The sequence below is a fragment of the Temnothorax nylanderi genome, unplaced genomic scaffold, assembly GCF_030848795.1.
Source record: "Temnothorax nylanderi isolate EJ_2023f unplaced genomic scaffold, tnyl_v1.0 TNYL_tig0402_pilon, whole genome shotgun sequence".
Classification (NCBI taxonomy): domain Eukaryota; kingdom Metazoa; phylum Arthropoda; class Insecta; order Hymenoptera; family Formicidae; genus Temnothorax; species Temnothorax nylanderi.
This window is the reverse complement of record NW_027249464.1, coordinates 4,584-76,672: the sequence shown is the minus strand read 5'-3', so window position 1 is coordinate 76,672 and position 72,089 is coordinate 4,584. Positions and strand designations below refer to the sequence as shown.

The following is a 72,089-nucleotide window of genomic DNA, read 5'->3' as shown; positions in this document are numbered from 1 at the left end:
CGGCGCAACTTTCGCACCGCCTTCGATTGAAGGGGAGCGATAATTCACAGACCTGTATCTCTTGCCTTGGTTGTCCTCGAATAGCCCCCTGGCCGTGTTCCAGGGGAATGGGGCCGTGTTCCCCATCGTTCGAGACCAGTGTTTCTTGCCTTGGTTGTCTCCGTATAGCCCCCTGGCCGTGTTCCAGGGGAATGGGGCCGTGTTCCCCATCGTCCGAGGCTTTGCCATTTCTATATTTAGCGACTTTAAAATAAGCCAGCCGGGGTTGCTAGCCCGTGACCAGTTGTATTGCCCTGACGGGAGTGATACCCGCTGGCACCGGTCGGAACCGGCCGAGAGCCCAGGGTGTGCTCTCGTTATTACCCTGGCGGGAATGAACCCGCTGGCACCAGTCGAAACTGGCCGAGAGCCCAGGGTATGTTCTCGATGTTGTTGCCCTGACGGGAATGAAACCCGCTGGCATCGGTCCAACCGGCCGAGAGCCCAGGGCATGCTCCCGTGTCGCCTGAACCCCGTTAGCTCCCCGGCAAGCCGGGTACCCAGCGGACACCGATCTTGGAGGTGGGGCAGACTTGGGGCGCAGACAACAGGCTGCGCCCCCTTGTGAACGAGCAACTATGACTCCCATCCAGGAGAACCCGGTTCCCAGGCGGGTCTCCTCGCTCCCCCTGAGCCGGCCTAAATTATTGGTACAGCGCATGGCGGGTTGCGCGTATTTACCTTTCCATAGTCCGAAATAAGAAAACCGTCGGCAAAACAGTCCGAGTGCAGCCTTATAGCTTGCATAAATCTATTGCCAAAAGGATGTTATGTTTGACCCCGGCCAAGGGTTCTCCTTCCCCGGAGACCGCCCAGAGCTTGTGGTAATAGTCGGTCCATGTAGAAAAGAATGAAAAGAAAGAGAAAATCAGAGCGCCCTTCGCCTTAAGAGAGTCATAGTTACTCCCGCCGTTTACCCGCGCTTGCTTGAATTTCTTCACGTTGACATTCAGAGCACTGGGCAGAAATCACATTACTCTTAGAGAGTAATTGACATTAGTGATTGACATTTTATTAAAAATTTTAGCGAAAATAATCCACGCTTGGCTCTTATTGCCTAATTGAGTTGAATATTTCATATACTGAGCCGTTAGATACATTAAATGATATAAATATGAAGCGAAGTTGTAATAACTCATGGTTCCAAGATTGTGCTGCCACACAGCACATGACTTCTCGCATGGATTGGCTGAAGAACTATGTTAATTTTGAGAAACCTACAATGATAATAATTGGCGATTCTACTCAATTGGAAGGAATAGGAATGGGAGATGTGGAAATGGAAGCCTTCAACGGTGAAGAATGGTACAAAATCGTACTTCAAAATGTACTATATGTTCCGAGGATGACCTTCAATCTTTTCTCGGTCACTCAACTGTTGGACAAAGGTTATCTCCAGACTGCGACTGCTGACCAATCTATTTTCACAACCCTTGATAAAGAAACAGTAACAATTGCCAAACGCAAAGGAAATCTGTACAAAATGATGTTCCGTCAAGAAGAATCTGACAAGTGCCTGCTGACTGTCTCTATTAAAACCTGGCATGAAAAACTTGCTCATCAAAACGTCAAATATGTAAGAGACATCCTAAAAAGAAATTCCATTAAGTATGTTGATGATTGGAACGATTATGTGTGTCCAGGTTGCGTTTACGGAAAACAGCACCGTATTTCTCATCCGGCAAACTACAAGACTGCAAATCAACCTTTGGATCTAGTTCATGTCGATTTATGTGAGATGAATATCAAGTCTCTAGGAGGAGCGAAGTACTTTCTTCTGTTCAAGGACGATTTCTCGCGTTTCAGAACAGTTTATTTCCTGAAAACGAAGGATGAAGCTACCGGAAAACTCAATATTTTCCTGAAGATGGTTGAAAACCAGTTTGAAAAAAAAGTCAAGTGTCTCAAGTCAGATAATGGTACTGAAATTAAGAATGCCGATACTAAGAAACTTTTAGAAGAGCTTGGAGTATTCCATTCTAGAACAAATGTTTATACGCCTCAACAGAATGGCCGTATTGAACGAGAAATGCGCACAGTCGTGGAGACGGCTTGATCTGCAATACACGCGCAAGGATTAAACGAAAACCTATGGGCTGAAGCTGTAAACTACGCAGTCTTCACTTTGAATCAGACAGGAACGAGTTCACTGAAAGACAAGAGTCCCGCAGAATTGTGGTTTGGTCGTAGAGTAGATGTCAGAAAATTGAGAAGCTTCGGATGCGAATGTTATGTACTAATTCAAGATCATAAACGGGCCAAAACCGAAAAGAAATCAAAGAAAGGAATTTTTGTTGGCTATGATCTGGACTCGCCGTGTTATAGAATCTATATATCCAACGAACGTGACATCGTTATTTCTGACAATGTAATCTTTGATGAGAAAATTGGAGTCGAAAAAGGTTACACTGAAATTGAAGCTTCGCTGACAGAAAACGAAAACGAAAGTTCAGGAGAATAATCCAAAAGTTCCGAAGAATCCAACCCTGAAGACACAAACAATGATCAATCGCCTGACCATTCAGATTGTTATGATTATGATAATTCTGATGATTCGTCTACTCAGACTGAAAATAAATCTGTATCATTAAACTTACGTGATCGTCGAAACCTGAAGAAGCCAGTCAAACTCACAGATTATGTCCTAAGTTATATACGTGGAGAAAATAAAGCAAACACAGCTATGATTGGAGAAGTTGAAGATATTCCTGTATCCAAGGCTCTGAACATATTTTGTAATACTCAAGACAAATATACGATAGTCTTTGTACTGTACACATGGAAGTTGGTTTATTCCTGGTCCTGTGGATATACACCCATTAAACAACAATAATTCTGAATGGTCAGCCATAAAAGGCGTACAAGCAAAGTTATCGTTAAAACCTAATGCCACTCCAGTATTTGTTCGAGCACGCCCAGTACTGTTCAAATTAGTACAACTTGTAGAACGAGAATTAGATTTGTTGGAGAAAGCCGAGATTATTGAAAAGGTTACATCATCAAAATGGGCTACCCCAATAGTTCCTATTGTTGTGCCGCCGCCTTGAATTGGAGATCAGGGCCGGCACCGAGTTCTTTGGATCCGCCGATTAGAGGGAGAGAGGACACTGGCGATATTTAGTTAGCAGTCACGTTTAATAAAGGATAGTTTTATGAATACACTTGTGAATATTCACTACCCTGACTTGCGGGTTACAATTAACGTTTCGTTGACTCGCGGTACGCGCTCTGTTCTTAGACTGCCCGCCGTTCCTTGGAAAGGCGGGCTTTTTATCGCCTCGGCATTGCTGACTTAGCAGTCAGCGATTTTGACTTCGCGATCAACGTCCTAGCGGGCTGGTGATATCCCGAATGACCATATATGGTCATTACCGCGACGCGTGCTGGCTTTCGCGTCATCGGTCCTCGTCGCTAGGGTCGGATTACCAAGTAATTCGGCCCTCGGTGTTGCCAGGTGCCATACTTTATCGCGAATACGTTGTGCGCTCACAACATTATATTAAAGAAAAACGGAAGAGTTCGAATTTGTGGTGACTATAAAGTTACAGTTAATCCGCCTCAGTTAGTGATTGATGATCATCCTTTTCCGACGACGGACGAAATATTTGCTAAGCTTAAACACGGAAAGAAATTTTCAAAATTGGATCTAGAACAAGCTTATTTACAATTAGAGATTGCACCTAAGGATCGTGAGATTTTAATAATCAGTACTTGCAAGGGACTTTACAAAGTCAATAGAAGGCGTAGGAATACTGTTTGACGATATTATTATTACAGGAAGAACAGATGAAATATATTTAAACCGTCTTGAACAGGTACTGAACAGACTACTTCAGCATAATGTTCGTTTGAATTTTGAAAAGTCAAGTTTCTTTTTGGATAAAGTTAATTATTGTGGGTATACTTTAGATAAGGACGGTATTCATAAGGAAAAACAGAAAATGGAAGCGATAAAGCAAATGCCGCGACCGAAAAATGTTTCTGAAGTTAGAGCATTTACAGGTATGATCAATTATTACGGACGATTCATACCGAACTTGAGTACAATTTTGCTTCCCCTTAACAAGTTATTACGTAAAGATACACCATTTATCTAGTCGAAAGACTGTGAAGTCGCATTTTGTCGAGCGAAGGAAGCTTTTACAAGTAATAGGGTTTTAGTGCATTTTAACTCAAAACTGCCACTAATATTAGCCACAGACGCTAGTCCGTATGAGGTAGGCGCAGTTCTATCGCATAGGTTTGCTGATGGATCAGAGCGCGTAATTCAATTTGCCTCACAAACGTTTTCAGAAACTCCAATGTAAATATTCTCAAATAGACAAAGAAGCGTACGCGATAGTTTACGGAATTAAAAAGTTCTTTCAATACTTGTACGGTAATAAATTTACGTTAGTTACAGATCACAGACCGTTGATACAAATATTTTCTCCAACTTCGAGTTTGCTATCTACTCAGCAATGCGCATGCAGCACTACGCGATATTTTTGCAGGGATTCAATTACGAGATTCGTTACAGAAGGTCAGAAAATCACGTTAATGCGGACTGTTTGTCTAGACTTCCAATTAATAATCAAGAATATGCATTAGATGTGATAGATGCGTTTCAAATGGAAACTGTTAATACACTTCCCGTAACAGCAATGAGGATTGCTAAAGAAACGAAGAATGATTTAGAGTTACGCGAATTACTACGAGCACTACGAACAGGAAATCAAATCCATAAATTAAAGCGTTTCAACATAGAGCAAACAGAGTTTAGCTTACACAATAATATTATTATGCGAGGACACAGAGTTGTTATACCTAAAAAATTGCGTTCGCAGATTTTAAAAGAAATATGTTGTAATATATTGGGGTGTACAGAGTAAGCCACACAAGCTAATTGACAAACTACAAAAGTATATTTTATTCCTCTCGTACAAAAAAAAAACGGTTAGTTCGCCAAAACGGAAAAATACGTAATGAAACGAGCGCTCTCTCGTTGCGCGTGGCGCGCGTGGTAAAGAAGAGAACGGAAACGGTAATAGCGAAAGACATCTCGAGAAGACGCGCATGACAAACGGGCGCGTCTTTCAAAAACTAACTAAAGACTTCCATAATCTGTCATTGCCTTCCAACAAAATACATAAATGGTTAAAATGAAGAATTTAGCCCGAGGTTATTGTTGGTGGTTTGGTATAGACAAAGACATTGAAGCACTAGCTAAGAATTGTGCAAATTGCAATGCACACAGAAATGATCCACCAAAAGTAGATGTGCATATTTGGCAGCCTGCATCAGCTCCAATGCAACGGATTCATATTGACTTTGCAGGACCGTTTTTAGGTAAAATGTTCCTAATTCTAGTGGACGCATTTTCAAAGTGGCCCGAAGTACACGTTGTATCAGACATTACAGCAAAAACAACGATTGAAAAATGTAGACAGATCTTCGCTACGTTTGGTCTTCCACGAACCATAGTTACAGATAACGAGAGGACGTTTGTTTCTCAAAAATTCCAACAATTCTTAAAATGTTTATAGGTTTACAGTTAAGTACTAGATTAGATTTAATCTGGCCTACGAAAGAAGAAAATATTGTAAATTCGGATAAGTCTTGTAAGTTGTTTGAGTGCAATGAAAGAGTAGCTTGTAGAAATGATTCCGCGGAATTATTCCGAAAAATTAGGGAAACTGCATTTTAAGATAAAACTGGATGATGGTCGCTTTTGGATTAGACACGCTAGTCAAATATGTAGAATAGGAGAAAATACTCCTGTAATTGAGAACGCTCAAAATAACGATTATTATTGGAATATACATGCGAACCTGAAGTTATGCAACAACCTCATAACGCTATTCTACAAGATGCTCCCGTTTCTCCAGAAAATGAGCAACACCGCGAAGAGGAACAAATTCAGCAAACCCCACGATGTTCATGTAAGTCCAAAAGAAAACCTAAATATTTGGCTGAGTACATATAACGAAAATTTTGGTAAAACTTAAGGTTAAGGGCGACCTCACCGATTTTAATGACCTTGATATATGTTGTCAAGGTCATGACCCTGAGTGACCTTCAGAAGGTTTTAGCCGTTGCTCGTTATTCGTTAAAAAGTTATTAACAAAAAAAGTTTGAGAAATGTAGCAGTTATTTTGAGTATTAAAAAGCATAAATGATTAATATATGACCATTTCCACGCGTGGAAAGTTGTAAACCCATGTGGCGCATACTTTCCACGCGAGACGAGTTGTCACATGGGTTCGTGGCGTGCTTTACGAGCTCGTTTATATATATACATAATGAAACATTATATATATATTCTCTATTAATTTCCTTAATACACATATTTTATGTCATCTAGTAATACATAAAATGGGTCTCCTCCAATTGTTTTTATTATATATCGCTATAAATATTCACACAGATAATCGAATAACTTATCTTGTTTAATACCACCTCTACTTAAACGAGCTCGTAAAGCACGCCACGAACCCGTGACCGCAGGGGGGCGGAACCTACTGCCTTCACGCATATACTTTCCACGCGAAACGAAGTGCCACATTTTTCAAATTTTTTTTGTTAATAACTTTTGAATAAACAACGAGCGCAGGCTGAAACCTTCTGAAGGTCACTCAGGAGGGTGACCTTGACAACATACTAAATTATCAAGGTCATCCAATGCGTGAGTCCCTCTTCCGCCCTGCTATATTTTTCAAACTTCTTTTATTAATAACTTTTTAACGAATAACGAGCGACGGCTAAAACCTTCTGAAGGTCACTCGGGGTCATGACCTTGACAACATATCAAGGTCATTGAAATTGGTGAGGTCGCCCTTAATCTTAAGTTTTACCAAAACTTTTTTTACAAGAGAGGGTGTTATGTGGGGTTGTGTTTAGTTTCGCGCGCGTATCGATAGCGAGAAGCAATGCGTGCGAACACCGATAAATCGATGCGACGGGATTCAGCGTTACCGGCCGAAAGCGTTGACGATCACTTTTCAGACTTACTGAGATACCCGCAACAAGTCGGAATTAGTCTCGATCGCTAAGAATATTTTATATACTATGATGAGGCTGTGGACAATAGGAGTGGATTGTAGAGAAATTACTCGTGATTTGCACAATGCACCTCGCGTTCCTTTATTGAAAATCGTGGATACGTTACAAAATGACTCGTGTCGGCTACCGTCGTGTAGCGACTCTAAGTAGCATGCGCGATCGCGAGACTCGCTACCTCCCGATGCCGCGCTCGGCAATATTCGTACACGCTCGTGCGCCTACGCGCTAAATGCGACGACCTGACTCAATACTTCCGCCGTCGGAGCGTTTTGCATACAAACCGAGACTAGTGTACAGCTTACTAAACCTATCCCTTGGAAGTGCCTTTGTAAATATATCAGCTAATTGCACTTCAGTGGGTACGAACTTCACATCTATTTCGCGATTCTCGACCTGTTCCCGAATATAATGATATTTTATATCAATATGTTTGGTTCTCTTATGGAAATCCGAGTTCCTAACAAGTCGTATCGCGCTCTGATTGTCGATACACAAAGTCGTCGGTTTATCTCGCTTAAAACCGATGCCTGAGAGCAGCTTCCGAAGCCACACTGCCTCTTTTGCTGCGGTAGCCGCTGCTACATATTCCGTCTTGGTCGTGCTCAATGATACTAATTTCTGTCGCTGAGACGACCACGTTACTATTCCGCCTGCTATGAGAAACGCGTACCCCGTCGTGGATCTGCGCGTTTCAACGTCGCTCGCAAAATCTGCGTCCGAGTACCCGACCAGATCGATTCCTGACTCGTCCGCGCGAAACTCAATACCAACATCTACGGTCTTGACTAATTGTAAGTACGACAAGATTTGTTTGACCGCCTGCCAGTGACTTTCGTCGTGATTGTTTAAAAATTTACTTACTGTGTTCACCGAATACGCTATATCGGGACGCGTTACAACTGCGAGAAACATAAAAAAACCGACAGCTTCCCGATACGGAACTGACAACTGCCTCTTTTCGTCCTTCTCTACCGGATACAAAATAGAATGAGGATCTGCCGGTGCAGATGCCCCTTTCGCCTGGCTCATTCCGAACCGCTCCAGAATTTTTGTCGCGTACGCTGCCTGATGTATAAACATCGATCTCGATTCTCTGTCGCGACAAATTTGCATCCCGATGAACGTGCTACAATCAGTGATGCCACTGTGCAGACCGACCAGCATGCTACAGCGTGTGGAGGGGATGCGCCGGCAAGGCTGCGCAAGAGATAGCCACGCTCCTCTGTCCGTGTACGCTCGGCGCAAAGAAGGACAGAACACGATCGTTGTCTCCTTCTCTCTTGTGCTATGACGTCGCTATGCCAGTGCCGGCTATGCCGGCACATATTTCAGATCTCGCGATTCTCCGAATCTCGAGTTGGCAAATCGATGGGCGACGTTATTTATTGTAAACTTAATCTTTTCTTATAAAATATCGAGATATATGTCAATCATTCTGTCGTTATTCACTGATATATGTATAATCAATTTCAATTGTGAATAATATGTAAATAAAATGTCTAAAAATATAAAAATTACCAAATGCAATGACATAAATCTTTATAAACATAAAAAGTTAAAAGAATTCTCCGTTTTTTTTTAATTTGCAGACCTTGAAATATTTGTTTTGATTAAAGTTGAACTTTGCAAATGTAACAATGTATAAAAATCCACTCTTGGCCAATATGCACGCTGTTTTTTTTTTTAATTTCTTACATAACAAACCAACATTAACTTTAACATGATAATATTATCTAAATGTAAATAATAAAATTAAATATTAATTCTGAATAAAAAATTATAGCTTGTAGCTTGTATTTTTACTTATTTAATTTATTTTGTATTTATATACAACGTGCATACTGTTGCTCAACGGAAACCGCGAGAAGGTGGTGGTCTTTTCCGTCAGGAAGGAAATGCAAGGAATTGTTAATTTATTTGTTATTAATATTTTGTTAGTAATTATATACAACCATTAGGTAGCAAATAGTACAAAATAATTTCAATATTGAAATCATTGTAATAATAAAAAATCAATTTTTTACATTTCCTTGTGTATGTGTGTGTTTTATTGCACATAAATTCTTAGCACTATTTCTTTGGCAGATTTCTTGTATGTTTTTATAAGCGTGCAAGATTTTCATAATATAACATTGAACATTTTCAATCTGCAAACGAGAGATGATATCATCCGCAGCATGTAGTTTTAAAATACTTTCTTTTGTAGTAGTCCAGCCTACGAATGGTCCACAATCATATAAAATGTTAAACAGTTTTCTCGAACGGTTAAAAAAACGATATGCCCGTGCATCATTAATTTGTTAAGATATTTTTCACATCCTAAATCTCATCCAAAAATAAATATATTTAAAATTTTGAAATCTTTTTTTAAAAAAATGCTGTATCAAAAAATTTTAAATGTTCCTAAAAAAATGTATAACAGACTTGGAAGTAAAAGTTGGTATATACAGACAAAGGCTATGAGGCACAGATTTGGAGATGGAGAGAGAGAGAAGAATGTGAAAGAATACAAAAGAAGTATATAAAGTGGACCCTAAACCTCGACTCCTGTACACCGGACTATTTAGTTTATAGGGAAACGGGGATAGTAAAGCTAAGTTCAATTGCGGGAAATAGAGCAGTAAGATTTGAGGAAAAGGCTATGAGGGAGGGAGAGAGAAAATTGGTAATAGAATGTGTGAAGGAAAAAGAGAAGGAGGGACAAAAAGACATGGTGAGGGAGGAGAGAGAATAATAGGGCAGAGAGAGAGAGAGAGAGAGAGAGAGAGAGAGAGAGAGAGAGAGAGAGAGAGAGAGAGAGAGAGAGAGACTAGGACAGTGGATGAATAGTAAGATAAGAAGCACGAGATACAACAGTAGATATAAGGACAAAATGGCACAGGAGAGACCGAAGTATTTGAGAGAAAAAGGACACAAAGGGGGCCAAAAGTTGATTGCAAGATGGAGGTGTGGAAATAAAGAGGAAAGAAACAGATTCTGGACGGCGGTGGAAAGGAGAAACTGTCAGATGTGTGAAGAAGAAGAAGGAACAATTGAGCATATACTGACACATGTAGATAGAGAGAATAGGATTAGAGTGAGGGATTTTTTAGGAGAGGAAGGAAAGTTAACGAATGTAAAATGTATGAAAGAAATAGGAAAAATGAGAGAGAATGTGAAAAAGGAAAAAAGAATGAATGAAGGAGTGAATGATAAGAAGTAATTGTAAACCAAGTCCCGGTTTTAGGCTGAATGGCCGAACTGAATATATTATTATTATTATTATTGTTACATTTTAATTAAATTTTAATTAAAATAATAATTTTTAATAGTTGTTCCCCCCCTTCCTCCACTTCCACCTCTTCCACGCCCACCTCTACCACCATTTCTTGGGCTTCTCCAGGGGAACTTGGTGAGGCCCCCCCGCTGCCTGTACCAGCGGGCACGCGACCGCCCACCTCCACTGACACGGACTCGTCCTCGGAAAAGATCTGAAATTAAAATGTACAAATAAATGACAAATGGCAGAAAAGCAATACACACACACACACACACACACACACACACACACACACACACACACACACACACACACACACACACATACACACACACACATGCACACACATGTATATTTTTTTATGTATACATATATATGTAATATTGCTATGTAATATTACATTGCACGTATGTATGTATGTATGTATGTATGTATGTATGTATGTATGTATGTACCTATGTATATATAATATACCTTGCTGCTGTTGTTGCTGCTGCTGCGGAAGGTGTTGTCCTTCCCTTTCCTGCTGGCTTTGCTGCGGCTGGCCCTGCTGGCCCTGGTTTGCTGCCAGTGTTTGCACTTGCTGGGCCAGCTGTTGCAATTGCGTTTGCTGTTGCTCATGCAACTGCAACAACTGGTCCAATTTTTCATTGGCATTCTTTTTTTGACCTGTAAAATACATAAGTAAAATACATATTAGTATCATATCACTATCATTTTCATGTATAATACTAGTATATTTCTGATATCATACCAGTATAGTACTAAAATATATTGTTACAACTTATTATACTGATAATATCAGTCTTACTAAGGCTGCGGTCCACTTGACGCTACAAATGCTTCGAAGCATTCCTCTTCTCTTTTCTTTCAATGAAGAAAGAAGGAGAAGAAGAACGCTCCAAAGTATTTGTAGCGTCAAGTGGACCGCAGCCTAAACGATATACTTGTTCTATTACCAATACATTAATAACATTGATACACATTATATGTAAATATATTGATACAGATTTTAAATAAATTATAATGAATTGTTTCTTACTAACCCGTCGTATTCTGCATCGTAGCGTGCACGCTGTCTTCTTTCGCCATATCTTTTGTTTTTCGTCCGCTAGTTCCGCGAGTCAACACTGTCACAAGCGTTTTTCATTTGTCTTCTAGTGTATGCGTGTCTGCCTGTTTGTTAAAAAATGTCGTGTCGTTGACCGCTTCGTTGAGTGTACATTGTAACGAACTCATCACTTCACGAATTTTAGAGGTACACACGCACACACACACACGTACACATACACACACTCGTATTCATAGTCACATTCACACACTCAAATTTACACTCACAACATTTTTCGTTTTCTGTCATTATTTTATAATCAATGGAAATGTGTGATAAATTAACGAAAAGACCTAAGCGAAGCTTTGTAGAAGTTTGGCTTAATGATGATCGATATAAATCTTGGATACGCAAAGTATCATCTAATAATAGTCTTTATTACTGTAATATATGCAATAAAAATTTTTCATGCAATTCAACACATTTCTAAACATGTGGATTCTGCATATCACAAAGAAAAAGAAAAATCATTGTTAAATAGTAATGATGATGATCAGTTGCCAACGAAAAAAGTTCGTAAATCAATATTTCAACGACAATGGTTAGATATAGAGCAATTTCAATGTTGGTTACGTGAAGTGCCAAATGATCCAAGTTCATTCTTTTGCTTAACATGCGATAAATCTAGTGTTGATGGTTTATCGCAAATCCATCGTCATGCAAAATCTACAACTCATATAGAAAATTCACAAAAAAATTGTAATACAGAAAACGAATCAAATGAAAATTCAAATACGCAAAGTAATAAACCGCGTTTGTCATTTGATGAGCGTAAAAAAAGATTGGAGATTAAATTTGCCGCATTAATTGCTGAGAACAATATTCCTCATAAAAATGCTGGAGTTTTTCTTAACTTTTTTCAAGTTAATATAGATGATTTAGATGATGTTATTGCGTTGAAAAGCATGAGCATGGGGCGAACAAAATGTAAAAATATTATTACAAACGTTTTGTGTCCAGTCGAAACGGAACGTGTCGTTAACAAAATTCAGAAAACAAAATTTACAGTCTTTATTGACGAAACATCCGATATTTGCAATACTAAATGGATGACTTTTCTTGTTCGCTATGTTGACCCGGAGACGTTAGATATTCAATCTCAATTAGTTAAATTAATTGATATTGATGCCAAAGATTCCAGTGCAGAAAAGTTGTTTCAGGCATTTAAATTTGAAATGTGCAAATTACAGATACCATTTTCAAATATTGTTGCCTTGTCATCCGACAATGCGTCCGTCATGATAGGGAAACATTTATCATTCAAAAGAAAATTAGAAGAAGTATGTCCACGTTTATTTACATTTTCATGCCCTTGCCATTCCGCTGCATTAGCAGCGCGTGCTGCATGTGATAAATTACCCTCATTTTGCGATGATTTCATTAAAAAAGTTGCTAATTACATTAACAGCAGTCCGAAACGTTCGGCTATTTTTAAGGAATTTTGTGAATGTTTCCAAGAAAAATATCGCAAAATATTAAAATTATGTGAAACACGCTGGCTTTCTCACTACATGTGTGTAGAAAGACTTCTGGAATCTTGGGATACTATTAAGCATTTTCTTACTGAAATGGTTGTTAGTGAGAAAACAAAATCTGGAGAATATCTATTATCTCAGATGGGCAACGTAGAGATGAAAGCGTATTTTCTATTTTTAAAATGTTTTAAATTTTTTAAATGCATTTAATGCATTTTTTCAAGCATTAGAAACGAGAATCTATTTATTGCACTCAAAATCTGTAAACTTTCTTTTCCAAGTCTGTCGAAACTTTTTAAAAGAGGAGCATTTAAAACCTTTCTCCATAAACACAGTATTCTCTTTAACAGAAAATCAAAAAAGTCTTAACAAAATTACTTTAGGATCAGACTGTGATAAATATCTTAACGAATTAATGCTGCAGGGGCATACAGACATTGTTACAACAGTTCGACAAAACTGTTTAACATTTTATGTGACTGCTGCAGAAGAAATTCGCAAAAGATTACCTCTAAATGATGTGTTTTTGTCAAAATTAAAAGTTTTTGAAGCTGAAACAAGTTTGTTAAATACTGAGAGAGAAATATCATTCAGTGATGTTTTATTCGTAGCTAAAACTATCGGTGGTTGTGATGAAGATGACTTAAAGAAAGAATGGATTGCATTACCATTAGATTTTATAATGGAGGAGAAACAAAATCTCTCTACATTAAATTTCGACAATATGTGGAAAAAAATTTTGCAATGTCAATACCCAAATAATACTGTAAAATATCCTAATTTAACAAATGTTCTGAATGCTGTTCGATCACTTCCAAATTCAAATGCCGATCCGGAGAGAATGTTTTCCCTCTTAAGTGATGTAAAAACGAAAAAACGTAACAAACTCTCGTCAGCTTCTGTTAATGCCACTTACGTTTTTAAGTCGGCGTTGAAGACGAGAGGAGAAACATCTATAAATATGACGATTGAGGAAAAACATTTGTCTCTTATGTCGCCAGACAAATTATACGCTAGAGATGCGAGAAAAAACCGTAGTACTTTAAGGCTACATGCTGTGGATGATATTGCTGGTCCTTCATTTGCAGACTGAAAGTGTTAAATCTTAGATTATAAAAATCTTGCATTTGACATCAAGCTTAACAACTATAAGCGTGTAAAAAATTTTGTCAGCATTTAACATTACGCTTACAAAGATAAGCGTGTAAAAAATCTTGTCAACATTTGACATCACGCTTACAAAAGATAAGCGTGTAAAAAATCTTGTCAACATTTGACATCACGCTTACAAACGATAAGCGTGTAAAAAATCTTGTCAGCATTTGACATCACGCTTACAAATGATAAGCGTGTAAAAAATCTTGTCAGCATTTGACATCACGCTTACAAACGATAAGCGTGTAAAAAATTTGTCAACATTTGACATCACGCTTACAAACGATAAGCGTGTAAAAAATCTTGTCAATATTTGACATCACGCTTACAAACGATAAGCGTGTAAAAAATCTTGTCAGCACTTGACACGCTTATAAAAACATACAAGAAATCTGCCAAAGAAATATAAAAATGCTAAGAATTTATGTGCAATAACACACACACACACACACACACACACACACACACACACACACACACACACACACACACACAAAAGGAAATGTAAGGAATTAACAATTCCTTGCATTTCCTTCCTGACGGAAAAGACCACCACCTTCTCGCGGTTTCCGTTGAGCAACAGTATGCACGTTGTATATAAATACAAAATAAATTAAATAAGTAAAAATACAAGCTACAAGCTATAATTTTTTATTCAGAATTAATATTTAATTTTATTATTTACATTTAGATAATATTATCATGTTAAAGTTAATGTTGGTTTGTTATGTAAGAAATTAAAAAAAAAACAGCGTGCATATTGGCCAAGAGTGGATTTTTATACATTGTTACATTTGCAAAGTTCAACTTTAATTAAAACAAATATTTCAAGGTCTGCAAATTAAAAAAAAACGGAGAATTCTTTTAACTTTTTATGTTTATAAAGATTTATGTCATTGCATTTGGTAATTTTTATATTTTTAGACATTTTATTTACATATTATTCACAATTGAAATTGATTATACATATATCAGTGAATAACGACAGAATGATTGACATATATAATAATAATAATAATCTTTAATCTTTATTTACGGGTAAAAACCCTTTAGTATATACACGAGAGAATGTAGTTTATAAAAATTTAAACAAAATAGATAAAAAATACAGTCAGAAAACAATAAGTAATGTTAGGAGAGTAAACAAATGAGTTTCCGCTTAAAAGAAGACACATTGCCGCCGAAGAAATCAACCAAGTTGGCATAATTATTTGCCGAGATGATCATCCTATTCAAGCATGAGTTTACGCCATATAAAGTACGGTGATATTCAACATAAAAAATGGGAGATTGTCTTAAGTTCCTGATTGGAATATTTAAATAAATATTTTTTAATAGGTCAGGACTATCGATAAAATTGTTTAATAATTTAAAAATTAATGTTAGGTCAGAAACTAATCTCCTGCTCTCTAGAGTGATTAAATTAAGTCTACTTGATATGGGATAATAGTCATGGCAGGTAATAGCCATAGGACTTCCCATGCGGTAGGCTACCGTGCGTAAGAACTTATGCTGTATGCGTTCAATCTTTTCAATATGACATTTATAATAGGGAGACCATACTGTGGAACAATACTCCAATTTCGGGCGAACCAACGCGCAATATAACAGTTTTAAAGTGGAGATATTTACAAAATACTTTCCCCAGCGGAGGATGAAGCCAAGTGTTTTATACGCAGATGAAACAATAAGTTGAATGTGATTGTTAAATGATAAGTCGGCGCAAAACAAAACTCCGAGATCACGAGCATTATGCTTTATTGAGAGTGGTAAACCATCAAGAATGTAGTCATACAGAAGTGGGTTATGTTTGTGGGTAAAATGTATAACAAAACATTTAGAAACATTGAGTTGAAGGCAGTTTCTCTTACACCAGACCTCAAGATTGTGCAGATCCTGTTGCAACAATAATGCATCTGCAAGTCCATTTATTTTTCGATACATTTTCAAGTCATCAGCATATAGTAAAAAGAGGCAAGTAGCTATGTAACAGGTACTCCGAGCTCGGGCCGGCCGCGGGGGGTGAGGGGCGCGGGGGAATCGGGCGAGGGGGGGGGCGCGCCTGACCAATCACCGACCGGCCTTTCCGTACTACTTTTCTATAACGGAAAGGCAAGACGGTGATTGGTCAGGCGCGCTCCCCCCCCTCGCCCGATTCCCCCGCGCCCCTCACCCCCCGCGACCGGCCAGAGGTTAGAAGTATTACCGACCGCGCGCGGAAATCGCGCGTCCTCCCGCGTCGGTCGTCGCGCGCAAACTGATTCTCCTGTTCACCCGATTCGTACGTTTCATGATTATTTTTCAGCGCGCGTCCAAACTCGTTCGAGGTCGCTCTCGTCATTTCCTCCTTCTATTTTTTTTCGGAGGATGCGGCGAGCGGTTGTCGTTTTTCCGGGAAAGAGCGTCTACTCTCTTCGTTCACCCGATTCGCACGTTTCGCGATTATTTTTCAACGCGCGTTCGAAATCGTTCGAGGTCGCTCTCGTCATTTCCTCCTTTTTATTCTTTTCGAAGGATGCGGCGAGCGGTTGTCGTTTTTCCAGGAAAGAGTGTATCCCGTAGGTACATCCTCCGTTTGAGATAAGGAACGAGTATAAATTGAACAGGCGCGCGACAGCGCGGTACAGTTGTTTTTTTAAAAATGAGGTATGAGTGACGAGTACGTAGACCTTTGCAAAGATTGGATCTGGTCGAAAAGATACGGGAAACCGATCGTGAAAGTTAGCGAACCGCTCAGGAGGGGTGGGGATCCGCAGTGCGTCGACGTAACGAGATATCTGATCCGTCGCGAAATCGGAATCGCCGATCGCCGATCGCACCGTATGTATCTCTATAATGAAATAATTAAAGAAAGAACAACTATACGCGACGGTAATCGCAATTATATTGATTGGGACGCGTGGAATGCGTTTTGGAGCATTTTCTATAAGCGACGGCGTTTTCTTTCATATTGATTTTGATGCGTATTGGAACTTTTGGTAACATTAGCGATGCGTACTCGCGAATGAACGATCGCCGTTATTACTCGTCCGAGGAATCGGACGGCGAACTGCGCTGTTACGAGCCCATGCCCAAGTTCTCGACCGATTCGGACGACGAATCGGCGAGAGTCGACGCGTCGTTGCCGTCAAACGTATGCGCGTCGGTGGTGAAGGAGGACGCGCGATGGAATCTGGCGACTCATCATCTGCGAAGGGAGACCGGGGCGCGAACTGCGCGCGAGCGAGCGTGGATAGAGACGGCAATGGCAAACTCCGTTAGGGCGAAGGATTATATGCGTTGCCTACCGCTCGAGTATTATCTTTACTATCAGACGGTGGACGGAGGAGAGAAGATACGTAGGATTCAGACCTACAAGTCTCGTCGTCTTTTCGAACGAGTGAAATTTAGTGTTCCCGAGGGTGGAAGACCCTTCTGGATGGGATGTGGGAAGAGTGCGACGAGTTGCTCGCCGCGGATGTCCGCGACGCGGACGGGTACCGCGCGTGGGGACGACGATGCGACGAGTGTCTCCGGCTCTTGCGGGAGAGTTGTCGAGTCAGACAATCTGGGGGGCGAGGAAACACGGGAGCCGTGAACGCTCTGGTGGCTCGAATAGCGCGATTGGAAGGTTCGAGGGAGGATCTGCGCCGACGATTCGAACGCGTCGTAGGTGCCGGTTTGGACGGTGGGGGCGGTGGTAGCAGCAGCGGCGTTAGCAGAGGATTTTCGTGGGTCGAGATCGATGCGGCGTTCCGAAGTCGCGTACTCACCGGCGCTGTGACGAATTCTACGTATATCGAACCAGCGCGATTTCTCGAGGATGCGAAGGGCACCGTGCTCGAAAAAGTGCAGGATAATTTGACCAGATACTCGTGTCTGAAGGTCAATGTCATATTCAATGGAGAATTCGTAGCGGATGTTAAGACCGATGTGAAGAGTATCTCTACGCGGAACGAACAGCTCCTCCTAGGGTCCGATCTGGGCGAGTGGTACGACAGGCACGTGCGCGACGCGATTCTAGCGGCGTTGGACGAATTTCAGGAACGCGACAGCGGATGGGCGTTGTCGCGAATACTGAACTTAACGGTGAACGTTAACAAGTGCAATCCCATGCGCGTGGGATGTTGGATGGAGATACCGCGAGGTATAAAACTTAAACAAGCGGTGGTCAACGTGCGGTCGAAGAACGACACGTGTTTCGCGCGTGCGGTGGTCGCTGCTCTGTATCCCGTCGAGCGGAACGCGGACCGATGCGGCTCGTATCCCGATTACGCGACGGTGCTGAATCTCGATGGGATCAATCTTCCCATAGATCTGAAAAAGATCGGAAAGTTCGAACGTCAGAACGACGTATCGATCAATGTATTTACAACTCGGGAAGGAATTGAAAAAAAAGCTAAGTTCGGACGGGGCGCCGATGACAACGCGATCGTGCCTCTGCGGTTGACCGACGATAAGAGGCATAGACACGTAAATCTTTTGTATCTGCGCGATACGCTACGCGGCGTCAACAGGGGCCATTTCGCCTGGATAAAGAATCTGTCGCGATTGGTGAATTCACAATTGACCGCGAAACGGTGTGTGAAGCACGTTTGCGATCGGTAAGTAAAAAAAAACCTGAGGAATAAGGAAACGACGAGGTATTATTTTTTATATATACTAAACACATAGTAATTACACACATTATTTCGCAGATGTCTACACTATTTCTATACGCGCGAAAAGTTGGCCGCTCACAGCGTCGACTGCGGCCGAATGAACGACTGCGCCATCGTTCTTCCGAACGAGGACGATAAGTGGCTGTCGTTCGACAATTACGACAGAAAGGAGCGACTTCCCTTCGTGGTGTACGCGGATCTGGAGTGTCTTCTCGAACAACGGGAGAGGGAGAATGTCGAAGAGGCCGCGAGAACGGAAAGATACGCTTATCAACGTCACGTACCGTTCAGCCTGGGCTACTATCTGTGCTGCACCTACGACGATACCGTATCTACGTACAAATATCGTCGCGGCGAGGATTGCGTTTCATGGTTCGTGAACGAGCTTCGCGTTCTCGCACATCGCGTTAAGACTAAATTCTCCACCAATATATCGATGGTAGAACTTACGGAGAACGAGAAACGCGAGTTTTGGCTCGCGACGCATTGTCACGTGTGTGGAAAAGCGTTCCAACCGGAGGACAAGCGCGTGCGAGATCACTGTCATCTAACCGGACGCTACAGAGGTCCGGCGCATTCTCGTTGCAATCTGAATTACAGAAATGTGTACGTGATTCCCGTGTTCTTCCACAATCTGTCGGGTTACGACGCGCACTTTATCGTCGAGAAAATCGCGAACGATTTCGAGGGTGGAGTCGAGCTCCTACCGCTTACGAAGGAAAGCTACATATCGTTCGCGAAGACCGTTAAGGAGACGCAGACGGACGGGAGATGGGATCGGTACGTGAAGCTTCGATTCGTGGACTCGTACAAATTTTTAGCCGCGAGTATCGAAACTCTGGCTTCCTATCTGGACAAGGACAAGCTGAGAATAACACGTTCGGAGTACGCGGATTTGAGCACGGAGGATCTCGATCTGCTCACTCGCAAGGGAGTGTTTCCGTACGAGTACGTCGACAGCGTGGACAAACTGCGGGAGACCGAACTTCCACCGCGCGAGGTCTTTTACAGCTCCCTGACCGACGAGACCGCGAGCGAGAGCGACTACGAGCACGCGACGAGGGTCTGGCGACGTTTTCGCGTGCGAGATCTCGGCGAGTACAGCGATCTGTATCTCAAGACCGACGTGCTTCTTCTGGCGGATATCTTTGAAAATTTTCGAGACACGTGTGTGGCGAGTTACGGGCTGGATCCCGCGCATTATTATACGTTGCCGGGGTACACGTGGGACGCCATGCTGAGATACACCGGCGTGCGTTTCGAGCTACTCACCGACATCGACATGGTGCTGTTCGTGGAACGCGGAATACGCGGCGGCCTCAGTCAATGTTCGCTCAGGTACGCGCGAGCTAACAACAGGCACGTACCGACGTACGACTCGTCCCAGCCCACTACGTATCTCATGTATTACGACGTGAACAATCTGTACGGTTGGGCTATGAGCGAATCGCTACCGTACGCGAATTTCCAGTGGCTCGACGACCCTGAGAATTTCGACGTGACGACCGTGCCGGCGGACAGCGATATCGGTTACATTTTGGAGGTGGATCTCGAGTATCCGCCGAACCTGCACGACGTCCACGCGGACCTGCCGCTGTGCCCGACGCGCGATAAACCGCCTGGTAAGCGGCAGGAGAAACTGCTCGCTACTCTCTACGACAAATCGCGCTATGTGACGCACTATCAAAACCTGCAGCAATGTCTGCGACTCGGTTTGCGTTTGACGCGCGTTCGTCGCGTTCTGCGATTCACCCAGTCACCGTGGCTTCGCGGCTACATCGAGCTGAACACTACGCTTAGGACGCGCGCGAGCAACGAGTTCGAACGGAATATGTACAAACTGATGAACAATGCCGTCTTCGGCAAGACGATGGAGAACGTGCGCGATCACGTGGACGTGCGTCTGGTGACGCGATGGGACGGGAGATATGGCGCGGAGGCGATGATCGCTAAGCCGAACTTTCACAGTAGAAGCGTCTTCTCGGAGAATCTAGTCGCGATCGAGCTGCGAAGGCTCGAGGTAAAATTCAACAAGCCGGTCTACGTGGGTATGTGTATTCTCGAGATATCCAAGACGCGTCTCTACGAGTTTCACTACGACTACATGGTGCCGCTCTATCGCGACCGGTGTCGAATTGCTTACACGGATACCGATAGTCTGATCTATTCGTTGGAGTGCGAAGACGCGTACGATCGTATGAGACGCGACATAGACAGATTCGACACGAGCGATTACGCGGAGAATAACGCGCACGGTATGCCGCGCGTCAACAAGAAGGTGCCCGGTTTGATGAAGGACGAGAACAATGGCGCGATCATGACGGAGTTCGTGGGCCTCAGAGCGAAGATGTACACTTACAAGGTACTCGGACGCGACGACACCAAGAGAATAAAGGGCGTTAAAAGAAACGTAGTCGCGAAGAGGATCACGTTCGAGGATTACGTGGCGTGCCTGCGAAACGCGCGCGAGCTGAAGACGCGCCAGTCGTGCATACGCTCGACGTTGCACGAAGTTTACACCGTGTCGGAGCAAAAACTAGCTCTCAGTCCGCACGACGACAAGCGATACGTGACGTTGAACAGCGAGGAAACGCTTCCGTGGGGACATTACGGAATACCGTTGTAAAAAAAGAAACAATATCATAGGCTTCCTAAAAATTGTTTTATCGTAAAGTCAATAGCACGTAAGAAACAAACCGATGAATGTGTAAACTTTTATTAATAAAGTACACGTTGCGTGTGTCTACGAATGTCTAACTATTTTTTGTTACAATACAGATGCCTTATCTATCCACGAATTGTGCGAACTGTCCATTCCTAACCACTTCACGTACACTCGATTGCCCCGCTTACGCAGGACTTTTTCCACGAGATAGACGTCGGGATCGGAGACGCGTAGCAACTCGTGTTCGTAGAATCCTCCGGCTATCGCTTCTCCGCGAATGTCTTTCAACAGGTGCGTAACGGGATTGGTCCTTTGTACTTTAGCTATGCGAAAGATCTCGGTGGTCCAATTGGGAGTGTAACCCTTTTCGAAAATCGTTTTGAATTTGCTCACGCGCACCGGATCGTCGACTCGAAATCTCGCCGGCGCGGCGATCTTCGCGCGACTGTACACCGTGCGCAGCAATTTTTCAGCAACGGTGGGCGTCACATCCGTCGGACGCATTCCGATCGTTCTGTGTCTGCGACGATTGTAATTCGACAAGAGGCGCGGCAGCGAGTCTATCCATCTGTACGATCCCTGGAGCGTGAAGAGCTTCCACATGTCGTTTTTCAACGTGCGATTGAATCTCTCCACCACCGACGCTTTCATCACCGAATACGTGGAGTAGTGATTCACCTTGTGGGCGTCGAAGATTTTGCGCGCGTCGGCGTTGTAGAATTCCTTTCCTTTGTCCGTTTGCAGATTCCTAGGGTATCGCGCGTCCTCGCGAAAGATCTTTCGGAGAGCCGTCGCGACCTCCTTTCCGCTCTTAGTCTTGAGCGGGATCGCCCAGGCGTACTTGCTCAACACATCGATGACCGTCAGAATGTAATTGTGACCCGCGTTTTCGCGCGAATACGGACGCATCTCGACCACGTCAGCCTGCCACAGGTCGTCGTAACCGCGCACCACGACGCGGCGGCGAGGAAAGTTTTTTCGCGCCGGCGCGTGCAATTCTTCCACGAGTCTACGTTTTTCCACGCTCATTCTCCTTAAGAATTTTTAAAACAGTCTTAATTGCGATGATTTCAACCTCGTGCTTATCCAGGGTATTTTTCACAGTTTCGAAATGATCTTTAAATTCTTTTTTCGCTTCTCTCAAAGCTGTCTTTTTATGCTCCGCGATCGCTCCTTCGACGAAGCTCCTGTTCGTCGCGTCGGTGCCTATCTCCGGCGCGGCTACTCCTCGTATCTTGCGTTCCCTCGCCTCGTAAGAGCCCTGATTCAAACGGAGCGCGTCGTTCTTCAGAGTCGCGATTCCACCTCTCAATTCCTCGAGCGCGTTGTTATTCTTGATTTCTTCGATCACGACGCTCTTGAGCTGCCCAATCGCGCCCTCTACGTAGCTTCTGTTCGTCGCGTCGGTGCCGATCTCCGGCGCGGCTACTCCTCGTATCTTGCGTTTCCCCGCGTCGTAGGAATTCTCATTCAAACGGAGCGCGTCGTTCTTCAACGCCGCGATTCCACTTCTCAATTCTTCGATCGCGCTGTTCTTCTTGATCTCTTCGATTACGACGCTCCTGAGCCGCTCGATCGCGCCATCTACGTAGGTCTTGTTCGCCGCGTCGGTGTCGATTTCTGGCGCGGCTACGTGCCGTATCTTGCGCTGATTCGCTTCATAATAGTTTAAACGAATGAGGAGCGTTGCGTTCCTCACCGCCAATATCTCATTTCTCAAATTTCTTTTCGCGTTGTTCTCCACCGCCGCTATCCTGCCTTTCAATTCTTCGGTGGCGCTTTTCTTCGATCGTTCGATCGCGCGCTCGACGTAACTCCTGTTCGTCGCGTCGGTGTCGATTTCCGGCGCGGCTACTCTTCGTATCTTGCGCTCCTTCGCGTCGTAGGAATCCTCGCTCATAAAGAGCGCGTTGTTGCGCGTGTAATTACGCAGGGATTCGATCGACGAGCGTAATCTCACCGTGGACGCACCGTTGATTCCGTCACCGTTGCCCCGATTTGTCAGAGACATGTCGAATTTGTTCACGGACATCGCGCTGACGGGCGCGCGATTCGTACTGCCGTCGCGATCGACGCGACCGATCAATTTATGACGAAACCGGCCTCGCGAAGTTCCTCGATTATCGACAGGATTTCGTTGTCGTGAGCGTCGTTGCCGGCCCGACGAGAGGCGTCTAGCAGTCGAAGTCGATCGACCAGCTCGTTGGGATCGTCCCAGTGAACGTAATCGATCGCGTTGTTGGTCAGTCGCATGTCCGACGGTAGTCCGGCACCCTTCGTGGTTCCAACTTTGCTAGACGGGTGTACGAGCGGCGCTATTATTTTCGTGTACTTGTGTCCCCTGTTACCCTTGACAGGCATGCCAGCGCTGCGACCGCGTTTGTGAGCGTTGGTAACGAAAAGTATACTCCTGTACGTTCGTTTGTCCTTCTCCGTGTAGACGCGAGCGTTGGGAATTCGCATGAAAATCAACTCGTACAGACCGCGCGTGCCCTTGTACCGTACACCATCGATGATCACGGAGTCATCCGGGGCTACGTCAAATCGCTTGTTACCCAGCATCGTGCCGTGCTCGCCGAGATACACTCCGTAGACGTGGTCGATCTCCTTTTTACTGTCACCGCTCAGAAGAGCGCCCACGTACTCCCGCCCTAACGGTCCTAGTTGGCTATTCAGAGCGTCGCGACCTTCCGTCGTGCTCAAAGACTCCCTGACGGACGTCTCCAGCGCGGGGGGTGGAGTCGTAGTCTCCGAGACGATCTCGTGTTCTCTGGGTAAAAACCGGACCGAATCGGCGTGGATCGGCGTAGAGCTCGCGATAGTCGTCGCGGGAGCCGAACTCAACCGTGCTGGACGCGACTCTCTTTTTTCCGCGGTCGTTGTTGTCCTGATTGGTGTGAATACGTCGTCATCCTCCCTGTAATCGCGCTCCAGGTCGGCGCCAGCATCGTCGTCGTCGTCGTTCTCGCTGTCCTTCTTCGCTCTTTTCGTCGCTTTCATTTTTCTCGCGAACGTAAAGTTACCACCATCGTCGTCGTCGTCAATTTTGTCCGACACTTTACTCTTACGTTCCACGTCATCGGCGAGCCGTTTCAGAGGTTTGACGATAGGCTCGTACCTCTTTTCCAGAGCGATCTCGCTCTCCATTTTTCCAGCTCTGAGAGCGGCGTATTTTCTGCGAATCGATGCGCGCGTTTTGGCTATCTCTCGCACGGTCCTCTCTCCCACGACCGCGCTCATACTCGCGTCGTTCGGCGAGGTGCACTGATCGGCTCTACAGCACGGCGAAGTCGTGGAACCCCCGTCTGTACCGTCCGCCTCGCAACGCGCTGTCCTTGTCTATCACGGCAAAACCGTAGGTGCGTCGCCAACACTCGCGACAGAAGGCGCGAAACTCGTCGTACGACATATCGATGTTCACGTGATCGTCGTACACGTGTCGCAGATTGGTGCCGTCCTGCCTGAACAGGATCAACAGATTTGCGTTATCGCGCACGAGATGTTTCGGTATTTTAGCGTACGTCTGACAAAGATAGAAGCAATCGATATTCGAATGTCGACCCATAGAAAAGTACTCTCTCATTCGGTCCTGCTTGTCGCAGGCCACGTCGTCGAAGACGAAGACCGAGTCGGGAAGCGCCTCGTCGGGTGGAATGACGTCGCGATTATCGGAAAATGCGCGATAGCTGATCTCGTCCATAGGCTCGAACAATCGTTCGAGGTATCGATACTTCGGTTGTTGCAGAGATTTCGAGTACACGTATACGTTCTCGAAACGAAGACCGTGCGGTTGTTCCAACAGACTCAGTAGAACGTTCGTCTTACCGCAATTCGAGGGACCACAAATGATGCAACGTACGACGTTCGGCAGGAGAGGACCGTGCCTGCGCGATTCTCCGTTTCCTCTCTCGCCCGCGCCTGACCTCGCCAGCGTTTTGCGATCCAGATTCGAGACTCCTATCGTCACCGACTGTCGCACGAATCGCATTTTGCCCTCTCTCGGTCTTTTCCGCGAGCGCGCGCTAGCTCGATTCGTTCGCGATGAGCTCCTCGATCGCCGGAAAGGGTGAGGGAAGCGCGGACGTTTCGTTTCGTTTCGTTGCGCGTGCGCAAACGCCTCGCGCGCGGGTATAAATAGCGCGAGCGTGACGCCGTATTCGTATAAAAATTAGTCTAAAAGCAACCATTCGTTCGCGCGCATCGGTGATCGAGATGTTTCCCATACTGACGGAGAGGCACGATATTCTCAATCTAACGGCCGAGGATCTGGAATTCGTTCCGAAGATCGTTCTGTTGCGCAATTTTGAGAAATACGTGCACCTGCTGTGGGACCGTTTGCCGGAACATATAAAAAAGGATCCCGAGACGCAGAGATATCGCCCGTGTATGGAACATTACAATCGTCCGTGGCAGCGAACACACATAGACGGTCCACCGCCGCTCATCAAGGACTGCTACGTATGCAATAGCGTGCTCGCTATGAACGGTGAGTCATCGACTTCCCGTTCGAAGTAAGAAGAAATAAATCCTCCCACAACCGCGACCGAATGCGCGGCGCCGGTCTACTCAATCGCGCGATAAACGCTCTTCCCTTCGAGCTGCACATACCCGGCTATCAATTTTGTGGACCCGGTACGCGTCTAGCGAAAAGACTAGCGCGCGGTGAAGAAGGCATCAATCCGTTGGACGCGGCGTGTCGAGAGCACGACGTCGCGTATTCGCGAAGCGGCGAGCTCGCCGAGCGACACGTCGCCGATCGACAGCTCGCCGAGAGGGCGCGCGAGCGCGTCACCGCGAAGGATTCCACGGCTGGTGAGAGACTCGCCGCGGCGGCTGTATGGGCGGCTATGAAGGCGAAGACGAAACTGGGCATGGGTATGGAACGCAAAAGGAAAACGAGGAAAGGAATGGGATTGAGGAGAAACACGAAGACAAGAAGGAAGAGCGAGAGAAAGAAGCGGAGAATACTTCCGACAGCGAAACGCGGCGGCTTCTTGCCTTTTCTACCGATGCTGGGCGCGCTTGGTTCCTTGATCGGTGGCGCGGCTGGCGTGGCCAAAGCGGTGAGCGCCGGCAAAGCGGCGCAGCGACAACTCGACGAATTGCAGCGACACAATCGCGCGATGGAGGGTCGCGGGTTGTACCTCGCGCCGTATAAGAAGCGCGGGGGTGGCGCGAGGAGAGTCGTTGAAAAAAAAAAATTTCGCGGAAGAAGCCGACGTTAGTGCATCTACCTCCGTACGGCGTCACGACGAACGAGCAGCTCGATCGATCGGCGCGTCGCCTACGCATACCGTTCTTCCGTGGGGTGTTTATGCGCGACGCTCTGCCAACGAGGGTGCGACGTGCGGAGTGCGGCATCGTGAATCTCGACGACGCGGTGGGTCCGGGCACGCATTGGGTCGCTTACGCGAAAAAAGGGAACGTTGTGATTTACTTCGACGCGTTTGGAAATCTCCGTCCGCCGAGGGAGCTCGCGCGATATCTCGGCGAGAGCGCGATCGTGACGTACAATCGTCGCGCGTTTCAGACATTCGATCAGAGAATCTGTGGACAGCTGTGCCTGCGATTTCTTCGCGAGATCGATTGGGGGAGTGGTGGACGATTCTCCCGCGATGTCGCTGACGCTCACGTTGACCGGAACCAGCAGCGTTCTCACGGTGAGTCACTTTCCCGCTTTGGATATGAGCGATGGCGAATATGAGCTGGGTTTAGCGACTTTTGAGACGTACAATTCGATACCGAACGTTACGTCCGCGAACAATCGCTTCTACTTCGGCGAGGACGACCGGAGAATCGTCGTTCCGGAAGGATCGTACGAGCTGCGAGCCGTGAACAGATATCTGCGCGCCGCTCTTCTTTATCGCGAACGTCGCGCGCGTGAGAGAGAAAAAATTAAAGAGAAAGGAGGAAAACTGCAGACCGATGACGCTGGACGGGTAAAAGATAAAAACCGAACGGAGAAGGACGACGGTTATCACATATACGAGGACGAAGACGACGATGACGATGACGGTTATGGTATATACGAGGACGACGATGAGAACGACGACGATGACGGCGGTGATAGAACGATACTCGCTCTTCGCGCCAACGAGAATACCATGAGGAGTGAGATAAAGTGCGCCTACAGAGTGAATTTTACAAAACCAAACAACATCGGTTCTCTTTTGGGTTTCTCGCGCGATCGTATCCTAAAACCGAACAAATGGTACGTTTCCGACGGACCCGTTGACGTCATGAGCGTGAACATAATTCGCATCGAATGCAGCATCACCACGGGAGCGTACAGCAACGGACGGTCGGTGCACGCGATACACGAATTCGCGCCGAAAGTTCCACCGGGATATAAACTGTCGGAGACTCCGACGCAGATCATTTACCTCCCGATCGTCGCGCGAAACGTCACCGATATCACGGTGCGAGTCGTGGATCAGAAAGATCGCTTGATCGACTTTCGCGGTGAGGAGATAACGATTAGACTGCACATACGTCGTCGTCGCAGTTAGTGTGTGTGTGATACCTCCACGACCTGAAGAAAAAAGAGCGAGAGGAGGGATGCTCGTTCTGAACGGATCTAGCGCGAATTGTGCGAACGAGCGAGCTAGCCCGTTCTACGACGAGATCGGAAGCGTGGGGAAGAGAAGAGGTGGAGGAGGAAGGAGAGCCGTTCTCAGCAACGCCAACGTCAGGTTCCTACGATCGTTGGGTCTCGCCGTGAGAAACGCGTCGCCGCCGCGTCGTTTCCACATCGAAAGAAAAGGTTATGGCCGACATCCTGAATATCGGCGGTGAGCCGATTTTCGACGAGCGCATCGTTGGAATCGAGACTCACACGTATAACCCATACGTCAACACGACGTTCGGGCACAACGACGAGATACGAATACCCATACAGCAGCAGGATCTTTATACGCTGCCGTGCGACAGTTTCCTGTACATTGAGGGGCGACTCTACGACGACGGCGCGACGACGGAGGAGCAATACGCGAAATTAGTTAACAACTGCGTCGCGTTTATGTTCGACGAAATTCGATACGAACTCGACGGAGTGGAGATCGACCGGTGTAGAAACGTCGGAATAACCAGCACGATAAAGAACTACGTGTCGCTAACCGTCGAACGAGCCAGAAGATTGCAGAACGCCGGATGGAGTTATCCAACAAACGAATCGAATCTGAACAGCGCATCCCATCAATTCAACTTTTGCGTACCTTTGAACAATCTGTTGGGTTTCTGCGAGGACTATAAACGCGTGGTGATAAATGCGCGACACGAGCTTATCCTGATACGCGCTCGTAACGACGTCAACTGCGTCGTAGATCCGAAAAAAACCGTGCCGAGAGATCCAACCAAGGATCCTAAAATTACGTTGCTGAAGGTGCAATGGCGTATGCCTCACGTGGCGTTAAACGACGTGACTAAGTTATCGTTGTTGCGAACGTTGGAGAGCGGACGATTTCTGAGCGCGGGTTTTCGCTCTTGGGACCTGTACGAATTTCCCCTGCTGCAGAACACAACCAAGCATTCGTGGGCCGTGAAAGCCGCGCCACAATTGGAGAAGCCGCGATACGTCATATTCGCGCTGCAGACCGGACGGCGAAACGAATTCACGGAGGACGCCTCGAGGTTCGATCATTGCGCGCTCGCCAACGTAAAATTGTATCTCAACTCGGAATTCTATCCCTACGACGACGTGAACGCGGATTTCGAAAGCGACAAGTTCGCCGTGCTGTACGAGATGTACGCGAAATTTCGAGGAGCGTACTACGGGGAACAGTCGCGACGACGCGCTCTTTTCCCCGCGCGAATTCGCGCGGGTAGCTCCACTCGTGGTAATTGATTGTTCCCGTCAAAACGATTCGGTGAAGAGCGCCACCGTGGACGTGCGCATCGAATTCGAAAACAAGGAAAACGTTCCGCCGAAAACCACCGCCTTTTGTCTCATCGTTCACGATCGCGTCATCGAGTACAGTCCGCTGACCAACGTGGTGCGCAAAATTATCTAACGGAAAAATGCTGGTTGTAGAATATCGCATCCCGGAAGCGAGGGATATATAAATTCGAGGATCCTTCCATTGTTCTTCAGACTCTGTTAAGAACGAGCAGTTTAAGCACATCCTTAAACGAACATTATTACATATTTCTTTCCAACGCGCTGACTCAATGGCCACAGCAGCAAGAACGACGACGACGATCTTCGTCGACCTACAGGGATTCGTAGTGGGTGACAGATTCGTCGCGAAGGAGGTGGCCGTGCTGCGAAGCGAGACGCGCGTACTGACGCATCACGTGTTTCGCGCGCCGATGAATTGGGATCTGCTGACGAGCGCCGAGAAGGCAAGGGCCGGCTGGCTGATGGCGAACCATACGGCCTCCGTTGGGAGGATGGGGACACAGACTATCGCCTAGCGAAGACCATTATTCGACGCGCGGTGCGCGACAACCTGGAAGAAACGTGGGAGAGAGAAGAGACGCCCGGCGCGCGAATCTATGTAAAAGGTCTCGAGAAGAAGAGGTGGCTGGAGGAGATTCTCGGCGACGTCGACGCGACGATCGGGGCCATCGACGCCGAGTACGACGACATCGATCGGTTGGAGATTCTTCGCGCCGATCGCGCGTTTCGCTGCGGACGTCATCAACGGTGCTGCGCGATGGAGAACGTGATGAAGTTGCGCGACTGGTGGATCGAGCGACGCGAATGTCTCTCCAACATCAACTCCACAGATTAAATGTAAAAAAACATATTACTCGTATGACATAATTGCATTTTTAATGTATTGCTCATTTTTAAATTGTATTACTTATTTTTATTGTATTAATCATTTTTTTATTCCATATGTATCCGTCTATCTATATTGTATTTACTCATTTTTTACACCATCATGTATATTCTTCTATCCATATTGTATTAAATAATAAACTGATATAAAATCAACGAACAATGCGATATTCCTTTTCTTCACATACCTATACCCCGTATTCTATGTATATATTATAAGCTGTCGGTACGTAAAAATGGTTGGGCGCGGGAGCGCGATAATGCCGAGTGCGTAAAAATGGCCGGTCGCGGAAACGCGATATTTTCAACGAGATAAACAGAGAGAAACGAGAGCGCGAAACGGGAGAGAACGATAGCGTCGAACGCGAGACGGGTGGGAGCGATAGCGCGATACGGAAACGAACGAGAAGCCGAGACGCTCCAGCGCGAGGCGTGGATACGAGCGCGAGTGAGCGATAACGCCATACGAGCGCGAGTGAGCGATAACGCCAAGCGTGTGATTGGATGGGGTAGGGAGCGGTAAAGGAAACACGATATCAATAACAGAAGCGTACACCGCAAAACATATCCTTCTTATATAAAAGAAAAGGACACTTCTATTTTATAACGGAATATACAATGTTAAAACGGATTTCTTTCGTATCCATTTTATTTAAGTGTGACTGACGCTATTCTTAACGTGACACTTTATATATAATATATATTTTAAAATCCTTTAAGACTGGTAGTGATTATTGTTAAGACAAACGTTATAACGAATAATGTAAAAGGACATGGTCATTGGTTGCAGTTTTAATGCGGACCAAAAATAACATAACTATGGTGGAGGTTATTCTTTATAATATTATTATTTTTCATATTGTACATATTTTTTCATATATTTGTAAATATTTATTAAAATTTATTTTTTTTGTTTTTACACTTTTTTATTTACTTTTGGGAGGGCCAACCCTCAGGGACGTCGTCGTCGTCGATGTTGATCACTCTATTATCCTCTCGATTTTCCACACGATTCCCCTCGTCGTCATCGTCTCTCTCTCTCTCTCGCGACCGCACCGTCCCGCCGGTCCCGCACCTGGCTCCTCGATCGGTGAAGCCAGTCGCGCAACATCGCGATGCATCCCACGAACTTTGGTAACGAACAATCGTATTTGGTTGCGCGACTTCTTCATTAGGGAGGCGATGATGGCTCTACACAAAATATGAATATAATAAATATAAATATAAATATAAATATAAACATGAAGATCGGTGAAGCCAGTCGCGCAACATCGCGATGCATCCCACGAACTTTGGTAACGAACAATCGTATTTGGTTGCGCGACTTCTTCATTAGGGAGGCGATGATGGCTCTACACAAAATATGAATATAATAAATATAAATATAAATATAAATATAAACATGATAAGCATTGCAGCTACGGCGGAAATTTCGCGTTCTAGTGTATTTATCAGATTTATTCATTTTCTTTTATTACAAAATATGAATATAATAAATATAAATATAAATATAAATATAAACATGAAGATCGGTGAAGCCAGTCGCGCAACATCGCGATGCATCCCACGAACTTTGGTAACGAACAATCGTATTTGGTTGCGCGACTTCTTCATTAGGGAGGCGATGATGGCTCTACACAAAATATGAATATAATAAATATAAATATAAATATAAATATAAACATGAATATAAATATAAACACTGTCATGTAATTATGTTTAATAAATCTACTTACGTTCGCTCCAGCATTACGGAGTCCTCGTCAATGCGAACAGTTAATTGTATGCAGGCGGGAACTTTTTCCGTGATATTTCTTAAACGCAGCTGCAGCTGCCGCACCGAATCGGAATACTCGTCCACCGTTCTCGCCAGAGACGTGGTGTGGATTTGCAATAAATCGACGAGACTTTTTATGTCATTTAGTTTTTCCATCGTCTTTGTTTCACTACGTTTAAAAGAGATTGTTCGTGTTAAAACTGTGGATAGACTACACCCAAGTCTAGTCTCGAGTTCTTTATATACCGAGAAAATGTGACAAAAGAAGGATATTGTGGTAAAAAAATACTAAGAATAGCATTTTTACATCGAGGAAAAGAATGCATCGAGGAAAAGAATGCATCTTATCAAACCGACTCATCCGCCGGAATCGTCGACGCAGTTTTTCCATCCCGAAACCCCCACCACGACACCTATCCACGTCGAGGAAATGCGACAAATGTAGGATATTGCGGTAAAAAATGTAATAAGAATAGCATTTTCGCATCGTGGAAAAAATGCATCTTATCAAACCGACTCATTCGTTGAAATCTTCGACGCGCAATTTTTTCCACCCGAAACCCCCACCACCACACCTATCCGCGCCGAGGAAATGCGACAAAAGCGCAATTTTTTCCACCCGAGACCCCGCCGCCACCTATCCGCGCTATCGCTAACGAGCGTCCTCGCGTAAACATTCACATCCGGAACGCTCATCGCGATCGCGCTCAAACCGCAACGCACCGTCATCGCAGTTCTACCGTCTCTCTCTCGCTCTCGACGATGTGGCTCACACGCGTCATCGCGTTAACCGCGTGTTTTATCGCCGTGGGGTGCATCAATCCCACGGACGAGAATTACACACTCGCATTCGATTATCTGCAGAAATACGGATATCTGACCGAAGATGTGGACGCGGTTCCGGCTCAGAGACGAAACGACGTTCTTCGCAAAGCCGTCGAAGATTTTCAGAAATACTACGATTTACCCGGCGACGGAACGCCTAACAACGAAACGCTACAAATGATGAGTAAACCGCGATGCGGTTTTCGAGATATCCTGAAGCACGGAACGAGAGCGAGTTTATCCAAATGGCCAAAGACGCACCTGACGTGGGATTTTTTCGTAGCCACCGAGAACGAGTTAAACACGGCGCGGGCCGCGTTCGACCTGTGGTCGCAGCATTCAGCATTGACGTTCGAACGCTCCGAAACGAATCCTGACATTATAATATCTTGGCGACGCCTACGTCACAGTAACACGAATGTCAAGGCAAACGGACCACATTGCTCGGCCAAATTCGACGGTCCCGGTAACGTGCTCGCCCACGCGTCTCTCCCGACGGACGAAGCGGGATTCGTCTTCGAGGTGCACGTCGACGGGGACGAGCCGTGGCACATTCACGTCAGTAAAAATCCCTCTGATAAGTTCTCCCTACAATTCACGCTGACGCACGAGATCGGTCACTCTCTCGGATTGTTGCACAATAAGCGCCCGACTTCGGTGATGTTCGCGTACTCGCCCGTCAAGCAGTATCCGGTCAAGCTCGACAATTTCGACATTATGGACATTCAACGTTTGTACGGTGAAAAACTGGCAAACGAGCCCTCGCAGACGCCGGCGCCACCGCCGCCGCAGCCACCGCAGCCATCGCCGGACCTGTGCAGCATTGATCGCGTAAACGTGATATTGATTTTGGAAAATCGAATGTACATCTCGTACAAGCGTTACGTTTGGTCGATCGATCTGGACGGTAGGACGTACAACGGACCGTTAGCCCTTTCAAATCACATGAGCTTTCTTCAGAACAATTACACACGCATAGCCGCCGCCTATCAATCCCCGTCCGGTGATCTCATGGTGTTCGTAAATAATTTGGTATACAGGGTTCAATATCCTGAATTTAGTCTGAGACCAGATTGGCCGAAGACCTTGCAACAACTCGGCTTTCCTGAAAAAACGATAATCAACGGAGCGGTAAACACCTACAGAGGACGTTCCTTCGTGGTGTTTAACGGTAACTCGGTAGCCGAAATAGACGAATGTGCGAAGAGAGTTGTCAGATTTACACCTCTCGAAACGACGTTTCCCGGAATACCGACCGGTGTGACGTCGATCATCCGATACGTCGACGGCAATCTGTACTTCACCACTCGGACGCAGTTCTACAAATTCAACGAATTTGCGAAGGCCGTCACAGCGGCTGGTAAATTCGATCTACGGATGCTGAATATCGTCTGCCCTAAGGCCGAACTGTTGCAACAGTTGCGCGATCTCCTCGATCGAATCGTACGCCTCAATGATTTAACGTCACCGGCGAGCGATTCGTACGATGACGACGACGACGGCGGCGTTCGGCTTTCCGATCGCCGTATCCGCCGAAGGAAGTAGAGAACTGCGCAAATTCCCACACCACACCGCACATCGCGCGATATATAGTAAGAACTTTTCTACTTATACCGATGTGTCCCCCCAAAGCATCAGTATCGCATCGTCAGCCGAATACGACGCGTCGGATAAAAAAATCAGAAACGAACGATACTACAGCGCGTGCGAAATGTTCTCGACGCTGACCGATCGACCCGCGCCGAAGGGTTTTTCCCCTCGCGAGACGGATTCGGAGATGAACGACGACTGCAAGATACGAAGAATCGATTTGACGGACGATCTTCTTCATCGGGAGTCGCGTTCCAGCTCTCATCCCCCCACCGACATGCCCGTTGACGTGCCTGCGGTGCGCGTCCTAACGACGCGTTATCTGCTGACGACGACTGGCTACAAATACTTAGCCTTAGGTATCACGATTAAGTCACCGTGGTACAGTATACCCACGCCTTCGTACGTGGATATCGCCCTGGGAGACAAACAAGGCAGGGAAGTCTCTCTGACGCTCGATATGTGGAAAGGACTGGTCGAGCGCAAACGCGACGTATTATCGTGTATGCGATCCACCCCCGTCGACGGAACCCGCCCCCCCTCACCGATAACAATCGGAGACATGACGCTGCGATTCGGAATGATCAACAACCTGCCGATCCTGCGTATTGAGCTACCCAACGCGGCTCGTGTGGCGATGTCGCTCAAAACCGTGCTCACGCTGTACGATCTCCGATTTTGCGTCAATCGCATCCTCTCGGCGCTGAACGCGGCGACCGAGGAAATCGACGCGAAGTATTCGCGCTATCGGGAGATAGCCGCCAACGCTATCAAGACTGGCACTTCAGCTAAAAATGCGATACTGAAGAGCGAATTCTTCGATCCTAACAACATCGTCGACTGTGAAATTACCGCGCTCTGTTTCCGATCATAATGTCGCGACGCGTGTCTGCAAATGTATATTCATACGCGCAAAATAATGTGAGCGCACGTCGACATACGTATAATTTTAGTTTTTCAAAATAAAAAAATTCATGTCTCATCTGTGTGTTCTCTGTCTTTCTTTTTCCTTTTTTCATCATCTCTACGCGATCCCGCGCTCCCCAGATCCCCCGACTCCGCTAGCTCCACAATCGTCGCGATCGCGTCATCCGCGATACGGGATGAAACGACCTTCGAACCGAGGAAAAACAACAACGAAGAAAGGTAATCGGGACCCGCGAAATGAACGACCTTGAACGCATTTTCGTGGAACGTCTCTCGAGGAGCGACCTTGAACAAGTTCGAACGCGTTCAAACGCGTTCAAACGCGTTCGATCTCCTTCTCCGCGCGCGGTCGATAACGCGCGACGCTCATATTTTCCCAAGAGAATCAGTTTGCGCGCGACGACCGACGCGGGAGGACGCGCGATTTCCGCGCGCGGTCGGTAATACTTCTAACCTCTGGCCGGTCGCGGGGGGTGAGGGGCGCGGGGGAATCGGGCGAGGGGGGGGAGCGCGCCTGACCAATCACCGTCTTGCCTTTCCGTTATAGAAAAGTAGTACGGAAAGGCCGGTCGGTGATTGGTCAGGCGCGCCCCCCCCTCGCCCGATTCTCCCGCGCCCCTCACCCCCCGCGGCCGGCCCGAGCTCGGAGTACCTGTTACATAGCTACTGAGGCAATATTTAATATACATAGCGATATCGTTAATAAATAAAATAAATAAAAGGGGGCCAAGATGCGAACCTTGCGGCACCCCGGAAGAGACAGTTATATTTCTAGATATACTGTTTTTATATTTTACAATTTGTGTTCTATCTGAGAGAAAGCATGAGATCCAACACAAGAGAGAGCTTCCGACTCCATAGGCTCGAAGTTTACTTAATAAAAGAGTACGATTCACAGTGTCAAACGCTTTCGCAAAATCAGTATAAACAGAGTCAACTTGGGATCCACTCTCAACAATATTCGCTAAAAAATTATAGTAATTTACCAGATTTGTAGTCGTGGATCGTCCAGGAACAAATCCATGTTGTTCAATTATAATAAGGTTTTTGCAAAGCGCTCCAAGCTTGCGAGCCACAATGCTGTCAAAGATCTTAGGCATTATGCTTTGCTTACAAATAGGACGGTAGTTTGTAACAAATTGGCGTTCACCTCCTTTAAAAATTGGAGAAACAAGACATTGTTTCCAAACTGCAGGAAATGAGCCCATTTTTAGTGATTTGTTAAATATTAGCCATAAGAACCGTGATGCGATAAAAATATTTGACTTAAAGATTGATGGAGGAATACCATCCACACCGGCGGCGCAATTTAGAGAGAGATTATCGATTTCATTGTACACCTCCTCTATAGATATATCCAAGAAGAGGAGATTCAGAGAGTGAGCCAGATTAGGATCTATTTCAGGTTCAATATTATTTCCATCGTCGCCGGAGTAGACAGATTCGAAGTAATCGGCAAAGCAGTTTGCGATAGTCTCATTATCCTGCACAAGGTGATCATTGTATAAAATGAAAGAGGTATGAGGCTCTGAAGATCTAATATTTTTTATAAATTTCCAAAAAAGTTTCGTGTTATCCGTTATGGTGCTTTCAGTTTTATTAATAAAGTTTGCCCAACATGCAGCAGATAAAGATTTGCACTTTGCTCTAAGGTGAGAGAAGGTCAAATAGTCGGAATAAGTTTGTGTATTCTTATATTTTAAATGAGCCGATTTTTTTGCTTTTATAAGCGAAATCAACTCTTTTGTAAACCAAACTGGGTAAGAGGATTCAAAAATGGGACGGGAAAGAACAAACGTAGCAATTGCGGTGTTCAGGTGATGATATAAGAAATCCACCGCTTCATTAACTGAAAGTTTCTCTAAGGCAGTATCCCAGTTTATCTGGTTAAGATAGTTCGTAATAGCTGAATAGTCGGCTCGCTCGAAGCAGAGTTTTCGTGCAGTCTTTACAGGGGAGCAAGCTGTGCTTGAAAATGGCAAGGTGCATATGAGTGGAGGATGATATGTATCACAAGGAATAAGAGGCTCATAGGCAGTAGATACACGGAGGCTTTCAAAAGATGAGAAAATGAGGTCAAGCTCATATCCCAGAGCATTTTTTACCGCGTTATGCTGATAGAAATTGCAAAGATTGAAATATTCGGTAACTACATCAGCCTGTTTTGGGTGGGAACCATTCATGGGAGTATAAGTTAACAAGGAATAATTTTGCTGCCATAAAATATTTGGTAAATTGTAATCACCAAGAATAATAAAACTAGCATCAGGATATACACAGCGCATATCAAATACCAGGCGACCGTGGGAATCGTAAACATCGGGTGAAGAACCTGGCGGAATATAAACAGCAACAATAATAAGAGAGCTATGTTTAATTTTTACCTCTACAAAGAGATGTTCGACGTTTGAAACTGATGTACTAATATTACGACTATAATAACAATTACGGACAGCGATCAAAACACCACCGCCCCTCGAGCAGTCACTAGTGCTCACATCTCTATCACAACGGTAAATTTTGAAATCGATTAGGCCAAGCTCAGCATCCGATATACCCGAATTTAACCACGTCTCCGACAAAATAACAAAATCATATTTCATTGTAGCAGATGCAATGGAACAGCGCAGATCCGATAATTTTGTTCTCAAACCTCTTACATTTTGATAATACACTAAAGGGCAGTGTTCATGTTTTTTGCGCGAGAATTTAGAGGCATTTTAACAATTTTCGGTATGCCGTTATAAAATCTAATCGTCTTGTCGGTGACTCCAGAGTTTCTGAGAGATTCCAGTTGCTTCTTCAAATCTCGAAGGTGGTCCCTCTGTCTTAATGTCAGGTCCTGCTTGATAAAGGCTGGTCCAGAATAAGAGTTTTTACTCTTTAGAATATCAATGGCGTCAGTTTTTGAGGGAAACGAAACTCGAAGAGGTCTAATTTGATCCTGCTTGATATTACCAAGCCTCGAAGTCCTGATATGGGGAGGGTTTAGCGGCCGGATTTTGCGAACAATCTCTTCTGCCTTCTCCAAATCATTCGGTTGGTTCGTATTTAAAGAAGAGGGAGGGCTCATTTCCTCGATGTTATAAAATATCAAATTCACGGATATTTTTTCTCTCTCAGCGATTTCGCTTATTATTTCCTCGTGGACAGCAGACGATGCAACAGACGAAGACTTATTTTCTAATTCAATGACCTTATTGTTAAGTGCCTGAATCTCAGCCGAGATCCTCTCCACATCGGCCCGGTACATCCCTAAGAGCTCGTCACGGAAACTTGCGAACTCTGCTCGAATCATATTTCGCAGTTTGGCAACCAAGGAGTCAGAGAGGTCAGTAGGAGGCAAATTACAGGGAAGAAACTTGCCGTCGGCATTAGGATGGCCTGAGCGAGAGATGCAGCCCGGATGAGATGCAATGTCACAAGTGCTGCATATAATTGGTTTAGCCACTGTCGCTCCACAGCCTTTGCACAATTTTTTCTCCATGGTTGACATATATATGATAGAGACAAGTAACTTTAGGGATATGTAAATAGATAGAGAGGATAATAAACACGTCTGTTCGCTTTGACGGTCAGAACAGTACTGACCGTCTCTCGATATTTATCTCGATATATCTCGATATATCTATATATCTCGATATTTTATAAGAAAAGATTAAGTTTACAATAAATAACGTCGCCCATCGATTTGCCAACTCGAGATTCGGAGAATCGCGAGATCTGAAATATGTGCCGGCATAGCCGGCACTGGCATAGCGACGTCATAGCACAAGAGAGAAGGAGACAACGATCGTGTTCTGTCCTTCTTTGCGCCGAGCGTACACGGACAGAGGAGCGTGGCATTAGTGTGCGTGGCTATCTCTTGCGCAGCCTTGCCGGCGCATCCCCTCCACACGCTGTAGCATGCTGGTCGGTCTGCACAGCGGCTTCACTGGCTACAATCTCCGAGAGTGATTTCAAACGTTTCGCTTAACGACTCGATTATCTTTTCGATCACTTCTCTTAACTTCGCGGCTACAATTCCGTCGTCCACAAACAACGCAAGATAGATTTTCTGATTCTCGTATATCCCGATACATTTATCCGCGTCTATTTCTGTTAGATTGAATTGTTTTAAAAACTCTTTAAACTTAAAGTTCCAGCATCGCGGCGCTTGCTTCAGCCCGTAAAGCAATTTCATTAGCCGGCACATGACACTTTCTCGATTCTCTTCTTTCTCGTCTGTTCGAAGTCCACTGGGAACCTCTATCCGGATGTCCTCTTCCAGAATACCGTGCAGAAATGCAGTCTGAACATCAAACTGTACCGTCTCAAGGTCCTCTTGTGTGATAACTGCGAGCAAAACTCGAAGCGAGTCGTACCTCACAACCGGTGAGAACGTCTCCGAGTAATCTATTCCCTCTCGCTGCTTGAAGCCTCGAGCACACAGACGAGCTTTATATCTTAGCACGCTTCCAGCTGTGTCTCGTAGAACCTTGAAGACCCATCGTGAGTCGATCGTCTTGCCGCCAGGAGTCCTCGGAACAATCTCCCACGTCTTATTCTTCTCGTGTGCCTGGAGCTCTTCTTCGATTGCTTCCGCCCATTGAACTGCTTCCGGACTCGACATCGCTTCTTCGTATGTCGTTGGAGTGTTCAACTATACACAACGCATATCTCGATGGCGTTTGAATTGTGTTTCTATCTCGCAGCACTCTCGGCGTGGCCGCTTTTAGCTCCGCTTGACTTCGGTCGACCTTCTCGACGTCTCCTCCTCGATTTCTTTCCGCTCTCGCATTCTCGGCAGCCACTTCGTCCACTTCATTTTCAACGATGGCTCCGTCACGAACTTCCTCGTCTGGATCCTTGGCTTCTTTTTCTTCTTCGCTCTCGTCGCTCCCCGGTAACTTGAACTCGGCTTTAGACCCGGAAACTCTTGATGCCTCCTCGTTTCCTTCTTCATCGAAAACAACATGTCTTGACACAGAGACTACTTTCCTCGACGGATCGTATAGTCTGTAATTCGACGACTCGTTGTCATAACCGACCATAACCAGCTTCTGCGCACGTGCGTCGAACTTAGTTGTTTTCCCTTTTGGTACGTACGCAAACGCACGCGACCCGAAAACTCGTGCATGCCGAAGATCCGGCTTCCTGCCCGTCCATTGCTCGAACAGTGTACGGCTTCCGTCGTTTCTTGATTGCCCCGTGCGGTTTAACATGTAAACCGCTGTAGCTGTCGCTTCTGTCCACAACTGTGTCGGGAGCTCCTTTGCTTGCAGCATCGTCCTCGCTGCTTCGACAATCGTCCGATTGTCTCTCTCGGTTCTCCCGTTTTGCTCGGGCGTATACGGCGCTGTCGTCTCCAGTGTAATTCCTCGAGCCTTTAGATACTTGGCTATCTTCTCGTTCCGGTGCTCTCTCCCGTTATCCGGGTTCGCAACACGCGACCGAATTTATTTGCTATCAGTCGCTCGAACTCCTGAAAACGTTCATACACATCAGATTTATGACGAATGAAATAGACGTACCGGAATCCAGTTGCCTCGTCCTTGAACAACACGTAGAATCGTGCGCCTCCTAGTGACTCCACCGGTATTGGCCCGCAAACATCACTGTGGATTACTTCTCCTGGCACTCTAGACTTCTCTCTCGACTCTTTTCTGAACGGCAGCTTGTGAAGCTTACCCATCTGGTACGCTTCGCAGAAGAATTCAGCTGCATTCTTCACGTTGACTCCGTCCACGAGCCCGTGATTCACTAGCTCGACCAGAGCTCCCTTGTGAATGTGCCAAAGCCTCTCGTGCCACAGCTTGAGATCCCTCGCCATCACGTTCGCCTCGAGCTCAACCCTTGGTCTTCTGAACAGCATCCGATACAAGCCATTTTCTTGTTTAATTCCAGTAGCAACTGTAGCGCCTCCTCGCAACACGTCCACTCCACCGTCCTTGAAACTGACTTGAAAACCCTTACTTGTGCATACTCCGACCGAAAACAGATTTCGGGTAACTCGCGGTACAAACAGAACATTCTCGATAACTCCGCTCTGCCATTCGCCGCATACGAGCTTTTTATTCGTACATTACCGACGCCGGCTACAGATGCCATCGTCTCCGAGCATGACAGACTCCCCAGTTACCGGTCGTAAATCCTCGATCCAGTCACGCCTAGATGTCACATGCTCCGACGCACCACTGTCGGTAATCCAGACATCTCTCTTATCGGCTTCTCGTAACTGTCTCAACTGCTCGACCGACGGTTGCTGCTGTCGTCTACTGCTCGCCGCACTTGTTTTGCTGTGTTTTCGAATCGCGTCTAATACAAACGCACAACTGTTACTCGACTGACCTTTGTTTTTGTCCTCGTTCTTCTGTTTGTCACACTGACTCGCGTAATGCCCTCGCTCCTGACACCGGTAACACTCTATGTTTTTCTTCGACTTCTTTTTCTTTTTGTCCTTGTCGTTGCCCTTGGCATTCGCTTTCTTCGTGACCGCTAGCGCGCTCGTCGAATCATCTTCTTTGTAGAAATTCGAATCTTCGCGTATCAGCCGCTCCAACAGATTCGCAATCGTTTGACGCTCTGGATCGACACTATCCCACGCTGTCTTGAAGACATTAAATTTTGTCGTCAAGCTCGACAAAATCTTTGCAATTACCGCTGCCTCCGATATCGGCTCGCCTAGATCCCGCAACTGTCTTGCCATGTTCTGTACGGCACTCACGTGCTGGATCACTGACAAGGGAACGGTCGAAAGTGTCCCTACCCGATTTGGATGCGCTTTGGATATGTTGTTGAGCATAAAAAAATATTAGACACGTGTTTTTTTTTGCTGCTTATCTCGGACGTTTATTGGTTGAAAAAACCCGATTTGGAACCTACCCGATTTGGATGCGCTTTGAATATGTTGTTGAGCATCAAAAAACATTAGACACGTGTTTTTTTTGCGGCGTATCTCGACGTTTAGGGGTTGAAACAACCCCTCGAAAATAACGGATTTTATAGTTTTTTGCGAATATCTTCGAAAATATAAGGCGTAACGACAAAAAATTTGTACGAAATGTTTATGGCTTTTTGTGTTTTTTACAATGGCGTAATCAGATTTTTCAAATTTGTCACACTTTTTAATTTAACCCCACCCCCACCTATTATTTTTGCCAAATATAACAATTTTTTCAACGCAAATTTAAGAGCGTCAAATGCCAAATACATCCATGTGTATTTTTATTATGATACCATTATTCGATTTTTGGCAAGACGAGATGATATGTGGTATAGGCGTCGCGCTGTAGGTAGGTGTTGCGTTATTTCTGTTCAGTTGCGCCGTACGCTTAAAAATTTCCATTTCAACTCCGGGATGACCGAAAGCGCTGATGCAAAGGCCAGCGCAAGGCACTGACAGCGAGAGGTTAACGCTATTTCGAGAGTCCTAGACTAGCAACGGAATGTCGACTACGACAAATTGTAAGATCGGGCGGGCAGTCGCAAATCATAATCTGAACGAACACGTGCGTCACATTAACCGCTACAATAATATACTATCCCGGTTACGGCACAACAAAATCAACAACCAAATTCACGCATTTGAATATCATTTGCTCGTGTCATAATTCCGGGAAGCAAGCATTTCAGATCGTAAGTTTGAAGTGCAAAGAACTGTGTGTTGTACGCTGTCGTTTTGTGAACATGTAAGTGTATTTTTATTGTTAACTTTTATTGGTTTCTTACGCTTGTTACTTTTTCCTTTGATATTGAATATTTAATATAATTTTTTATTCAGCTGTTACTCAATTCTTTGCCAGTTTTGCCAGTGACTATATAATTTTTGGGAGAGATGCACTTGGACACGGTACATTTGGACACGGTACATTTGGACACGATCATTTGAACACGATCAACCGGACACCGTTTATTTGGCCACGGTTCATTTGGACACCGTTCATTTGGACACGGTTCATTTGGACACCGTTCATTTAAACACGGTCATTTGGACACGGTTCATTTGGACACGGTTTATTTGGACACGGTTCATTTGGACACGGTTCATTTGGACACCGTTCATTTGGACACGGTTCATTTGGACACCGTTTATTTAAACACGGTCATTTGGACACGATCAATTGGACACCGTTTATTTGGACACCGTTCATTTGGACACGGGGCATTCGGACACCGTTCATTTAAACACGGTTCATTTGGACACGGTTCATTTGGCCACGGTTCATTTGGACACGGTTCAATTGGATACGGTTCGTTTGGACACGGTTCGTTTGGACACCGTGTATTTGGACACGGTTTATTTGGACACGGTTTATTTGGACACGGTTTATTTGGACACGGTTTATTTGGACACGGTTTATTTGGACACGGATTATCTGGACACCGTAAAAAATACGGTCTGTGCAGTTGGACACCGTAAAAAATGCGGCCTGTGCAGTTAGACACCGAAATGCGCGACCTGTGCAGTTGGACACCAGAATGCGCGGCCTGTGCAGTTGGACACCGAAATACGCGACCTGTGCAGTTGGACACCAGAATGCGCGGCCTGTGCAGTTGGACACCAAAATGCGCGACCTGTGCAGATGGACACGAAACTGCGCGGCCTGTGCAGTTGGACACCGAAATGCGCGTGCATGGGGGGTGCAGGGGGAACGAGCCCCCCCCCGCCTACGCATGTACTTTGATATATTATATAGGATATATTGACGAGTAAGGATGCAACAATATTAACATAATTTATGATTAACTTGTCTATCATTTTCGTGTCCATCTGCACAGGTCGCGCATTTCGGTGTCCAACTGCACAAGTCGCGCATTTTCGTGTCCATCTGCACAGATTGCGAATTTTGGTGTCCAACTGCACAGGCCGCATTTTTTACGGTGTCCAACTGCACAGGTCGTATTTTTTACGATGTCCAGATGATTCGTGTCCAAATAAACCGTGTCCAAACACACGGTGTTCAAACGAACCGTGTCCAATTGAACCGTGTCCAAATAAACCGTGTCTGAATGCCCCGTGTCCAAATGAACGGTGTCCAAATGAACGGTGTCCAAATGAACCGTGTCCAAATGAACCGTGTCCAAATAAACCGTGTCCAAATGAACCGTGTCCAAATAACCGTGTTTAAATGAACGGTGTCCAAATGAACCGTGTCCAAATGAACGGTGTCCAAATGAACCGTGGCCAAATAAACGGTGTCCGGTTGATCGTGTTCAAATGATCGTGTCCAAATGTACCGTGTCCAAATGTACCGTGTCCAAGTGCATCTCTCCCAAAAATTATATAGTCACTGGCAAAACTGGCAAAGAATTGAGTAAGAGCTGAATAAAAAATTATATTAAATATTCAATATCAAAGGAAAAAGTAACAAGCGTAAGAAACCAATAAAAGTTAACAATAAAAATACACTTACATGTTCACAAAACGACAGCGTACAACACACAGTTCTTTGCACTTCAAACTTACGATCTGAAATGCTTGCTTTCCGGAATTATGACACGAGCAAATGATATTCAAATGCGTGAATTTGGTTGTTGATTTTGTTGTGCCGTAACCGGGATAGTATATTATTGTAGCGGTTAATGTGACGCACGTGTTCGTTCAGATTATGATTTGCGACTGCCCGCCCGATCTTACAATTTGTCGGAGTCGACATTCCGTTGCTAGTCTAGGACTCTCGAAATAGCGTTAACCTCTCGCTGTCAGTGCCTTGCGCTGGCCTTTGCATCAGCGCTTTCGGTCATCCCGGAGTTGAAATGGAAATTTTTAAGCGTACGGCGCAACTGAACAGAAATAACGCAACACCTACCTACAGCGCGACGCCTATACCACATATCATCTCGTCTTGCCAAAAATCGAATAATGGTATCATAATAAAAATACACATGGATGTATTTGGCATTTGACGCTCTTAAATTTGCGTTGAAAAAATTGTTATATTTGGCAAAAATAATAGGTGGGGGTGGGGTTAAATTAAAAAGTGTGACAAATTTGAAAAATCTGATTACGCCATTGTAAAGAGCACAAAAAGCCATAAACATTTCGTACAAATTTTTTGTCGTTACGCCTTATATTTTCGAAGATATTCGCAAAAAACTATAAAATCCGTTATTTTCGAGGGGTTGTTTCAACCCCTAAACGTCGAGATACGCCGCAAAAAAAACACGTGTCTAATGTTTTTTGATGCTCAACAACATATTCAAAGCGCATCCAAATCGGGTAGGTTCCAGGGTTGGCATGTTTTAAACAATTTGTTTAAAACTGTCTGATTAAAACTGATTTAAAACAGTGGACATTGTTTTAAACATTTTTGTTTTAAACAGTTTTAAACTACTGTTTAGAACTGTTTAAAACACTGCAATTAAAAACATGTGATTATTTAGAAAAAATTGCAAAAAAAACAAAAACTAAACTTTTATTTAGTTTTTTATCTATATTATTTATGTAGCATATAAATATAAAGATATATATACTAAAATAAAAATTAAAAATAATAAGATGGGTATTATTCTATTATTTTAGCAGAATATTTATTTTTAGATATTAAATAACAGTCATCACAATAAAGACTACTTAACTTAGTAGATATTGAATGACTTTACATTTTAGCAGTTTAAAATAATAGTATATAGCAGGTACATTTTAGCATTTTAAAGTAATAGTGTATAGCAGGTAGCAGGTCAGTAGTTCGTAGTTGTAGTTATTGATATTTAATATATTCAATTAATCTTTATTTCACTCCCCTTCCGGGGTTGGAAAGGCGTTTTTTTCAGTAAAAACGTTCCCAAAAACCTTTACAATTTCTGCTATATAATAAAATCATATACATTATACATTCAATCATTAATCATATACATTTTATATCTATAATATAATTTTTCTTATTTCTTCTTTCCCCGACCTGGTCATTGAGCGACCTCACATCTCATTTCCCTTCCCTTCGTCTTCCATCCGGCACCCTTCTGGTCATCTCTTTCAGTTTCCTTTAATTCCGCACGCTTCTGACTTCCTCCTTTCTGTCACTGCTCTTCCCTTTTCTTTCCGGCTCTCCCCCTCCTTTTGTTCGACGCCTTCCTTCTTTCTTATTCTACGTTCACTCTGCAAATAACTGTATTAAAGATTATTCTTACATTCTTACAATCTTACCTCCTTCTCCCCTTCCTCTCCCTTAATGCTTCTCTCTTTATCTCCCTTCATCTCTCCTTTCCATCCTAAATTTCTCCTATTCTTTTTTCTTCCTATCTGATTCGTCCTCGTCCGTATCCATAAGGAGATTCTCCTCCATCCTTTTCGCTCTTTCTTTCTCCGCGGTCCTCTTTGGCCTCCCGCTTTCCTCTCCTCTCCTCTCTTTCTCCTTTCTTTCTCCTCTCTTTCTCTTACCCTCGTTTCCACCGACTTGTCCTCGTCCATTTTCACCCTCAATCCGCTCTCTTCCTTTCTCTTTGCATCCAATACCTTCCGCTTATCCTCTTCAACAAAAATCATCAGTATTATTCTCTAATCTTTCTGACTAACTTGCCGCTGTATTAGCCTGCCTTCTTCTTCTCTCCAGCTCTGCCATCCATTTCTCTCCCTCTCCTTTTACTATTCAGTATCCTTATGATCTTCTCGCCAATTCCTTCTGGCTTCTCTTCCTCTCCTCTTGTGCACCGCTCTAACACATGCTCCCATGTCTCTGGTTCTGCACCACATATTCTACAGCTTCTTTTCTCTATTGGTTCCCAATATCTTCCACCTCTCATCTCATTACCTAGCCTAAATCTCGCTATCCTGATCATGGACTTCTCTTTCCCTTTTTTCTCTAGGTATTCTGGCCTTCTGATTTCTGCTATCCCCCTGTACCACCTGTTATATCTAGACTCTCTTACTCTTTCATCTCTCTCTTGACTCTGAATGTCTTTGTCTCTTCTTGTTATCTCCTCTATACTGCTCCAGCCATTTCCTCTTTTCCTTTCTATCTCCTCAGTTGCGTATCCTCTTTTTTCATAGAAGCTCTTTCTCTCTTCTTCCCAATTTGCCTTTTCCTTCCTGACATTCCCTTTTATTTCTTTCCAGCATTTTCTTGCAATCTCATTTCCCTCTCCCCTTTCCAGTTTTTCCTCGTATTTCATCGCCCTTTTACCAGCACTTACTCTCATTCTGTCCCTCTTGGTTTCCTCCCTTATCATGTATCCGGGTGTGCTCCAGTCTAGGCCCAATGTCCACCTTATATACCTTTCGTGCATTCTTTCTATTTTCTCTCTCTCTTTCCATTCCCACACTTCTGCTCCATATAAAGCTATGCTTGCTACCAGCGAATCGTATAACTTAATTCTTCTTATCCAGTCTCTTCCAAATAACCTTTTTCCTATTCCCCAAACCTGTCTCATTGCTATGGTAGCTTTCCTTACTCTTTCGTTTATATGCGCCTCCTGTCTTCCGTTCTTTTGTAATGTGTAGCCTAGATAGCAGAATTCCTTTACCTCCTCTATTTCTTCTCCCTTTCATTTCCATTCCATTTTCTTCATGTTACCTCCTCCCTTCCTGAATCTCATTACCTTTGTTTTCCCTACATTCACTCTCAGCTTTTTTCTGTCGAAATATTTCTCCAGTCTTTTCATCATCCTCTTCATCTCCTCTTCGTCCTCTGCTATAGCTACTACATCGTCTGCGTATGCTAACGTTCAAAATTTTATTCTCCCTACTACCACGCCTCCATCTTGCCCCCTTCTCATTGTTTCTTTTAAGTCTGCCAGCAGCAGTATAAAGAGCATAGCGCTCGGCGGGCATCCCTGTCTGACTCCTTTGACCGTCCAGAAGCATGATCCCTTTTCTCCTTTCACTCTTACCACGCTTCTTGTCTCTTCGTACAGATCTTCTATCCTAGTTCTCAGCTGTTCACTAATCCCTTCTCTTTTCAGTACCTCCCAAATTTTTTCTCTGTTCACGGAGTCGAATGCTGTTTTCAGATCAATAAATGCTGCCACTAGCTTCTCTCTTTTTTTGCTAACAGCCTTTCCAATTACATAATTCAGTGCGTATATATTCTCCATTGTACCCCTTCCTTTCCTGAACCCTGCCTGTGTTTATGGTAATATTCTTCTTTCTTCCGCCTCCTTCTCCAATCTTCTCGGCAAAATTGCCGCGTATATTTTGTAGTTTGTGTTCATTAATGTCACCCCTCTGTAATCTTGTGCTTCTTTTCCTTCTCCTTTCTTTACTCTTGGTACTATTATACCTTCTTTCCAGTCTTCTGCTATTTCTTCTGTCCTCCACGCTGTATCACATACCTCCCATATTTTTTCCTTCAATCTCTCTCCTCCATATATCCATACCTCATTTGGCAATCCATCCGTACCTGCTGCTTTCTTTTCTTTCATTTCTTTAATTACTTCTTCCACTTCCTCTCTTCTTATTCCTTCCTGCTCCTCTTTGCTACCCATTCTTTTCTCTCCCTTCCTGTCTTTTTCACGCGGTTTCACAGTTACTCCTTCCAATAGCTCCATGAAGTGTTTATTCCATTTCTCCTCCGTTATTTCTTCGCAAACCTCTTTTCTACCCTTCCTTTCTCTGTTTATAAATCTCCATACTTCCTTCTCGCTAGTTGCTTCTCTCGCCTTTTTTATAACTCTCTCCCTTTCTATCTCTTTCTTCTCTTTTATTTTCTCCTCATATTCTTTTTTCTTTAGAATGTACCTCTTTTTATCTACTTCTCCCTTCCTCCATTTAACTAGTTTCTCTCGTGCTTCTCTCCTTAGTCTTACACATTCACTATCCCACCATCTGCTTTTTTTCTTCGATTTCTGGTCTTCTCTTATTTCTTTCCAAACAGCAGCCTGTTTTATCTCTCTATACACAGAGAGGTTAGATTGACACGTAGACTGTGCGTGTGTCTTGCGTTTTGCGAACTGCGGCTTATGTAGACCGGGCTTAACGGCGCGCCTTATTTCTCACAGCCTCCGCCGTTAGCGTTTTCAATTTTTTAAATTTTGGCAACGTTATTTATATATTTACAGTTTAATGTTACGCTAGCGAAAAATTTAAATGCCTGATAGCGTTTTTCTTTGGCAGAACTGGTGCGCACTCAGTGCACATTAAAATCGTCGTACACAAATCAACGTAAAGTGTATGTTTAATATAAACGGGTTAAGTCACGGAAGCCTCTATACTTTATTGTACTATTTGGTAAAATATGTATTGGGTATTTTATCAATCAAAATATTTGCATTTTACTTTAAATATTAAAGATTAAATCAGTGTACAACGGCTTTAATGTGCACTGAGTGCGCACTAGTTCTGCTAATGAAAAACGCTATGACATTATTATTACTTATGGATGCTCCGCACATATTTTAAATCTTCTTGCATAGATCAAAGCTATCAAGTGTTTTTTTTGCTTGTTTAAAACATGTTTTTTTGTTTAAAACATGTTTTTTTGTTTAAAACATGTTTTTTTTATACCTTAGTTTAAAACACAAATAAAACATAAAACATTGTTTTAAACAAAAAAACAATGTTTTTTGTTTAAAATAAAAAAAACATGTTTTTTGCCAACCCTGGTAGGTTCCAAATCGGGTTTTTTCAACCAATAAACGTCGAGATAAGCAGCAAAAAAAATTCGAGTCTAATATTTTTTGATGCTCAACAACATATCCAAAGCGCATCCAAATCGGGTAGGGACACTTCCGACCGTTCCCTTGTGAGTCCGACGTCTGCATTTTATACGCGTAAAAACGCTGCGTTAACGCACCCACATTTGAGGCCGATTTTTGCTCGTGCAAAGTCATCAGCTTCTTCCACATCTCGAACGCTGTGGTACAGACAAGCACACTATTCACTTGCTCGTCTTCCATTGCTGACGCAATAATCGCCGTTGCCTTGGCGTTATCCTTCACCCACGTTTTCATCGCTGGCGCATTCGTACTCTCGGGTCTTTGTCTCGTTCCGTCGACTACGTCGAAAATCTCGTTCGCCATTAACACAGCGGTGATCTGGAATTTCCACGCCTGATAATTCTTGCCGTCGAACCGCTTCACGGATCGCACTAGATTATCGTCCGGCATTTTCGATCAGTCTTCTCCGCGTACACGTGAAACCAAAACTCCCGGAACTAAAATTATTCGCTCGACGCACCTCGCCACTCGATATTCTTGTCTCAGACCTCTCTCCACGAACTCTTGCCTCGATTTCGTGATCACTTGGAGAAGCACGAATTCGCCGCGTGCCTTGCTCGCACGCCGTAACGACCGACTTGCCACACTTTTCACGAACGCGAAATCTCTCTCACTCGTGATCTGGGCCCATAACCTGATGAGGCTGTGGACAATAGGAGTGGATTGTAGAGAAATTACTCGTGATTTGCACAATGCACCTCGCGTTCCTTTATTGAAAATCGTTCCGGGACCTCGTCATCGAGACGTTCCCAAACCTCCGGCACAAGATGGCCGCGACGACGTCCGCGGGTGCGTTCGTGATGTCATCCACCTGTACCCAGAGCTCGCACATCCCGCTGCCGCTGTCGAGCCCGTCCTCGCGAAGGATCAGCGAATGGGAACCTGGCAAGATAAGGCGGCGAGTGACGCGCGAAAGTAGCGGCGGCGGCGGCAGCGGTGGAAGCGGCAGCGGGGGTGGAGGTGAATCCTCATCCTCGTCGCTGCCTAGAAGCCGCAGCAACTCCCACAGCGGCGGCACCAAGAACAACTGTAGCGCGACGGTCCAGGACTCCGGTTTCAGTACGGAGACCTCGTCGAAGGACAGCGCCTCGACGGCGATCGCGCCGCGAGCGAGCAGCCCCCGGCCGAATGCGTTGGACGAAGCGGAGGATGAGCTTTGGAACCTGCTGGACGTGATCCACCGGAAGGGAATCCGGCTGCGAGAGGAGGTCGAGTGCCTTCAGGGTCGCTTGGAGCACGTGGCGACGGAGGAGCTGGTGTTGACGGACGTGCTCGAGGCTGTGAGAAAAATCACCGGCCTTGGCAATGCCGACAGGACGATCGGCCGCAACGTTGTTGACGATGGAAGCGTCGATCGACGGCGGCAGGACAGTAGGGACCCGCAAGTGATAGCTCTCAGGCGGGAAAAGGAACAGCTCCTGGACAAAGTGGCCGAGCTCGAAGCGGAAACGATATCGAGTCGCGCTCGAGCTCAGGAACTGCAGACGGAATTGGCCGCTCTGTCGGCGCTCAAGACTGGTCTGGAGGATCGGTTGCGGGCTGGACTGACCGAGAACGCCTCGGAGATTTTGGCACCGGGCGTTCAAAGACTGCAACCTATCGCGCCGGTGATTTCTTCGCCGAAGAATGCCAGTGTTACTAGTATCAAAAGCAAGTCCTCGGCGTTTGCGTCGGTCACCGGTCTATCTAGCAAAATCACTGCCAAGGGAACGGGCTTGGAAAAATTAGCGGGGAAAGAAGACCCTGTTGAGCTTGACTCTAGTCTGGCACTGTAAGGAGACATGAGAGGTGTAGCATAAGTGGGAGATGGCAACATCGCCGGTGAAATACCACTACTTTCATCGTTTCCTTACTTACTCGGTTAGGCGGAGCGGTCACCGGTCGGTCACCGAATACGTTACAAAACGACTCGTGTCGGCTACCGTCGTGTAGCGACTCTAAGTAGCATGCGCGATCGCGAGACTCGCTGCCTCCCGATGCCGCGCTCGGCAATATTCGTACACGCTCGTGCGCCTACGCGCTAAATGCGACGACCTGACTCAATATACTATTCGTGAATAAAGGCATGTTGTTATTCCTGAACAAGAGACTATTATTACTTTGTTGTGCCTACGTACAATCACAACAGATTCTAAAAGACGACAGTAATTTCCAGGTAGAATCTTACTTAATTTGTACTTGAGTCCTTCGTGCCATACCTTGTCGAAAGCCTGCGCAACATCAAGAAATACAGCAGAGCAATATTTCCTATCCTCGAACGCCCTTTCAATGATCGTTGTTACTCTGTGTACCTGATCTAACGTTGAGTGCTGATTTCGAAAGCCGAATTGATGATCAGGCAAGTTGATAAGAGGCTTGAGACGTTTGAGAAGTAGTTTTTCAAATAGTTTGGAAAACGCGGATAATAGAGATATAGGTCTGTATGATGTGACCTCTTCTTCAAGTTTGTCAGGTTTCTTGATCATGATTATCTGAGCTATTTTAAAACAGTCCAGAACATACTCAAGACGTATACACGCGTTGAAGATATAGGTAAGAAACACAATTCCTTTTCTAGATAATTCTTTAAAAATTTTGTTTGGGATTTCATCAGCTCCGGGAGCTTTTCTTGGATTGATATTTGTGTCTATCTCCCGCGCTATCTCCAGTGGCGTGACAAACTTAAATTTTGCATCACAATTGCTTTTGTTAGTGCAACATTTGACTGAGTGTCGTGCGTTTAAAACACACTGTACAAATGACGTGCAAATAGATCTGCCTTTTCTTGATCAGATTGCATCCATTTGCCATGTTCATCTTTTATAGGAGGGATTCTGACAAGCAGACGTTTGAATTTTTGTGTTGCCTTCCAGAGAGAATAGTTCGTATCTGCGTCAGCAAAGAGGTTTTCTAAATATGCAGTGAAATTTTTCTTGTTTGTTTCTTTTATTAGGCGATTTAGCTGATTGCTGATTTGATTGAACGAATTTTTGTCTTTCGGGTGTCTCGATTGATGCCATATGTGCATCGTGCTTTCCTCATTTTTCTGATCATTTCTCTTATCCCTAGTGGGTAACAGAGTTCTTGAGTTGAGGTATCCTTGGGGACTGGTGTTGAGTTTTAGCTGTCTTATATATTACGTTTGTCAGATTTTGAGCTTGTGCATCTAATTCCTCAGTGGTTTTGAGACTTACTTTCAGGTCAATCGATCTATCTAGTTCTTCTCTGAATTTGTCCCAATCTGTGTGTTTATTAGTGAGTGTATATTTTCTTTGTCTACGTATAACTTTCACACTGATGGTCATCAACACTGGTACGTGATCTGATGAAAGATCATCCACGTTGTTTACATTCAGGTAATTAGCCCTCAGTTACCTCACCAGGGTCTAAGTGACCCTAGACGTGTTTAAAACTCGCGCTCTTTTTGAACGCGAAGTGGTGGGGACTCCGGACCCGGGGGGGAAAAAGTTTGAAGGGTCTAGCACTAGCCTGGTGACGTGCGAGAGTCAGTTCGGTCGAAGCAGCCACGGCAGACAGCGAGAAGTGGGACGATAGGGTCACTCAGACCCTGGTGAGGTAATATCGTGACAAAAACGATTACTGTCAAAATACAAGTAAATAAGTAAATCTTATTAAAAACAGTGTAATTATGCAATATAATGATAGACAAAATATTCTCTCTTGCATAGAAAGTAAAATATTGGATTTTATTAGTTTACAGAATCAAATAATATCTAGTAGCTTAGCGTCAAGATATTAATTTTACGGCAGCTGTGACATTCTCAAGTAAACTCCAGTAAATATTTACAAAACTTTTTTAAACCTTTGAAGCATACATTTTTCTTTACACGGAAAACAGCTGAACTTTGTTACTCGGGGGTTTTCGGGGTCGCTGATCACGAATATGACCTCAGATTTTCAAAATTCAAAATGGCGGATCCAATATGGCGGACCGAATTCGTAAAAAGTTTCTTGCTCAAGCTGAAATTTGTCACTCGGGGGTTTTCGGGGTCGCTGATCACGAATATGACCTCAGATTTTCAAAATTCAAAATGGCGGATCCAATATGGCGGACCGAATTCGTAAAAAGTTTCTTGCTCAAGCTGAAATTTGTCACTCGGGGGTTTTCGGGGTCGCTGATCACGAATATGACCTCAGATTTTCAAAATTTAAAATGGCGGATCCAATATGGCGGACCAAATTCGTAAAAAGTTTCTTGCTCAAACTGATATTTGTCATTCGGGGGTTTTCGGGGTCGCTGATCACGAATATGACCTCAGATTTTCAAAATTAAAAATGGCGGATCCAATATAGCGGATCAATGTCATAAAATAATGGTGGTTATGGTAAAAATTTTTACGAATTCGGTCCGCCATATTGGATCCGCCATTTTAAATTTTGAAAATCTGAGGTCATATTCGTGATCAGTGACCCCGAAAACCCCCGAGTAACAAATTTCAGCTTGAGCAAAAAGCTTTTTACGAATTTGGTCCGCCATATTGGATCCGCCATTTTGAATTTTAAAAATCTGAGGTCATATTCGTGATCAGCGACCCCGAAAACCCCCGAGTGACAAATTTCAGCTTGATCAAGAAACTTTTTACGAATTCGGTCCGCCATATTGGATCCGCCATTTTGAATTTTAAAAATCTGAGGTCATATTCGTGATCAGCGACCCCGAAAACCCCTATGTATGATATTATACATGAATTCGGTAAATACTTTTCCTAATAATGAATTTTTCGCTTAAAAAGTGATATTTTTTAGCATTTGTTTATTGATATCAACAAATTCGGTGACAATATTCACCAATTGCGTGTAATTTTAGATTCTCTGACATGTTACGATATTGAAATTACAAAAAAACTCGAAAAAATCGATTAAAAACTGGCTTAAAAACGGAAAAAATGGTGGTAATCTAGGTGGGATAGATTCTATCCCGCTGTGCCGCAAAGGGTTAACCGAAACTGTTTAATTTTTTCATTATAAAGATTATTATTATTATTAACAAAAGTTTCGCTCGACAAGCAATAGCTAAATAATATCAAACGGCCAATTTCGAGCTAATACCAGATGTTAGAAAAAAATTATTTAATACATTCAATAATCGTATACAGACTTGTTTACGTTTCGTAAATTATTATTATTATTATTATTATACAGAAATGGAGACAAGGTCTCGCACTCGGTCAACGGCCAATGTGGTACAATCACATGTGTAACGAACATGTCGCAAAAATATGCAGCACTTGCGCGTCGCAATATAATTTCTTTTCATGTGTCTATTTTTAAGTATTTTTTCATGGATTTTTATTGCATTTATTCAACATTTTTACCGATTTCATACAAAAAAACATGAATTTTTACCTCTCCATAGCTGCCATCTTGTATTAGCTATATGAAACTTTTTAAAAAATATTTTGTTATTCTTCTACATGTTTATATTTCATTCCCAAGGTCGCAAGTTTTACGATTTAAAAAAAAATCCGTCTTTTAGAGACAATAATATTTGATCGATTTTCTTCAAAAATCATGAAACTTCACTTTGCAAAAAAAATATACTTTTTGGAACGAATCGTTATGACGCTAATATCTTCTTAAAGTACAACTCTTGACCTTTCGAATCATATATTATAAAGCCCTTGTATCTTTTTTTAGTCAGTACTACGTCAATTTAAAAAAAAGCAAATTTTTTCGCTTTTTCAGAAAAACACGTCTTCCTTTTTTTTTAAATAACATTTACATTTTTTAACTTGGAATAATCTACCTTGCACAGTCTTGTAAATCTTTAAAAGATGTATCGATAAAAAAAAAGAAGTCAAATTGATGCATTTGTCTTAAAGATACAAGCTGGAGAAGACGGCAGGGGTCTCTCAGACCCTGGTGAGGTAATATCGGGGTGTAAAAACGTAAGGTAACTGAGGGTTAGCAGAGATACCTTTCGATATGTAAAAATCAATAAGATCAGGTATCTTGTCCTGGTATCTGTAGGCCAGTAGGTAGGTTTGCGCGATGAGATAAAATCACACGCGCAGTCGTTAATTGCATTAAGCAATTCTCTACCTTTGGGAGTAGTCGAGAGACGAGATCCCCATGCCGTATGTTTCACGTTGAGGTCGCCCCCGAGTATGAAACGTGGCCCAAGACTATTTAGTACTTCTGTGAACTGTTCTTTTTTAACATTATGACGTGGAGGGCAGCCGCGATATTAAGGTCTGCGTTGTTGTACTGAACCGTTACAACAGTAGCTTGTATATATTCTTTACGAATTTCACCTAGTAGATGATGTTTAACATTGTTCTTAACAATGAGTACGTTTACACGGCTTCTAACTTCGACTTAGTAACGCTGATGTTATAACTCCTACTTAAGGTGAGTTGCGTTTACACGTTCAGGCTTATCTTACTTCCACCAAGCTGAAATAGCTTAACAACTTTCGAGTGAGATTTCCATTAGTACCAATATAAAAGTACTAAAAATTAGATGCTTGCTTGTGGTAGGGTTAAGCCCCTTGCACAATGTCAGGCAACAGGCAATAAGAACAGGGAATAGAAATCAGAAATCATGTATAAATGCAGAATAAACAGTGACACAGGCAATGTACACAGAGTTTCCGTCACGTTGAAAATTCTGTGCCTATTGTCTGTTGCCAACCAATCATAGCATTCGAATTTTTTAGGTTGTAATTAACAATTTTTTGGTTATTTCCTGTTTCTATTACCTGTTGCCTGGCATTGTGCAAAGGGCTTTAGGGTCTGAAAGAATGTAAATAATTAAGTCAACAAACAAAGTGGACTTTTAGGTTACATTATGAATTTGGAAATCATTAAATATTTATTTGTCAAGTAAAATGTAATATATATAACTAACAAGTGAAATTAAAATTTTAGGTTAATTGTTATCAATATTGGAAACAATCGGGGAGAACATGGAAAGCGTTGGAAAGCTCGTTTGTTGCCGTATACTTGACAACTGTGGAAAACATGGTCATGCAATGTACATTACATGTCCAAAAAATTTTGATCAAATGGCGAGAGAGAGAAGGCGCCTGAAAGAAATTCTATTACAACACTTGTTGTATTCAACGCCACCAAATAATTTGCTTGATCTCGGACCTATATTAAAATTATCTCGAGAAAGAGAAATATGGATGAAAAAACGAAGTTTTGATTGGTGGCATCGTATTGTTAATGGTCATTTTAAGGATGAAGACTGGTTAGAAACATTTCGGATGACGAAAGCAACTTTTCTCTGGTTATGCGATCAATTACGAGAAGCACTCGCTCCAAGTTTAAACCAGATAGGAACCCGAGAACCAGTATCAGTGGAAAAGCAGGTCGCTGTTTGTCTGTATTTCTTATCTAGCTGTTGTGAATATCGCATAGTTCGAAATAATTTTGGGATTCATAAGGCAACCGTGTGGAAGTGTATTCATAGAGTAATTGATGCAATTAATACAGAACTAATGAGCTCGTGTGCATAACCATGCCTGACAATGATGAGTGCTATAAAATAGCTGCGGCTTTTGAGAAGAAAACGCATATTCCACAATTAATTGGAGCAATTGATGGGACGCATATCCCTATTCTTCCTCCTAGTAATGGATATAGAGATTACATTAATCGAAAAGGATGGCCCTCTATGATATTGCAAGCGGTTGTAGATAACAACTATAGGTATGTGCAAGTATATCATTTGTTCATTCCACTGTTTTTGTCTTTAATAGAATGATTGATTAACGCCATCATTTTCCAGGTTTCGTAATATTTACTGTGGTTCACCAGGATCATGTCATGATGCTGCAGTTTTTCAGACTTCAAAATTGTACAAGAACTATAATTTATTAATTCCCAAAGTTGGTAAAAAATGTTTTATTCTTTACTAAAGTTGATATTATAATTTCCTGAAATTTACGTAAAACTTATATTTTAGGGAACGAAAACGGTATTAAATGTGTCAGTGCCTTATCTTATAATAGGAGATCCTGCTTATCCGTTACTGGAATGGCTCATCAAAGGATACACTAAGAGTGCTCGTCTTACTCCTGAGAAATAATCCTTTAATGTATATCTAAATTCTGCCCGCGTATGTGTTGACATAGCTTTTGGAAGACTGAAAGCTCGTTGGCGACGAGTACTTAAACAAATTGACGTACACTATACTTACGTACCAAATATAATATCAGCTGTCTGCATTTTACATAACATAGTCGAGACGCGAAAAGAAACATTTTTACCTGCGTGGGAGCATGCAATAACAGACGTACAAGTCGAAATTCAACAACCAGAACCAACAAGAGCTCGTAACTTGGATAACTTTATTGCCAGTCAGCTAAGGGATACCCTAAAAAATTATTTGGCTGAAAATTTTGAACTCCGAAGAACATTTGTAACATAAACAATATATAATATAAAAATAACCTGTACACTCTTCATGAGTTATTTTTTCACTGCCTGTCTTATAGCACAAATTATAATATAATAAAGTATTTATTTAAAAAATGTATAATGTTTCTTTATATATGTTATCGGTATTTAGGGCCGCCGTGTGGGAATGAGCCGCCCTTGTGCAAACTTTCATAAAACCATCCCCAATTGGAAAGTAATTAAAGAAAATTAATTTCAATAATTATATTTTATAATTATATTTTTATTATACTAACCATACAGGTACAATCAGTACAACTTATTATAATAATCACAGAGTACAGTCAGTACAACTTAATATAAAATATATTACAAAAAAAGAAAGATAAGTAGGTAACAAAATAATTTTTAACATCACAAAAAAATTATATATGATTCTCAGTTTATACGGGAATGGCGTTTAAATTTGAATTAAATGCGAAAAATAAAAGCAAAATATTACATTTCATAATAATAATAATTTATATTTAGTCTATCTCAGATGTTTCGAAATTTGTTCAGATATTATGTTAAAGGTTGTCCCGCCAATAACATTATCTAGAATCAATAAAAAATAAAAAATGTGTAACTTCCTTTTAAAATATAAATGAAATATTAGCACAGTATTATACTGTGATATTAGTAATCATTAGTTTTCGTAGTATGCTATTTATTTTTTTATTTAATATTTATGTTTCCATACATTTGTTTTAAGTAAGCAAGAAATGTTAAAAATTTGAACAAAATTTTAGCTTTCAACTTTTTTTAGCTTTTAGCTTTTAACCAAATGCCCAAATACCAAATATATTATGTATTTATTTTAATTGCATATTAAAAATTAATATTTAATGTAATACTTAAGTTGAATTAATAATTACACTTGGTTTACGGTACATATAAACTTAAAAAAATTAAAGTGCAAATAAAGTTTGATGACACTAAACAATTTTTAAATTTTATCAGAGTTCTGAGTATCTTGAAATTGTAATGGATCCTGAGTACCCAAACATTTTAAATTCTGCGAGTCTTGCAACGTTACGTTGAGTAATGATTGAGCGGGACTAGACTTTTCAGCTTGTGAATATTTCTTTACAGTAATTGCTCGGGGGGCGGTAGAGCGATCCCCGGATTCGCGATTGAACGAGACTCGAAGGACCAGCGGGGGTGTGTCTCGGTCCCCGCAACGCGAGTGAACGATAAAGTACGTGCAGCGAGTAGTATGCAAGCAAAAGCGACTCACCGTTTCGTTGCCCGGTGCCCTCTCGGGTGTGTACTCGAGTCGTCCGTCTCCCGTAGGCTGGCAAACCCTCCGTGTGGCGGGAAGATGTACGGCAGGCAAGGGTAGAAGCAGGCGGCAGGCAAGAAAGGCACGCAGAAGAGGCAGGCAAGCAAAATGCACATAACAGTAGCAAGCAGAGCGAGTCACGGCGCGCGGTGCTCGGTGAATCGGTACAGAATCCAGTACAGATTCGATCACTTCCAAAAGTGTGTTGACTCGACGACTTCCGAAACGAGAGTGTCCTGCTCGCGTCGCGCTCCTGTTGAGAACCGGCGCGAGCGAGTATTTGTTCCAATAATTGGGGATGCCACCCGCGGGCGGGCAGCACGAGTCGGGTGAGTCGCGCGAATATTGACTTAGATCGCGATCCGCCAACGTTTCGCGCGAGTCACCAACGCGGGATCTATTTATCGACGGCGCGACTTTACCGTCGAATCACGAACGCGACAAATTACTGTAACGCGAATGATCGCTAATGCTATTGCGGACGAATTAACGATTAACACTAATATGTACAGCTATGTACAGGGGGCGAGCGCCAAACAGTAATACTTTGTTGGACACTTGCAGCTGTGGCTTTCTCCGGAGCTGGACTTTTTAAATTTAATAATACTTTAGGAAAAGGACTTGTAGAAGAACGAAAAGCTTACGAATCAAGATTAGATGGTGAAAATTGAGAGGAATAATGAACTGGAGAGATTACAAAAGGGCTTTGAGCGATTGGGTTCACTGTAGGAACTGAAAATGTCGACTGCTGAGACGGGACCTTAGGAGCGAAAATATTTTGCAAGCCAGTTATTAATTAATTAGTTGTTTCTTTCAATGTACTTTTTTGGCCTTCCAGCATATCGTTAATTATTTCTTTTTCTAACTTTTGTTCAGATTTCATTAACCGTTCAATGAAGCATCGATTCTCTGTCATAATCTTGCTTTGAATTTCTTCATAATTTTCTTTTAATTTGTCCGCGTATCTTAAAGTGATAGCTTCATTTGATCTGCTCACTTTACGTCTTTTTGCAGGAACAGCGCTCTTAACCCTACTTGGATCCACGGTATTCAATTTGCTTGATGAATCTTCTTGTGACAGGCAGTCTACTGTTGTCAAATTACAGTCTGATGTCGACGAACATCCTGGAACTGCACCGTCTCGTGGATCTGGTTCATCTTTATAGGTTCTGTCGCTTGAATAATCTAGTATATAATAGTTTTTTCATATTATCTTATATATATGCTCTCATTAGGTTCTTAATTTCATAAAATTATGTATGTAACAAAATCACTTACAACTATTGTCATTAGTGTCATTACTCTCATTGCCAGAGAAATCTTGTGATGGCGGTGTGCTGTCTACAACATCCTCTATAGCAATGGGACGGTAATCCAAAAGTTGGCTCATATTTCTTCGGCATACGGAAATGAGGACATGCAGTTGCCAGATCCACTTTTTCCTATTTGTTTTCGGATTTTGTTATATTGAACTGGAAATAACGTTACAATATGAAATTATCGTTTAATAAATCAAAAGCATTATCAACTACGTTACATATATTTATTTCCCATAAAATATATTTTTACTTACACCTCAGAGTTCTAAATCTAGTCTGCATTTGCTTTGACGTCTTAAGGTGCGATTTCACGATGACGCTCGACGCTGGATTCGAGCGTCAAATCTGGTCACGTGATAGATTTCAGCCAATCCAGTGGTTAGGTTATATTTCGCGTCCCTCTGAATCTAATCACGTGACCAGATTTGACGCTCGAATCCAGCGTCGAGCGTCATCGTGAAATCGCACCTTTATTATAACCTTTTTCGTTCATGGGCGATTCTAAATATTTGAAAATGTCATCCGCCCGAAACCTTTTTCCATCTAAACTTTTCATGACTTGCCGTTCTCTCATTAATTTGAGAAAATATCGAGTTTCCTCGGTTTCCCAACTTTCACGCTTTTTGGTTTCCATTTCTTTCACTTTCTTTGCCTTCTGTATTCTGTAAAATGAAGATATTTTCTTCTTCGACGTACCGCGATTGATGACGGCACTGACCGCGAGTGTTACTTCACGGGGATAATGTCAGGATAAGGATGGGTATCAGGGAGAGACTAATAAGTGATATTTCGAGTAGTGTGGGAATCGTATTTTATTCCGTCTGAGTCAGCCACAACGACTATCTTCGTTGGGTTCTGTACAACGACTGCCGGTCGTCATCGTCCGACCGCTCTTCTTCCTCGCAACGCGCCAATCAGGACGCTTTTTCCTGCGCAGAGCGCTACGGCGCCTACACGTAACTCAAGCGACCAATCACAGCATTCACAGCCTATACAGGCACGGCGCGACATTCAATAGACCGGAAACCTTATCACGAATCGAAATCTTACAATTCTGTACTATGGAATCATGTACTCTGCAAACAATTGAGAGTTCGCTGAATGCTTAATTTTTACGGTTGGCATTATCGCCATCGTTACAGTGCGACCGTTTACACGTCCTTTTTACGTCGATGTAGTAACTCTAAGCCTCTTTACCAAACGACTTTGAGTTGCTACATCGATGTAATAACTTCGTCGTACAAGAGCGTTTACACGGCATCTAACGTCAGTAGTTATAACATCGATGTTATAACTTCGGCGTAAATCCGGCCGTGTAAACGTAGTCAATGATCGCAGAGCCAGCATGTGCTTTATCGCTTGGGTGAGTAGTATAATACAGAGTGAATCCATGCAGGTAACTTTTTTTAGTAAAGTGTGTTTCCGAAATCAATGCGATGTCAACTTTAAATTATTGTACACCAGAAACGTTTCAAGTTCTCTGCAGCGTAACGTCAAGCCATTAGCGTTCCAAATAACAATTCTAAATGATGTTTTAGTCATTTCTTGTTCTTCCTGGCGGCGGTTTAAGACATGTGAATGTTTCTTTTTTCTATTGTGTCCAGTCTGCGTTCAGTGTCTGCGAATTTTTGCTGTATATCTCGAAGTAGATTCCAGATGTCATTGATAGTCGGATCCGCAGCTCCAGCCTGCTGTTCAATGTGTTTCGCTGCAATCTGAGCAGTGCTCTCGCTGACTACTTTGGCGAATAATTTTGACGTTTTAAACTTATGAATAGATGCCAATTTGTCTTTGTATGCTGGACATCCTTTCCAGTTAGCTGTGTGCTCTCCACCGCAGTTGGTATTTGCATACTGCCTTCTTTGGTTTTTTGCATTCTATAGAGAGGTGATTGTCACCGCATTTCACGCATTTGGCCTGTCTATGACAATAATTTTGTGTGTGTCCAAATCCTTGACACCTCTTGCACTGTGGTATTTGTTTTTTTATTCGCGGAGGTTCTATTTTAATTTTGCAATATAGCAAGTCAGTTAGTTCATAGACATCTTTATTGTTTGTCTTAGTAATCAAATCTACGTAGAATAATGAAAGGGCAATTTTAGTCAGTGACGCATTTATTTTCTTTTTAATTAGAACGTTTGATATGTGAATGGCCTCATGTCCAGCTTTGGCTAGTTCCTCTTTGATATCTGTGGGATTAGTCGAAGGATATAGACCTCTTATCACAATTTTGTAAGGTTTTGATTGTTTACATTGATATGTGTGGTAATCTATGTCATGCAGATTATGGTTCTCTTGTGACTTAGCAATTTTGAGGAGTTGAATAGTAGCGCGAAAATCGTCTGTCGTATTTATTTTAATTTCATTGTTAGCAAGCATTTTAAAGTTTATATCGTTCTTGGCACCTTGGAGTATTATTTCTTTAAGCATATTAACATTTTTAATTCCGCTCACAAAAATTGGCGGAGGCATACTTTTTTTGTTGTTATTTTTGTCTGTTATTTTTCCATCTGTATGGGGGAAGTTTCCGGCGATGAATTAGCCTTTCGTTTCTTTCTGCCTGCTGTTCTGTGTGTACTTCAACCAGTTTCCCTCTCCAGTTCTTCCTCGTCTGTCTCGTACCTTGCTTGATTGGAGACTTCCTCTTTCCGTAAGACTTTTACCATTTCTTCAAGCTGCTTTATTCTATCTTCCGCCTGTTTCCAGGCTCTCCATAAGTACTTTTCGTTCTGAGTTTTTGGTTCAATTTCATAATCCTGATTGCCAGTGACTACTACATTTGTAGTGTTTATGTTAAAAGACAACAGTTGCCCCCCCCCCCCAGAATCCGTGGAACCTGCCTATAAAGAGGGTGGATTGCCCGGGTCAATGCCCGGATTACCACTTGGGGTAATTATCGGTTGCGTTTTCTTCATTGTCATGATTTAATTGTTAATTTTGGTCCCCACCCCGGGTATTTTATTTTCCCGGTACCCTCCGGCAAGCCGGCGAGCGTTCCTCGATCCGCCACCTGAGGAGGCGCCCGATGGGGGGACTAACAACCCCACACGGGATTATCATTAATAACAATTATTTTTGAATAATATATTTTTTCTTTATTGAATTGTATATATAATGCTTTAATGCGAGTAATTTATCTTTGTTTTGCGCTATGTAATCTCATTTCAAGATTTACATGTCAAAAATAAAGATATTCTCTAAATAAGAATGTTCTTTTCTTCTGTGATAGCTGTACTGGAATATGCTCACAGCAATGCTTAAAAGCAGGGCACGAAGAAAAAAAAGAAATAGATTGCTCAACGTCCGTCTCTTTCTCTATCTGGGCACTGAGCAACCTATCCCTTTTTTCTTCGTGCCCGGCCTCTAAACATAGTGAGCATTCCAATATAGTACAGAGTTCACTGGTTGTCTGATTGGGCTTCTCGATCAATGAGCGTAGGTGCACTTTTTAGTATGCGCTGCCATAATACGCATTAAATGCGCATATAATGCGGGACAAATAGGCGCTTTAAATCAAGAGACACGGTAGTGTCTCGCCCCAAGTACACGCGAAGCGAGGCCGCACCGTGACTCTTTTACGTGACGCGACGAGTTGCAAGTACCCGAGATTTTGAGATCTCGATAATGACTGAACGGATCGAGTTCTGAGTAGGCTCAATCGATAGCTTGGAGTCGATTTATAAGTGTTTTTATTTTTCCTCTACGTGCCCTACGAGCGGAGATATTACGATGCAAAGTCCAAAATGTAAATATTTTGATTAAGATACGTCGTTGTTATCGTCGTCGCCGTGTTTCTTTCACTTTTTCGACACTATGCGGCGCTAATATCGCTTTTGATGATAAACTGTGCGCGCGTTATTATCGATCCAGCAGATAAATCAGATCGATATGTATGACTTATGACTTATCGGCCAGGATAGAAATAAGAAAGATATCAAGAGACACGGTAGTGTCTCACGCCAAGTACACGCGAAGCGAGACCGTGTATCTTTATGCGACGCGACGGAGTTGCGAGTACCTGAGATTTTGAGATCTCGATATAATCGTTACGCGGCTGGATCGGCTTTAGGATATACATACGTGTGTGCTCAGTGCAAACAGTGCGTTCTGCGTTCAGCGCACTCAGTTATAACCTAGATAACCTAGAATGGTAGTGACAGATAGTGATAGTGCTGTGTTGTATTGCCGGGAAAGAGGCACACGTTAAATTTCCTTCACCCGAGGGATAATAACCTCAAGAAAAAAAGTGATGACAGATAGTGGTAACATGTTTATATTGACCGCAGGGAGCTAATGCCGAGATTTTTAAGAAAGAATTCTTTCTAAAAATACACCTTAAGGTGTATCCAAAATCGCACACGTACGTATATGCTGCGGCTGTCTTAAGTTGTAAAAGTTAAAGAGAACGAGAAAGTAATCTGTATCTATATATGTATATGCACGTGTGACAGTAGGCACTATTTTTCTGAAAAATGTATCGTATTTATATGGCGCTGGCTAGACTTCGAAATTTAATAAAGTGCTAAAAATTTTGATTGAATAAAAAAAACAATAAACATTTATTTAGGGAAGAATGTGACGGTAGTAAAAATGCAGTGCCAAGTTTTTTTACAATAAAAATTTATTTATTTTATTTTAATTAAATATTTTAATTATGTACTGTTACCTCTTTAATTCTTTGTGATTAAAATATTTCTTTGTAATAGTATAATTTTGTTAGAAAGATCCTTGATAATGGGAATACAAAGAAATGTATACCACTTGGGTTTTATTTTTTAAAAGTAGTTGCACAACAATTATTTTTCAAAGCGATATATACTCGTATAGTCTCTTTGTAATTGGCGCAATTTAAAGATTTCGTATATATTTTTGGAAAATACATATCTATCACTTGGGTTGAATAAGGTAACGCAATTTTGTGATATAATAATCTTATTAAGAAAAATTAAAGCTACTACTACTACTTGGGTTATTTAACAACATACATATTGCTTGTGTATTTGGCGCCTTTTTTTAACTTTTTTAAAAAGATAATTTGTATTGAAACAAGCACGTGAGAAAAATTGATTATTGGATGGATGAAGGTTTCCTTCTTCTACATCTTGTATATGTTTTGTTGGGGATACTATTTACATAATATCGCATAAAACGTTTTATGGCATTAATATATGGCATATCGCCCTTATATTTCTCTCTCCTCTTCGTGCATCAAGTCAATTGTTGCGACCCAGTTTGGCAGCGTCATCCTTTCACCAGTTTTAGGTGGGGAAGTGTTTCCATTCCACCTTCAATTTACCTACATTTCTCTCAATGAGAAGATCGCAAAACTTCGCATATGCGTTCTGTTAAGATTCACTTTAATAATTATTTACTCTATTTACAATATAATATATCTTCTTTCATAAAAAAAATCGTACAATAACAAGTTTTATTTAACAAATATAAAATATGTTTACATGTTCAAAGATCAATATTACAGTATAATCAATGTTGAAGTATAATCTGGAGGCGAGAGGTCTATCATTATTTGGCAATGAAAAGCAAAGATATTTGCCAATATGAATTTTTCGCGCAGTTCAAGGATTTAGGCAATCAAACGACTTTCTATGGGAAAGGTTAGTACCACGCAATATTTGCTGGAGGTTTATAGCGTCTAATTTACGCAATGTCACTTAATGGCAAAATTGTTTAGTTGACGAAAACTTTATGCAATGTCTCTGGAGAGATAATAAATGTATTAGAACATAAAAATTTTAGTTAACGCAATAAAAATAAATTTAGATTAATTAAGTTAAGTTAATAAATTTGGACTAAACGAGTTATATGTAAGAAAAATTACATTGTTTTATTTAAAAAATTATCGACGATGTTGATTTCTCATTAAAAAATGCATGGCAGTATAACTGTTCTCTTAGATACTTTTTAGTAGATTCAACAAATAAAAAGTTATTTTAGTTAACAGTTTCTAGTAATTCATTTTGTGGACAAAGTTACAAAAAAGATTACATTATCAACATAAATGCATATGAATTAATAATTTTTTTTTTAATATTGGCAAAAAATAAATGAAAAATAACGCGCGCAATATATTGTTGTGTTTTAGTTTATCAAAATTAAAAAAGTATATAATATGCAGTCATCGACTACTATATTTTTTCCGTCCAATGCTAAAAACAAGGAGGTGCAATTTAGAGAACTTGTCGCAACGTAGATTTTGCAATGTATACCTACATTTGCCGTTATCATGTACAATGTAATCACAGGTTACGTACCGGAACGAAGTTTCACCGTATTCGTTTTAGCTACTTTCTTGACTGTACTATCTGTATTTAAAATAAAGCGAGTTTATATATAGATCTGCTTTAAGCAGAGAAAGATGAAAGTACAGAGAGAGTAACTGTAAAAAGTCCCTCTCTCTCTCTCTCTCTCTCTCTCTCTCTCTCTCTCTCTCTCTCTCTCTCTCTCTCTCTCTCTCTCTCTCTCTCTCTCTCTCTCTCTCTCTCTCTCTCTCTCTCTCTCTCTCTCTCTCTCTCTCTCTCTCTCTCTCTCTCTCTCTCTCTCTCTCTCTCTCTCTCTCTCTCTCTCTCTCTCTCTCTCTCTCTCTCTCTCTCTCTCTCTCTCTCTCTCTCTCTCTCTCTCTCTCTCTCTCTGTCTCTCTCTCTTTCTCTCTCTCTCTCTCTGTCAAAAGGAATAGATCTCTCGTTAATGATCCTTATACTGGTCATTAAAAATAAATAGAGGGAGTGTAATCTATGTAAGGTAGCCTGGACAAACTTAAAGAAGAGACGTTGAAGTGCGTTATATATACAGGGTGTCCCATTTTAAATGCCCCAAGCAAATATCTCGAAAAATATGGAAGATACGGAAAAATGTTCTAGACAAAAGTTGCATGTTTGAAGGGGGTTACATGATGAATATATGGACTTGATCTTGAGTGACCTTTTCAAGGCCAGGTCAATGTGATCGATATTTTCTTAAATGGAACTTGTTTTTTCCTTGAGATAAAAGTTGTAGATCTCGTCGAGACGTTTTCAAAACACTATAATAAAGCTTTCTTTCGTTAAGAATTTCTTGAGATATTTAAAATTTTGTTATAATATTTTTAATATAAAATATGAAATATCTGGTGAAGTATTCACTTTTCTACAACTTTACCTTCATACTTTTATACGTAGAATAATGAAAGGAAGCGAATAATAATATTTTTACATCTGCAATTTTGCAAAATTGAATGCGTCTACAAGATGCAATCAAATTTTCAAATAATTTTTTCTGTTTTTTTCTTACAATAATCGATTCCTTTCATTATTCTATGTATAAAAGTATCAAGGTAAAGTTATCAAAAAGTGAACACTTTACGAGATATTTCATATTTCATATTAAAAATTAAAATGACAAAATTTGAAATATCTCAGAAAATTCTTAACAAAAGAGAGCTTTATTATAGTGTTTTGAAAACGTCTTGACAAATTCTACAAGAATATGCAATAAAGGGAAGTTCTATTAAAAAACATCGATCACATTGATTTGAAAAGGTCACTCAAGGTCAAGTCCATATTTTCATCATGAGGCCCCCTTCAAATCATGTAACTTTTGCCTGAAACATTTTTTTGTATCTTCCATATTTTTTTAGATATTTGCCTTGGGCATTTAAAATGGGACACCCTGTATATACGATCATCAATATGCGAAATTCTTTGCTATGCTATTTTTTCTAATATTGTTGATGTTTTTATACAGATGACATGTAGACGATATGTATTTTGTAAAAAGTATATTTTATTTAAAAGAGTAACTGCGACGTCCTGCGACTATTAGTTTCACTCGCGAATACCTCCTCTTATTAAAAATCTTACGTTCCCGCAATCTTGCACTCTCTCCAGTTATTTTCTTGTCCCCATAGTCCTGACGGATCGCTTCGCGCTTGTACTATAGTCAAGACTTCATGATCTGACGTTTCCACAGTGCACTCGGTAATTCGGGCGCACTAGAAGCCACAGTCAACATTTGCCGGTCACCTAGTGCAGATTGTGAAGCATAGGACACACTTGATTTATTTTGAAGACCGTGCGAGAAAGTTATAGTTGAAACGAATATGGTGAAACTTTGACACAGAACTTCTATTTTTTGTATTCTCTGTACTTTTTGTATAAAACTATTATAACTGTGATTTCCGCAAAGCTGTGCGAATTACTGAGGGACCGAATATCGAATGCTTACACATTCCATCAAATAAAAGGTAATCAATTGCGAGATTGTTAGATTAAATATATTTTAAAAGGAATTTCAAATATATATATATATATATATATATATATATATATATATTTTAAAAGTCTGTTTAAAAAGTACATTAAAATTTTTTTTTAATTATATGTGTACATATAAACAAAAAAGAAAATAAAAAGTTAAAAAATTTATATTTGAAATATATTCAAAGTATATACTTAAAGAATAATATATAAAAGAACAATATTTGCTATTTAATTACTACTAGTACTATTTAGGCACATTTTTTATTCATGCATTATGGAGGGTTAATTGCAAAAAGTTTAGAAATATACATTAAATATATTAGTAGCATTCTGTCATAAAAAAGAAGAGAGTTTGAAGCAGAATAAAATAGAAACTAAATCAAGGAACATAGTATATTACAATATATAACATGAACTACAGTGTATTTTATAATAATTTATACAATTTTTTAATTAATTTACAAATAAGAATTTAGTGTTTTGTGTTTTCATAGAAGATTTGAATGAAAGGTACAACTTTCCATCGTGCTAACTGGCTTTCACCAGTCAGCAGCCATCGCTGAATTTATCTAAAATGCTATGACTTGATGATCCTTGAATACATTTTCATAAATTACGACATGTAAATTGGCATAGGGAGATACGTGAAAATTTTAATAAAACAGATCGTAAATTCGCATTTTCGAAATAATACAGATATAAACATTTAAATTTTATTAATGTTTAAAGTCTTTAACCCGTTATTCGAATATTAAGGATCACTACAGGAGAAAAATACTGTTAACAATAATAAACGAATATTATTAAAGATATAAAATTCACTTTAGATCTAATAGTTCATGTCAAATTTCGGGATGGAATTCTATCTATAAAATTTTATACAACGTGGTTTTTTTATGTATGCGTATTTTGATATGTGTTTTATGTATTATTATATACAGGGTGTTCGAAATAAAAGTATCTATATAGCCGATGTAGTAGATTGGGTCAAACTGAAGAGAAAAGTCATGTACCATTTTGCAAAATTCGCAAATATTTGGAATTGGGACGTCTCTTCTCGCCGCGCGCTTCTACTAGAGTAGATTGGCCGATCTTTTTCAAATTATTTCTTAGTAAGTATTGCGAATTTTGCAAAATGGTACATGACTTTTCTTTTCAGTTTGACCCAATCTACTCCATCCTTTCGGCTGGATACTTTTATTTCGAACACCCTGTATATCATTTTTCAAATATTTTCTGTCTCACATTGTATATAAAATTATGAATAGAATTCTGTTACAAAGCCTTACTTTAAATTATGAATCTGAAGATTTTAATGTTGATCGTTGCCATAACAGGTTGCCGATTAATAATATTCTCCTAGCTATACTAATGCTCAAGCATATACTGAGTTGCAATATCTAACAGAATTAGAGCAGAAAACGGATTTAAATATTTTTATACATCTAATTATATAATATATATATATATATATATATATATATATTATTAGAAAATAATTATATATATATATATATATATATATATATATATATAATTATTTTCTAATGGAACGTAGATGTATAAAAATATTTAAACCCGTTTTCTGCTCTAATTCTGTTATATATATATATATTTGAGTATTTCTGCTCTAATTCTGTTATACATATATATATATATATATATAATTGAGTTTAATGTATAATATATATATATATATATTTGTGCCTTTCTTTATACATATATTTAACAATTATAATAAACTCAATTTTGTATTATTAATTAATCATATAATTTTATAATCATATATAATTTCGACAAAATACACTTATTATAGAATACACATTGATGATAATAATAATAATCGATAATTTACAATGTTTTTCGGCAATACTAGATCATAAAATGATGAATCTGAAGGAAGGCATGCATGTGATTTACGATTTATTGCTATTTATCGGCATGGCAATAGTTTATTTCACCAAGACTGTAGTGCTAACGCTAATTCCACGCCGATATCGAGCAAAATCGATCAAGGGTGAAATTGCTCTCGTTACGGGCGGTGCTAGCGGAATCGGCAAGTTAATTGCAATCAGATTTGCCAAACTCGGTGCACACGTAGTCGTTTGGGATATCAATAAAAACGGTGAGAGATAATTCCAACTAAATAATAATTTTTTTCTTTAAATAAAATCTTACACACTTACACATATGTATATGTATATATACCTAGATGTCTGAATCATCCGAATGCTAACTACATCTAAAAAACAAAAAAAATTAGTGTTTAGTTTTCACGCGTAAAATGTACCTACGAGTATGATAGCTACCATGTTGCGTCTGAAACAAATTATGCATGATAATCCATTATTAATTCTGTCAATTTTGTCTTGTTATTCTTTTGTTACCTGACTCTTCTGAACTAGTAGGTATTATTGTCGCAGTTACACAGTCGCATAATGCAAGTTTAATAATTTTTCTTGTATAAATGTGTATAAATGTATATACAAACATGTAGATAATATGTATATCTTTACAGTATATTTAAACACATTTGATTCAATTCCTTTCTAATAAATTTTAAGATAAGTATGTATATAAGCATAAATATATTCGTAAATGGTAAACGCAGGTCTTGCGGAAGTTGCAGAGGAGATTAGAAAAATTGGTGGAAAATGTTGGACGTATTATTGCGATATAGCTGACAAAGAGGAAGTGTATCATACAGCAAAAGTGGTACAGATTGAGGTCGGAAATGTGAGTAAAATGTTGATTAAACTTGAGAATTCTGTACCACAAAATTTAAGAATATTTTTCAGTCAAGATACGTAAAGATATCTTGCGTATCAGCGCTCCAGGATTCTCTTTTTTTTTTAATTAACAGCAAATTGTTATATATACTAGAACTGCATGAACAATCGAAATAAACAATAATTTTGCTTTACCT

At 42.3% G+C, this 72,089-nt stretch overlaps 3 protein-coding genes and 2 pseudogenes across 3 annotated transcripts; 4 read left to right on the top strand and 1 right to left on the bottom strand.

The window, feature by feature from the left end:
* The first annotated feature begins 16,728 nt into the window (after positions 1-16,728).
* Positions 16,729-21,346, top strand: LOC139782289 (uncharacterized). Its single transcript, XM_071721259.1, has 4 exons — positions 16,729-16,835; positions 17,069-17,418; positions 17,679-18,663; positions 18,757-21,346. Exons 1-4 carry the CDS (start codon positions 16,729-16,731, stop codon positions 21,344-21,346), a joined length of 4,032 nt encoding a protein of 1,343 aa, XP_071577360.1.
* Positions 21,347-28,151: 6,805 nt separating this feature from the next.
* Positions 28,152-29,228, top strand: LOC139782288 (uncharacterized). Its single transcript, XM_071721258.1, has one exon. It carries the CDS (start codon positions 28,152-28,154, stop codon positions 29,226-29,228), a length of 1,077 nt encoding a protein of 358 aa, XP_071577359.1.
* Positions 29,229-32,949: 3,721 nt separating this feature from the next.
* Positions 32,950-34,314, top strand: LOC139782287 (matrix metalloproteinase-18-like). Its single transcript, XM_071721256.1, has one exon. The coding sequence runs from the start codon at positions 32,950-32,952 to the stop codon at positions 34,312-34,314; it is 1,365 nt and encodes a 454-aa protein (XP_071577357.1).
* Positions 34,315-59,198: 24,884 nt separating this feature from the next.
* Positions 59,199-63,760, bottom strand: LOC139782295 (uncharacterized; annotated as a pseudogene).
* A 5,264-nt stretch (positions 63,761-69,024) lies between these two features.
* The window catches only part of LOC139782298 (estradiol 17-beta-dehydrogenase 11-like), a 7,625-nt pseudogene continuing 4,560 nt past the window's right edge, over positions 69,025-72,089 (top strand).

Excerpts from the sequence above, each read along its gene's own strand:
- LOC139782289 (XM_071721259.1), top strand. The coding sequence starts at position 16,729 with ATGAGTGACGAGTACGTAGACCTTTGCAAAGATTGGATCTGGTCGAAA. Across the intron at positions 16,836-17,068 it reads AGGAGGGGTGGGGATCCGCA|CGATGCGTACTCGCGAATGA; the intron begins GTGCGTCGACGT and ends TGGTAACATTAG. Across the intron at positions 18,664-18,756 it reads GTGAAGCACGTTTGCGATCG|ATGTCTACACTATTTCTATA; the intron begins GTAAGTAAAAAA and ends ATTATTTCGCAG.
- LOC139782288 (XM_071721258.1), top strand. The coding sequence starts at position 28,152 with ATGGCCGACATCCTGAATATCGGCGGTGAGCCGATTTTCGACGAGCGC.
- LOC139782287 (XM_071721256.1), top strand. The coding sequence starts at position 32,950 with ATGAGTAAACCGCGATGCGGTTTTCGAGATATCCTGAAGCACGGAACG.